Raw genomic sequence first — 71,564 nt, 5'->3', positions numbered from 1 at the left:
CGTCGGCGAGAACGTCGTCGGGGATCAGCGTTATTGCTGTTGGCATTGGCACTGCCGCCAGGTCCTGCTTCTCGTCGTCATGCTGTTCCATCGAGATGGACTCGATCGAGAGATCTCTCTGTCTGTCAACGGCGCCGCTCGTTCTTCTGCGGCCGGGCGTCTTGAATGATTGATTCCACCGACCTTAACTTCCCGTACGTGTCCTATTTATTAGCGGGATATACGTACGGTGCTCGATCATGACGTCTTGGAATCGGAATCAAAGGCTGGATCAGGAGTTCACGAGTCCGTCTCCATCTCCGTCTCCGTCTCCGTCTCCGTCTCCGTGTGGGTTCTGCAGGATCTGAAGTCGTGTCCGAACGCCAAATCGAGTTGGGTTCTGCAGGATCGCGTGCAGCCAGGAGCCAGCACCCCCTACGCATTTTCTTAATTACCGAATTCCCTTGGATTATACTGTCAAATCTCATCGACCTAAAAAAACCCCAAATTCAACATGTTAGGATAAACAAGGTCACATAAAACGCTGACAAATGATTTGGCGGAGACTTTCATCAGAGTTTCAGACGGCCACCACCATGGCGCTTTGATGGCAAACCAGCAGAGGCACTGAGGCAGGCACCGCTGTTCAGTGTCCACTCGCCTCGCCTGCCACTGCGGCGCTGCGTGTGTGTGTTTCTGGCTTTCTGCAATGGTGGCATTGCAGTTGCAGGCATGTAGTAGCAGGCTGTTTATTAAGGAGGATTGCAATACTTGGTTGTAAAATGGAAAAAAAGAACACATGATTCTGCAATCAAGGACGCTCATTAGCCTGGCCGATCCATCCATCCTCTAATTGATCCTGCACTTTGGAGGGTTGTCGCCATGGACGCCCAAGGATCATGAATCATGATAGCTTGCTCCTCTCAGGCACAATGGCAGCAGCATGGCCAATGATGCCTCATGATGCGGAACAAAGCCATGTCGCCATATGCCATGTACATCTTGTCTTGTGCTTATACTACTACTACTACCCAAAGAGCAAAAAGGCTCTGCTTCGGCTAGGGCCTGGGTAAAGTTTTCCAAACGGGCCAAGCCCGCTGGGCCGACACGAGCACGGTACAAATTGGCCCGGTACGAAAACGGCCCGGCCCGGCAGCTACCGTGCCCGTGCCCATATGCCTGGGCCGCGATGCCAGCACGATGGCACGACACGGGCACGGCCCGCTTCAACGGCCGACACGGGGGCGACACGGCCTCGAGCCGTTGGATGGAGCCCCCCCCCCCCCCGCCTACTGACCGTTGGATCTAGGGGTCGGGTGGGACGGCTTTATAAGCCAGCCGCCGCTCCTGGCTCGGAGCCTTTCCAAACCCTAGCTCATTCTGTCCCCATTCCAGCCGCATCAAGCTCTCCCATCGACTGAAACCCTAGCCGCCCTCCTCTCTTCTTCCCGTCGTCCGATGGCTGGTTAAGGCGGCGGTTGCTGGCACGGGTACACGACACTTCTACACCACTCTTCCTTCTCCCTGACCGTTGATGTAGCTTTCTCGTCGAGATCCACCACCGTTCGTCTTTGTCTCTGTCTCGTCGCTCTCATCGACCTCACCGGAGTCCGGCATCATTGGGGCTCCGCTCTGATGCGTTGAGGTACCAGGGTGTCGGGTCTCCGCGACGTCATCGTCGACGTTGTCTCTGGTGCTCCGTCAAGAGAGGTGAGCCGTAACCCTAGATCTGTTCGTTTTTGTTCTTCTTCTTGATTTCTTCATGATCTTCTATTAACCCTAGGTATTCTTGTTGTTCTTGGTTTTGGTAGGCGTTGGCGTTGAGGGACCGGAGGCCGACGACGACGAGATGTCGGACGAGCAGGAGGACATCGGTCTCTCCATGACCATCAACGACGAGCTGCGCCTTTGCGGGATGACCGGAGACGACGAGGACGATGTCGCTGGGGATGCCGAGGAGCTCTTCGGCCGTCGTGCTGCCGAGGAACTCTACGGTCGTACTGCTGCTGACCCACTTCCCGTCGATGACACTGACGCCCCCAACATCGGCGGCGCAGTCCAAGACGACGCTGCTACTGATGACGGCTCCAGGAGCTGGCCTAATCGCCCTTCTACCTCAGTATGCTGGGAAGATTACGAGAAGCTGTAACAGAACCGACCAATTATACGAAATTAAGTAAGAAAATCATCCGCTAGAGCAGACGATTTAGCAAACTTAAGCCCGTATAACCCGGTAGTCCGTGAAATCACGAAGGATTTCAAACCAACTTCTATTCCAGCCAAGATCGTAATAAGTTTAGCGGTCACCATCACATATTACATAAAAGTTCGCAATCTCAGATACATCAGAGTTTCAACATAGTTATTACAAAACAAGTTCAAATAAAAGTAGCGGAAGTCATTTGTTCAAACCACACACACTCACGCGGAGTTCAAATATAGTGCCAGCGAATGATCATCTCCAACAAAAGCATCAGACGAGACGTAAGGAATGACCATGCCCATGGTCCTAAGCATCACCCACCGCAGGATAAAGACAGTTGATACAGTAGCCGTAATACATCTGTCCATCTGCAACAAGTGGGAATAAAACCCTGAGTACGAGAAGGTACTCAGCTAGACTTACTCGACATAACCGAAAATAAGTGACACCAAGGATTATGAAGGGCTTTATAGTAGGGTAGCTGACTCATTTGCAAAAATAAGCATTTTTAGCATTTCAAGACCCTTTTTAAAGCATTATTGTCAAGTTAATTGTTATTAACCTGTCGACTAGATTTGCACCTATACTAGAGCAAACATGTGATTAAGCAGATAATGATAACCAATGATCATTAAACAACTTCCATACTGTCATATTCACTATAACTGTCCAAGTGTTCTATAAACATTTACTACGATGAAGTAACTCAAGTCAAGTGCTCACTATCTAGGAGCGATGGCGATTCGAATCGATTCCTAACCAGCTGGTGATTTATTCCTTACACAAACCTCACTCACCCGCTAAAGTGAGATATGGATCACCGAGTCAACTATCTAGGAATCTCGAGTTTGCCAGGAACCACATGTACCCGGGGGCCGACCGACTACACTTTGGTCTTATCATCTCGCCCCCGTGTCCTACCACACCTGCTCCGGCACAGTGCGTTGCGGGCAATCTACTTGGCCCGAATAATCTTCCAGCTTCGCGGTCGGAAGGTACTTTATCCGGCCAGCTAAATATAAGGCATGCGTTCAACATGACTCGAGGCCCAACAACGGTCGGTCCTTAATTGACACAGACGGAAAGCACTACAGTCCAAAACTTTGCAAGTCTCCGTCCGGTCTCAACTTCATTTAACACTTAGTTATACCATGACTTCATAGTCATCCAAGCAGACCCAGGTAACCACCTATAGCTCGCAGGTGACAGGAAATCACCCGACTTCTACCGGTCTAAGCCAGCTAAGCATTGACTCGACTGCGGATACCAGGGTAACAAGGATATAGTATAACAAAGGTAGACAAGGTATAATGCAGCAACGGTTGCAAACAACTCCTGAACATAATGCATCAATTAAAGTAAAGCATCAAATTAATAATTGCAAACCGGGAGAAAATGCTCCGGGGCTTGCCTCTCTCGAAGGAGCTCGGACGGTGATCAGGGCACTCCGGAAGTTCCTCAACGTCCTCCTCGTCAGCTTCGGGCACTTCCTGCGTCTGCACCTCGAGCTGCTCCTCGGGCTCCTCGGGTATGACGACTGGGTTCTTGGTTTGCGATCCTGTATGATGCAATGTGCGTAAGCGCGTATACAAACGGTGCATCGAATGAGATGAATACAATGGATATGTTTGAATGCAAGGTAGTTAACATCATCCAAGAGCATATACTACAAGCACATGTCATCTACTGCATTCTCTTCTACTACTAATATGTTAAGTCAACACATCTTATTAAATGCTTTAAAGATACACCAAGGCTTTACTAATTTCTTAATCACACACAAAGCAACACTTGATTAAACCCTAATTAATAATAGGTTTGAATAGCAACCTCTATTTTTATTGCTTAGAAAAATCTTAGAAAATTACCATAGCACATTACTACCCTAAGTAGTCTACTATCAGATTTTCATGGTATTTGACTAAGTAGATTAGCCTACACAAAAATAACAAGCTATGGCATAATTATGAACATAAAAATACTTTGTACTGTGAAAAGTGTCAAACAATAGAGTTAGTATTTTTCCTATGTTCTTCATAGCATACAATGACTGTACAAAAATTATCACATGCATGTTTTATACAAAGTTTGCTCCCTAGCTAAAATAACAAAAATCAGCCATTAAAGGTACTTGAACTACACCTCAAAATTTTCCCACAGCACATGCATGAAACATATTTTTCCTATGAAGTACATTACATAAGAAGATTAACAAACTTAGAATCATATTTTTCTGAAGCCTATAGATGTTTCTACACATTTTTCAAGTTATCAGCAATATACATGAGTAAATAAAGTTCTACAGAAAAGTATCTCAAAAATGACATGCAAAAATTTTTCCAAGTAGATCTAATGATAAGGAACCTAGAAAAATTTATTTCAACAATTTTGGAGCAAATTTGAGTACCCAAACATTTTCCAAACCATTTCTATTTTCAAATAATAAAGAAAAATTGAAAACAAATCATCTTATTGCTACTGGGCCAGCCCGCGGGAATCAATCGGCCCACTGCCACATTTGGCCTGCGTGGCCTGAGCGAAGGGAAGGGGGAGGCGGCCCGGCAGGGCGTCGGCCTGGCTCGGCCGAGGCGAAGGCCACGCCGGCGCTGTGACGCCGTGGCGGCGCGGCGAGGAGGAGAGGCAGCGCGGGAGAGAGCAAGCGAGCGCACCGGCTTTAGCAGAAGTAGGCGGGCGCATGGGTGCAGGCGCAGGCCGGCTGTGACGCGCGGCGGCGTCGACGGCGCATGGCCGCCACGCGGCGGGCGAGCTCCGCCGCGGTCGGGACGCGACGCGACGCGTCAGCGGGCGGGCGAGCGCGGAGGCAGGCCAGGCGCGGCGCTGGGCTAGGCTAGGCTGGCGAGGCGCGCGGCGCTGGCGCGGGAGGCTCGCGGCTGCAGGCCAGGCCGGCTTCGGCCGTGGGCCAGAAACGAGGCGGCGGCCCGCGAATGAGAAAAGCTTTTTTTCCATTTATATTTTCAAGAAAATTTTAAATGCCAGCTTTCAAATATCATTTTGAGCAAGAAAATGACATCTTTTAAAAATGTACCAAAAATGAAAGTTGATTATAATTTAATTCTCTACAACTTTGCTTTTATGACCAAAGTCCAATTCTATCTAGATTTTGAATTATAAAATCAAAGTCAATGTTTAACTCAAAACCCTAATTTTTGGGGAATTATTTTTGAAGCAAAATTTTGAATTAATTTGAATACAAACCTTGCTCCAAAAATTGAACTAAATAATCCTAGATGATTTACAATAGTAGCCAAACATGTTTTACTAGCCTAGCAAACAAAATCAGGGCAAAACAACTCTAACAAATGTATGCAACATTCAGGTTTCACAACATGTTTCATATGTTTCGAAGCAGTGTTTCAGTTGTTATTTACATGATTAGGCATGTATGATTTGGATGCTTGATGATGCATGATATGTATGATTTGCAGTGCCTAAATGCTGGCATAACACCGGGGTGTTACAGCCCTCCCCCCTTATAAAAATCTTGTCCCGAGATTTGGGTTATGAACCATTCGTTATAAAAATCTTCATAAGCTTTTTGTAGATACTCTCCTGTTTCCCAAGTTGCATCTCCTTCATCATGATGATCCCACTGTATCTTGTATGTTTTTACCATACTATTCTAAGTAGCACGTTCTTTAGTGTCTAACACCCAGACTGGTTGTTCATGGTATACCAAATCTGATTTGAGTTGGATACCTCGAGGTTCTATTCTTTTCTCCGGAACACGCAAACATTTCTTGAGATGTGATACATGGAAAACTAGGAAAACGGTACTCATTGTCTTAGGTAACTCTAACTTGTAGGCTACCAGACCTCTTCGTTCCAGAATCTTGTATGGTCCTACGAATCTCGCGGCAAGCTTTCTTCGGACTCTAAACCTTTTCTTCTTCATTGGCGTGACTTTCAGATAAACATAGTCACCAACTTCAAACACAAGGGGTCTCCTTCTTCTGTCTGCATAACTTTTCTGTCGTGATTGGGCCACTTTCATATTCTACTGAATAATATGAACTTTCTTCTTGGCTTCTTCTATAAAGTCAATGCCATAATACCTTCTATCACCAGGCTCGACCCAATTTAATGGTGTTCTACATTTTCTGCCATACAAAGCTTTGAATGGGGCCATCTTGATGCTTTCTTGATAACTATTATTATAAGAAAACTTAGCTAACGGTAACCATGACTCCCATGATCCCTTAGAAGACAATACACAAGCTCTTAACATATCCTCCAAAACAGCATTCACTCGTTCAGTCTGACCATCTGTCTGAGGGTGATAAGCGGTACTGCGAATCAAACTAGTTCCTAAGCCTTTGTGTAAATATTCCCAAAAGTGAGCCGTGAACTGTGAGCCTCTATTAGATACTATGGTCTTCGGTATACCATGCAACCTCACAATTTCTACGATATACTTCTCGGCATATTGAGGTGGTCGATATTCTGTTTTGACAGGCAAGAAATGAGCGGTCTTGGTAAGACGGTCCAGAATTACCCAAATCGAATCATGTCCTTTTTGAGTAGTGGGCAAACCCATGATAAAATCCATACTTATATCGTCCCACTTCTAACTAGGGACTGATAAGGGTTGCAACATACCGGTAGGTTTCATATGAATAGCTTTCACTCGACAACATGTGTCACATCTGGCAACATATGTTGTAATTTCTTTCTTCATTTTGGTCCACCAATAACAAGATCTTAGTTCTTGATACATCTTACTGCTTCCGGGATGGATAGATAGCTTAGAAAGGTGAGCTTCATCCATGAGTTTATTCCTAAGCTCTCGATCCTTGGGAACCACAAGACGGTCGTCAAACCACAACACGCCCTGTTCATCCACTTTAAAGTGTTGAGACGACTTTTCTTTTATTTTCTCTTTGATGTGGAATATTCCCTTATTGGTTTTCTGGCCTTCTATTATCTTACTCTCCAAAGAGCAACTAATCTGAATACTATGTAACACAGCAGGATGCATTAGATCGAACCCATCTTCAAGTAATGGCTGCACATTCAAGTAATGTGACTTTCTGCTCAAAGCATCTGCCACTACATTGGCTTTTCCAGGATGATATTGCACATTCAAGTTGTAATCCTTGATCAATTCCAACCATCTGCGCTGTCTCATGTTCAGCTCTGGTTGGGTAAAGATGTACTTAAGACTCTTGTGATCTGTGAAAATGTTGCACACATTACCAAGTAGATAATGTCTCCAAATTTTTAGGGCATGCACAACTGTAGCAAGTTCAAGATCATGTGTCGGATAGTTGACCTCATGCTTCCTCAATTGACGTGAGGCATAGGCAATGACTCTCCTTTCTTGCATAAGAACACAGCCTAATCCAGTTTTCGATGCATCGCAAAACACATCAAATGGTTTCTCAATATCTGGTTGTGCTAGAACAAGAGCAGTGGTCAACAGTTTCTGCAAAGTGTGGAAAGCTACTTCACACTCCTCTGTCCACACAAACTTGTGATCCTTCTGTAGGAGACTTGTCATCGGTTTGGCAATCTTTGAAAAGTCTGGTATAAAGCGATGGTAATAACCCGCTAGTCCTAAGAAACTTATAATCTCAGGAACTGTGGTTGGTGCTTTCTAATTCATAACTTCTTGCACCTTACTTGGATCGACTGAAACTCCATTTTCTGACAGAATGTGACCAAGGAAAGGAACTTTCCTCAACCAGAATTCGCATTTACTAAACTTAGCATATAGTTGATGATCCCTAAGTCTGGTCAAGACAGTTCTCAGATGCTCTTCATGATCTTTCTCGTTCTCGGAGTACACCAGAATGTCATCGATGAACACCACCACAAACTTATCCAATTCTGGCATGAAAACTATATTCATAAAAAACATAAAGTATGTAGGAGCATTTGTTAAGCCAAAGGACATGACAAGATACTCATACAACCCGTATCTGGTGGAAAATGCAGTTTTCGGTATATTATGTGGCCTAATCTTGATATGATGATAACCGGATCTCAAATCTATTTTTGAGAACACCTTGGCCTTGGCTAACTGGTCAAACAGAACATTAATATGAGGCAAGGGATACTTATTCTTTATGGTTACAGCGTTGAGTGGCCTGTAATCCACGCACATTCTCAACGTGCCCTCTTTCTTCTTCTTCACAAACAAGGCGGGACATCCTCATTCAGACTTGCTTGGCCGAATAAACCCCTTTTTTGATAAATCTTCTAATTGCTTCTTCAGCTTAGCTAACTCATCTGGAGGCATCTGATAGGGTCTCCTTGAAATCGGAGCTGTTCCGAGGATTAACTCAATTCCAAACTCAATCTCTCTATCCGGCGGAAGACCAGGTAGCTCATCCGGGAATACATCCAGAAATTCACACACTACTAGAATCTGATGAATAGGAATGACTACCGTAGCACATGTAACACTTATAAGGTCTGTTCTTCGAGGCAATGGTACTTGGAAAGTACCCTCACCCAGGGGATCCTTAAGGGTAAGTACTCGACTTCCAGTATTTATGATTGCTCCCCAATCCTTCATCCAATTCATCCCTATAATGACATCCAAAACTAATCCAGGCATAACTATCAAGTTCACTCGGAACTTCCTGCTACCTAATTCAAGGGTTGCCCCTCGAACCATTCGGTTGGTCAAAACATCAGCCCCTGCTGAACTTATACGGTAACCATAACCCAATTCTGTGCATAGTTGTTTATGTTTCTGTGCAAATGCTTGACTCATAAAAGAATGCAATGATCTAGAATCAAATAGAACAACTGTAGGGTTTTTGTTGACAGGAAACTTACCAGCAGTGATGGGCTCTCCCTTAGGAATTTCATCCACGGTCGTACTATGCACTCTAGCATTATAAGTCTGCTGCTTCTTCTTGGGCGGGTACGAACAAAACCTCGAGAAATAGCCGGGTTGATCATAGTTATAGCAGGGTCCCCTCACTGTCCCAGCAGATCCCACAGCTCCCTTAGAACTGCCTTGTACCGTAGTTGCGACTGTTTTGTTGGGCTGTACTGCCATCTTGTAAGGCTTCTGGGGTCCATGGAAATTCTGACTTCTTTGCTGAGGTGGCTTGAACCTAGCGCCAGGTGCCGATGGGCGATATGGAGGACGACCTCCCATCGGTGCTCTAGCTTGGGACGGACCACCTTCAAGGGCTCTCTTGCGTGTCTTAGCTACGGTGCTGACGTTGTTATTCTTCTCCTACTTCAGACAGTCGCTGATGAAGTCATTGAATCTAATGCGGTTGTTGGTACCAACATGCTTCATCATTTTTGGATTGAGTCCCCTCTTGAAACTGGCTATCCTCTTAGCATCTGTGTCAACCATGTCAGGAGCATAGCGACACAAGTTGTTGAAGGCATGCAGATATTGCGTCACGGTCTTGGTGCCCTGATTTAACGCCAAGAATTCTCCCAACTTCATCTCGATCAGCCTGGGTGGAATATAGACTCCACGGAAGGCCTCCGCAAACTCTCTCCATGAAATATGAGCATTTGGAGGGAAGGTGGTGCGATGGTGCTTCCACCACATTCCCGCCGATCCTTGCAACTGAAGTGCAGCATACTCCGTTTTCAACACCTCAGTCAACCTCAACACACGAAATTTATCTTCCATCGTGTTGATCCATTCCTCAGCATCGAGTGGCTCTGTTGCTTCCTTGAATACTGGCGGCCTGGTGTCCATAAAATCTTTGAAGCTACTATATTGGTTCACTCCCATGCCACCACCCTGATTATTACCGCGTTGAACGTTGTTGGCGATGGTACATAGAAAATCCTCCATGTTCTTCTGGGATTGTTCTGCATTGCGCTGACTCCCGAGCAACTGTGTGAGGAACATCTCAGGGGTAAACGGGGGAGGAGGTGGCAAATGCGGTTCATGGGGAGGCTCATTGTTGTTGCCGTGGTTTCCACCACCACCACCACCGGTCCCCGCACCGTTAGCACCAGTCTCAGCGGCCTCATACATGGTTCGGCGAGTGTTTGTCATCTGCATATTTCAGCAATAAGTAATGATTGAGTGAAGCTGTAATAATTGCGAATGAAGGAAAAATTATGCTGTACTGAATTTACTGGAGAGAATAAATTCATACAATAAAACAGAGGCACAACAATCGCATCCCAATTAAAACAACATCACTTAATCAAATTACTTCGATGGCAAACATCGCATCCATACAACCAAATTGCCAGCATACATACACTGGACTTTTTATGCGTTCAGATATCGCATTCAAAATCAAGTTCCAACCACATGCCAAGTCTCATACGTTTGAAGCAACATACAATAGGTTACATGCCAACAAAAGAAAGGTCATCGCGACAGGACCTAGATACTAGTGCAAGGCAACTAGCCTACTCCTCGGGGCCATCGTCGGGATCGGAGACGTCACCATCACCCCCAGGTGAAACTACAGGCTCGTCCTCGTTGTCGTCGTCGATGTCCATGCCAGCGGCGTCTGGTGGAGCATATGGGCCAACCCCATTGTAGAGCGCGTGAAACTCCTCGTGCAGGTTGCCGTTGTATTCCTCTAGCTCATCGACCCTCTACAGCAGAAGGTCCCTCTCGTCCTAGGCTTCATTCCTTTCCTGAACCAACTGTCCAATCATGCGGTCTGCATTGTTGTTGGCTTGAGTCAACGTATGCACCCGCTGCATAGCTCTATCACCTCTCTCAACCGCATGGTCTCGCTGTAAGTTCATATCAGCCAACTGCTCCTGCAAACTAGCTATAGCACGTGCCTGTCTCTTCTTCTGCTTTCTCCCCTTGAGCTTATCCTGACCACGCAAGCTAGTCAAAGTCTAGTAGGTACTCTTGAGACCCTCATACGCTCTGATGGCGGCGAACATAGCGCTCATTGCCTGGTTGTCGCTAGCCTATCCTTCAGCTGGACCTCTGACCAGGGCACTTCCCTGAGGCTGAACCCAAATGGCATCACGAGGATCATCCCTAGGAAAAGTGCCAGCTAGAGCTACTACAAGCTCACTGGGAAATCTGCTCATAATATCCCTGATGACACGGAAGGCTGCTCCCTCTGCACCCTCAGCAGGAGTGCGACCCTCAAACTCAAAATGCCAACCATCCCAACCTAGAGCATCATCGAGAGCAGGAACCGTGATCTCCACCACTGTAAGTCCATCCTCTGCTAACTGGCTCTCATTCCAAGAGTACACCGGTTCTTGACCCTCTGGGTACCCCACATCATGGAGCACTCTCCAAAGAAAAGTCGGCATGCCAAACTCGCTCAAGAAGGTGTCCGTGGTGCGGTGCTCCCTTAGGGCCAATGGACGTCGAGGTGCTCTACCTCCGGTGGACTTACGGGCGGTCTGCTTCGTGCGGGCCATCTGTAGCAAAAGTTCTTTTATTATCCTGGGGAAACATAGGTGATACAACTTTTATCAAAAGGAGATAATCAATTTATAAGGGGAGGAATGCATGACATGAATGAAATGCATAAGTAATATGATGTATGTACGCGCCGTACGTTCTCACAAACTTATGAAATGAATAATTTCTAACGACGAATTCGGTGGCATACACACGATCTCTCAAATACGTAACTAATGCGTTCTACACGATAGCGTTGTTATGTACCTGCAGAAGATTTATTTCAGCCCAATTCTCAATGAATGCATAAAAGTAGTAAATTTTATCTACACGTTCTACACGAATCCCCAGATACGTGTACAATGGTAGTAACTACCCGAACCATCGTCCTATTGACGGCATTGCCTCAACAGACGGAAGACCCACATATGAGATACCTTTATAAAACATGCGTAGAACATGTAATTACTCCAGCATCATATAAGCATTCACCCTAGATCGGCGGTGTATCCGATCATGCTCTCACAACTCACACTTACCGAGGCGTAGAGGCAATTGATCCATACATTACTACTCAAACAAGTGGCACTCATACAATAGCACGCTGTATGAGCGACAAAAGAGAAATATGATGCAAGAACCCCAAGTCAGTACTTAATTAAGCCACCTAGAGTCCTTAACTGGGCATAAAGGATATGACCACTAGCACACTTTATAGTTTGAAATTCACGTTTTCTAAATGCCTTTTTGTTTTAAATACACTTGTGAACAGTAACACGTTAAACCATGCTCTGATACCAGCTATAACAGAACCGACCAATTATATGAAATTAAGTAAGAAAATCATCCGCCAGAGCAGACGATTTAGCAAACTTAAGCCCGTATAACCTGGTAGTCTATGAAATCATGAAGGATTTCAAACCAACTTCCATTCCAGCCAAGATCATAATAAGTTTAGCGGTCACCATCACATATTACATAAAAGTTTGCAATCTCAGATACATCAGAGTTTCAACATAGTTCTTACAAAACAAGTTCAAATAAAAGTAGCAGAAGTCATTTGTTCAAACCACACACACACTCACGCGGAGTTTTAATATAGTGCCAGCGAATGATCATCTCTAACAAAAGCATCAGACGAGACGTAAGGAATGACCATGCCCATGGTCCTAAGCATCACCCATCGCAGGATAAAGGAAGTTGATACAGTAGCCGTAATACATCTGCCCATCTGCAACAAGTGGGAATAAAACCCTAAGTACGAGAAGGTACTCAGCTAGACTTACCCGACGTAACCAAAAATAAGTGACACCAAGGATTATGAAGGGCTTTATAGTAGGGTAGCTGACTCATTTGCAAAAAGAAGCATTTTTAGCATTTCAAGACCCTTTTTAAAGCATTGTTGTCAAGTTAATTGTTATTAACCTGTCGACTAGATTTGCACCTATACTAGAGCAAATATGTGATTAAGAAGATAATGATAACCAATGATCATTAAACAACTTCCATACTGTCATATTCACTATAACTGTCCAAGTGTTCTATAAACATTTACTACGATGAAGTAACTCAAGTCAAGTGCTCACTATCTAGGAGCGATGGCGATTCGAATCGATTCCTAACCAGCTGGTGATTTATTCCTTACACAAACCTCACTCACCCGCTAAAGTGAGATATTGATCACTGAGTCAACTATCCAGGAATCTCAAGTTTGCCAGGAACCACATGTACCCGGGGGCCGATCGACTGCACTTTGGTCTTATCATCTCGCCCCCGTGTCCTACCACACCTGCTCCGGCACAGTGCGTTGCGGGCAATCTACTCGGCCCGAATAATCTCCCAGCTTTACGGTCGGAAGGTACTTTATCCGTCTAGCTAAATGTAAGGCATACGTTCAACATGACTCGAGGCCCAACAATGGTCGGTCCTTAATCGACACAGACGGAAAAGCACTACAGTCCAAAACTCTGCAAGTCTCCGTCCGGTCTCAACTTCATTTTACACTTAGTTATACCATGACTTCATAGTCATCCAAGTAGATCTAGGTAACCACCTATAGCTCGTAGGTGATAGGAAATCACCCGACTTCTACCGGTCTAAGCCAGCTAAGCATTGACTCGACTGCAGATACCGAGGTAACAAGGATATAGTATAACAAAGGTAGACAAGGTATAATGCAGCAACGGTTGCAAACAACTCCTGAACGTAATGCATCAATTAAAGTAAAGCATCGAATTAATAATTGCAAACCGGGAGAAAATGCTCCGGGGCTTGCCTCTCTCGAAGGAGCTCGGGCGGTGATCGGGGCACTTTGGAAGTTCCTCAACGTCCTCCTCGTCGGCTTCGGGCACTTCCTGCGGCTGCACCTCGAGCTACTCCTCGAGCTCCTCGGGTATGACGACTGGGTTCTTGGTTTGCGATCCTGTATGATGCAATGTGCGTAAGCGCGTATGCAAACGGTGCATCGAATGAGATGAATACAATGGATATGTTTGAATGCAAGGTAGTTAACATCATCCAAGAGCATATACTACAAGCATATGTCATCTACTGCATTCTCTTCTACTACTAATATGTTAAGTCAACACATCTTATTAAATGCTTCAAAGATACACCAAGGCTTTACTAATTTCTTAATCACACACAAAGCAACACTTTATTAAACCCTAATTAACAATAGGTTTGAATAGCAACCTCTATTTTTATTGCTTAGAAAAATCTTAGAAAATTACCATAGCACATTACTACCCTAAGTAGTCTACTATCAGATTTTCATGGTATTTGACTGAGTGGATTAGCCTACACAAAAATAACAAGCTATGGCATAATTATGAACATAAAAATACTTTGTACTATGAAAAGTGTCAAACAACAGAGTTAGTATTTTTCCTATATTCTTCATAGCATACAATGACTGTAAAAAAATTATCACATGCATGTTTTATACAAAGTTTGCTCCCTAGCTAAAATAACAAAAATCAGCCATTAAAGGTACTTGAACTACACCTCAAAATTTTCCCACAGCACATGCATGAAACATATTTTTCCTTGGAAGTACATTACATAAGAAGATTAACAAACTTGGAATCATATTTTTCTGAAGCCTATAGATTTTTCTACACATTTTTCAAATTATCAGCAATATACATGATTAAATAAAGTTCTACAGAAAAGTATCTCAAAAATGACATGCAAAAATTTTCCCAAGTAGATCTGATGATAAGGAACCTAGAAAAATTTATTTCAACAGTTTTGGAGCAAATTTGAGTACCCAAACATTTTCCAAACTATTTCTATTTTCAAATAATAAAGAAAAATTAAAAACAAATCATCCTATTGCTACTGGGCCAGCCCGCGGGAATCAATCGGCCCACTGCCACATTTGGCCTGCACGGCCCGAGCGAAGGGAAGGGGGAGGTGGCCCGATAGGGCGTCGGCCCATGGCCTCTCGGCCTGGCTCGGCCGAGGCAAAGGCCACGCCGGCGCTGTAACACCGTGGCGGCGTGGCGAGGGGGAGAGTGGGAGAGCTCGGCACTTGCGGAGAGGAGAGGCAGCGCGGGAGAGAGCAAGCGAGTGCACCGGCTTCAGCAGAAGTAGGCGGGCGCGTGGGTATGGACGCAGGCCGGCTGCGACGCGCGGCGACGTCGACGGCGCATGGCCGCCACGCGGCGGGCGAGCTCTGCCGCGGTCGGGACGGGACGCGACGCGGCGCGTCAGTGGGCGGGCGAGCGCGGAGGCAGGCCAGGCGCGGTGCTGGCGCGGGAGGCTCGTGGCTGTAGGCCAGGCCGGCTTCGGCCATGGGCCGAAAACGAGGCGGCGGCCCGCGAATGAGAAAAGCTTTTTTTTCCATTTATATTTTCAAGAAAAATTTAAATGCCAGCTTTCAAATATTATTTTGAGCAAGAAAATGACATCTTTTGAAAATGTACCAAAATGAAAGTTGATTAGAATTTAATTCTCTACAACTTTGCTTTTATGACCAAAGTCCAATTCTATCTAGATTTTGAATTATAAAATCAAAGTCAATGTTTAACTCAAAACCCTAATTTTTGGGGAATTATTTTTGAAGCAAAATTTTGAATTAATTTGAATACAAACCTTGCTCCAAAAATTGAACTAAATAATCCTAGATGATTTACAATAGTAGCCAAACATGTTTTACTAGCCTAGCAAACAAAATCAGGGCAAAACAACTCTAACAAATGTATGCAACATTCAGGTTTCATAACATGTTTCATATATTTCGAAGCAGTGTTTCAGTTGTTATTTACATGATTAGGCATGTATGATTTGGATGTTTGATGATGCATGATATGTATGATTTGCAGTGCCTAAATGCTGACATAACACCAGGGTTTTACAGAAGCTCACCAAGAAGGTAAATGGTAAGGTTGTCAGGTATGGCGCTCGGTGTCTTCACTGCCGTAAGGAGTATTCTGCGTACTCGAGATTTGGGACTGGCCACCTTCTCCATCATCAAGACTCTTGCCCTAAGAAGCGTGAGAAATGTCGCATAGCTCAGTCCCACATTACTTTCAATAAGAATGATACTATGCATAATTGGGAGTATTCGGCTGAGGTTGCTCGTGTTCAGCTTGTTCGTTTGCTTGCTAGGTTAGATCTTCCCCTCCGTCTTGGGGAAACTGAGGCCTGAGAAGATTACATAAAAACTGCTCGTAACCCTAGGTACATAACTGTTTCTAAGCAAACTACAACTAGAGATCTTTTTAAGTACTTCAATGAAAAGCGTGATCGTTTGATCGATGATTTGAAGAGTAATGCCATTTCATCTGTTGTTATTACCTCTAATATCTGGTGTGGAAATGCAAAAGAAGATTATTTGAGTGTTGTTGGTCATTACATTAATGTTGATTGGCAACTTGAAAAAGGGTGCTTGGCTTAAGGCTTATTGATGCATCACATAATGCTGATAACATTGTTGAACGTGTTAGTAATGTGCATAATGATTATGGTATATTGAAGAAGGTTTTTTCTGTTACTTTGGACAATGCCTCTTCTAATACTAAAGCTATGGATAAACTGAAACCAGTACTTAGAGAGTATTTGGGTGTTGATCTGTTTTTGCATCAACGCTGTGCTTGTCATATCATAAACCTGATTGTTAAAGAGGCTCTGGTTGCTGTTAGTCCTATGCTTATGCTTTCAGAACGGCTATATCATTCATTAACTATTCTAACCAGAGAGTTGCTGCATATAAGAGCTATTGCATGGCATCTGGTATTAGACCTAGGAAGTTTGGATTGGACATAGAGGTTAGGTGGAACTCTACCTACCTGATGCTTAGGCATTTGCTACCACACAAGGAAACTTTCCATACTTTCATTGAGTCTAATTATCCTAGAAAAAGAGCTGACCCCTTTCTTTTGACTCATGAGCATTGGGCTATGGCAACTAAAATACTAGAATTCCTTGAACTGTTTTATGACTCAACAGTTGTTTTGTCTGGTGTGTACTATCCTACTGCCCCACTTATGGTTCATCATATTGTTAAGATTGCTATACACCTGCATAGGTATCAAAATGATGAGCATATTAGAACTGTTGTCCAACCTATGATTGATAAGTACAATAAATATTGGAGAACCATACCTGAACTTTACTGCATTGCATTTATCTTGGATCCAAGAGCTAAAATTAAAGGTTTTAACAAAGTTCTTAGGAAGTTAAATTTGCTTACTGATGCTGATTATTCTAATAAGATGGTGGAAACTAGAACTCTTCTTTTCAAACTATATAATAAGTATGATGGTTTGTATGGCTCTGTTAGGGCGAAAAGGCCTGGCCCTCCAAGCCTATCTGGTAAGAAAAGAACAGCTTGGACTAAGATATATGATGATGATTATGGTGGTGGTTTGCTTGGAGCTGGCTGTTCTTCTCTTCCTCCTAATCTTGATATGTCCAGGACTATTCCTGCTACTATTTTGTTACATGCAGCAAGTTCATCTAACACTGGTTCTGAACTTTTAGCTTATCTGGACTGTGACACAGTTAGCTAGATGGATGATTACTTCAACATCTTGAATTGGTGGCATCAGCATAAACTAACATATCCAGTTCTTTCTACCCTTGCTAGAGATGTTTTTAGTGTGCCTGTTTCTACCATTTCTTCTTAAACTACTTTTAATACCACTGGCAGAATCATTGAAGACCGGCGGCGGAGGCTGAACCCTAAAACTATGGAGGCACTCACATGCATCAAGGACTAGGAAGCTGTAGAGACAAGGCTACAACGTATGGTGGAGGATAAGGAGCTCGAGGAGGCCTTTGAACAACTTTATCTTGATTAGTCATTTATGTAATGTTTCTGCAATCTTAAGACTTGGATGCTTTAGATCTTTGGTTGTGGATGTAATGAACAATTGAACTTATGGAGCTGATTGCACTCTTTTTTTCTGTCTAGGGTTTCTTACAAGGGTGAGTTTTACCTAGACATGTTTTTAATGAGGCAGCCATTGCACGGTTCCTTTAATTTGGTATTTTGTTATCTCTGTCTTATGTTTTCTTCTTTGTGATTTCAGATTCATCAAATTTCAAGTTTGTTTTTGAACTATTCTTTTGATTTTGATCTGTTAAAGTGGTGATGTGGTTTTAGTGCCAAGGCACGGCACTAGTCCGCTGGACTGTCGTGCCCTGTGGCATGGCACGGCACTATCTGAGGGCTTTAGTGCCGTGCCTGGGTGTAACGCCCCAGCCCGGGAAGACGGCTAAGATCCACTCTACACATTGAATGGACCACACCTGCTAATTAACTCTCTTACGCTTTCGTCCTCGCTTCACGCAAAAGGTTCGAACCGGAATTCATTAGCTTTCCCGAAGCTGGGTTTTTAAGTTGGTTTGCCCCCTGTGAGACCCCACTAATGGGCCTTGGGCCGGTTTGATGATGGGCTGGGCCAGCGAACTACTGTAGCTCTGGGTGTTGGTACTGTAGCTGTGAAAGGGTTATCGGCACTGTAGCCATGGAAACTACTGTAGCAATCGACCTTAGTACCACCTCGGAACGAGAGGGTGGGTCGAGCCAACTTAAAAACCCGAGCCCTGGGAAGCTAATGAACTTCGGTTCGAACCTTTTGCGCGAAGCGAGGACGAAAGCGCAAGTGAGTTAATTAGCAGGCGTGGTCCATTCCTCGGTAGAGTGGATCTTAGCCGTTTTTCTCGGGCTGGGGCGTTACAAATGGTATCAGAGCCAACTCTCGCGGTTTCACGGATATATGGCTCGGGAGTTCGGACAGGCTGCGCATGGCACTTGGGGCGGGGAGCTAGGAATATGTACGTGGGCCAAGAGAATCGATCCTGGACATTTGTCCCGTTTGGGTAGGTTGGTTCGACCATCGACGAGGACGTCGAGTCCTTAAGGGTGGGTGTATGTAAGACCCCACTAATGGGCCTTGGGCCGGTTTGATGATGGGCTGGGCCAGCGAACTACTGTAGCTCTGGGTGGTGGTACTGTAGCTGTGAAAGGGTTATCGGTACTATAGCCACGGGAACTACTGTAGCAACCGACCTTAGTACCACCTCGGAACCAGAGGGTGGGTCGAGCCAACTTAAAAACCCGAGCCCTGGGAAGCTAATGAACTTCGTTTCGAATCTTTTGCGCGAAGCGAGGACGAAAACGCAAGTGAGTTAATTAGCAGGCGTGGTCCATTCCTCGGTAGAGTGGATCTTAGCCGTTTTTCTCGGGCTGAGGCGTTACACTGGGCTAGAGTCTAGGCACGGTGGCGCTACACGGCACGGCATGGTAGTGACACCGTGCCTGATAGTGCCGTGCCGTGAAGTGCTAGTGCCGTGTAGTGCCAGTGCCGCCCGTTTGGAAAACTATAGGCCTAGGCAACTACGTACTATGCTGGCAATCATTCCTGCTTGCTTGCCAACAGGGGAAAATAAAGATTCGAGGTCATGATTAGGAGCTGGGGAAAGAGGGGGAGGGTGAAAAGTTGCTGCATGTTTATAACTAGTACATTGCGCGCGCCTTTGCGCGCGTCGACTGGCTGTGAAACATACATGCTGAATAAATACACTGCAAGAGCATTATAAGAATTAAGATTAGGCTAAATAATAAGGATTATATAAGTTTAGTAATAGATTCTCGTCATGGCACAGGGTGACAGTTCGGAGATAACATACCAAGGACACTAAAATACCGGGTACCATATAGACTAACATGGAGTTCAGAATAAAGCGCCGTTACCTTGGTGGCCTCTTCTCGAGGCACTCTTCATTGAAGACTGCCTGGCTGACAGTGCTTTCTCAAATGGAACAGTCCCAGTCATGGTTCTAAGAATAAGACATGTTTAGTTGTTCCTGCGAAATCCATAGTCCAGATCAATCAATTTACAGAACGAAACATTGACATTATCCTGTCCATTTGGCAATAGCTTTGCCTGTAAATCACAGAAACGATCATATGCCATAGTGCAGGGAAAAAGATATTTATTTTCATCATCATTGGCATTCAAATATGGTCAACATGTGACCATAAAAAAATTGAGTGTAAGGCAGAGCGAACGAACCAGTGCATGATATTACACGACCTACCTTGATCATTTGTCGGAAGGCTCCTGACACAAGGAATACATCAACATTCGTAGCTTTTAGCTTATTAACCAAATCAGCCATTCCAGGAGAAATTCTGCAGAGAAAGAAACAATTCTGTTGATAATTCTCTAAATGGACCAAGGAAATGGACAACGGTTGTTTGTAAGTAGAAACACAGCAGTCAATTCTGTTATAGTGCAGGCGAAACAAGGCTGATAAAACTATATCTTTGTTTTATGCTGTATTTAAAGAAGGCCCCCTTAAAGAAATCTCATGACACCACTACAGAAGGCATAAGGTCAACTGGAGAAAATAATAATGATGGGGTTGTGTATACAAATTACCAATCTAAGTACACTTTTGCTGTCTTACTGTGAAAAGAGAAACTCGGACGATCAATTATCACTACCAAGTATTTGCCGTCCTATAGAGATGTAGAGGCATCAGACTAGCATTTTTCATCCAAGCACTGCCTAATCCAAGCATCGTTGTTTTCGCATGATGTGGGTGCTCGAAGATATAACTATTTAGTAGGAACCTGCACATGGTTTCACCCTAGAACTATCTTCAGGAAAGAATTCAGTAAATGGCAGTCACATCTCTCCTTATTTTCACAACAAGGTGGCAACCTATGTGAATCTAGTATCTTACCTGATTGTCTAACTGAAAGTCTAGTAAACCTAAACTGCCAGTTCACCAAGAACAAAATAAAATAGAGAGTCCCAATAAAACATTCAGCATTAGCCAGTTGTAGGTCACCCATAGACAATTATTTATGCATGAAGTTGAATATGACTAAGGTCTGTGAGCTGACAAGTGACAACAAAACCCACACAGTGGTGCAAAAATATAGGCTCCATGCTGACTGAATTGATAAGCACTATATCGAATAAACTTTCAGACATGCAATTCCATAATATGGTTTAGTTGCATCAGCTGTGACCATTCACACATTAACCTTAGTCAGAACCAAATTACTGTAAATTTCCGTCATCTAAATGTCAACAAAGGAGTAATAGCATACTCACATGATAAATTCTGCATCATAATCATAATAAATCATCCTAAACTCACTTGCAACCGACCTGAAGTATCCCAATCGATAAAGAGAAGTCCTTCAGTTCTTGATGCTTAGAATGTCTGCAAGCAAATGAGAGGCTTTCAGCAATGTTCAAGGAAATTTATGGAGTTGAGGTAGCAGTGGTAAACCAAAAACATATATCACCTTACACATGCCATAAACAAATCTCTAGCTAAAGGCCTTGCATTTATAACACCGAAAAAAATTCCAAGGCACAACATTGTGAAGATGTTTCATGGTGTGGCAGCAGTTTGTAGTGTCTGATCAAATCAACAGTACCAGTGAGCTCCTTTGGCCCTGAAATACAGAGATGATATTATCAAACAACCACATAGCCGACGAATAAGGTTTCAGAAAAGATCGATGCACTGATATATCTACGAAGCGAAATTTAATGTAGCTTACAATACACATTAGATGCAGTATTGCAGCAAATAAAGCTGCTTTGTGCACCATGTCACAAAATACTAACTGTCCAACTAATGCATTGTGAACTATGAATAAGTCAAAGCAGGTGAGTTTTTGCCCATTGTTAAGAGAACTGCAGTAAACAGCTTGCAGGACATACTGGCCTAAGCTGGCAAAAGAATCAGCATATAATTATTACTAATTTCTCTTGATACTTGCTCAGCTAACAGAGTACTGAGAATAGGATATCATTCTGCTCTAGTTTTTTTTCCCTTTTGGAGGATAAGGAATTACCTGAGGCACGTAAAAGTACAGCAGTTAGAATGCATAAAAGTTTTTGAGAGAAACTGGAAGTTGGCAAAGGCTTCCGTGTACACGAAGACATTACTATCCCAATCATTCTAGAGGCATTTCAAAGAAAAATAGGAAGCATTAGACTGCACAATAAGATAATCAATCAACCTCATGTAAAGTTTTATCATTTTATCGTAAACAATTTTTTAGTGTATGACAGCAAAACCTAGCGGTCAACCAGGCATCATGTTTGGCTTTTATGTTTTTTTGTGTAGAGACCTAAACGACAATGTAATTGCATCATTACATCAAAGAACCTGAGGGGTGCACATTGTGACTAACCTTGGTAAGACTCGGCCATGGTCTTTGATGGTAGAAGGTGAGCTGCTCACTTTTTGAAATCTGCCCACAACTGCAATCCTCCAATATCTGAAAGGACTTAAGAAAATAAGAGACAAATAATAAATGATGAAAGGTAGGCGATAAGTAAATATTGCTTGTTGATTGCCTGTACTCCCAGAAAGCACTAATGAGTAGTCTTCTGCTTGGGGCGCTGTAGCTGATGAAGTCCTTACAAACACAGCACCAGCAGAACCTGCATGCCAACCGAAATGTATTGCCATGAAGACATTAAAAATCACAGATGTATTAGGCAATTGCATGCTATAGCAGATGTACGAGCGCTGCAGGCGAGGGAGAGGCCAGTTGCATCCGTATCGGCCGTCGTGCGCGGTCCGCGGCTCGTGACGCTGCTAGGGTTTCGTAGAGCACAAGAACACACACGAATTGGCGGAAGGAGGCAGCGGTGTGGGTGCCCGCGCCGCCGGCCACCAGTGGGGTCGCGGTCGCCCTGGCCGTGCGGCGCGAGGGGGCGTGGAGGAGGAGAAGGACGGCCGCCGCTGCGCCGAGGGCCGGCGACCGCACCGTCGCCCTGCCCGCGCTCGCGTTGGTAGAGATGGGGAGAGAGGGAGGGGAAGAGCAGAGACTATCGGGACTCACCAGCGTAGAGAACGGAGGGGAAGGGGGCCGTCGGTGCGCCGCCTGCGGGGGGCGCCGGCGCCCTGGTCGCCGGCACGTCGGGAGAGAACGAGGGAAAGGATGGGGAGAGATACGGTTGCTTTTTTTAAGGAGAAGCGGAAGCTGATCTTATATTTGCTTCTATGGATTATAAAGAGAAGCGGGCGAAGCAGAGGAGAAGCGGGAGAAGCCAAGGAGAAGCGGGAGAAGCCGCTATGAACAGAATCTGGGCCAAGTGATCTGGACCGCACGATCGAAGATTTAAGGAGAAGCGGAAGCTGATCTTATATTTGCTTCTATGGATTATAAAGAGAAGCGGGCGAAGCAGAGGAGAAGCGGGAGAAGCCAAGGAGAAGCGGGAGAAGCCGCTATGAACAGAATCTGGGCCAAGTGATCTGGACCGCACGATCGAAGATCCAACGGCTAGAAACATTCCGGGTGATGTGGACGGTGGTTCCTTCGAGAAACCCGTTCGGGCTTGTATAGGTTAATTACCACGGTGATGTGCTCGCTGAGACACTGACAGCCGGATTACTTGCAGCTTAAAGCATAATTTTGTACGATCTGAGGTGCGCTCGGACACGACTTAGACGGAGACGGAGACGGAGACGGAGTCGTGAACTCCTGATCCAGCCTTTGATTCCGATTCCAAGACGTCATGATCGAGCACCGTACGTATATCCCGCCCATAAATAGGACACGTACGGGAAGTTAAGGTCGGTGGAATCAATCATTCAAGACGCCCGGCCGCAGAAGAACGAGCGGCGCCGTGGACAGACAGAGAGATCTCTCGATCGAGTCCATCTCGATGGAACAGAATGACGACGAGCAGCAGGACCTGGCGGCAGTGCCAATGCCAACAGCAATAACGCTGATCCCCGACGACGTTCTCGCCGATGTGTTCCGCCGCGCCTCGCCGCGTGGGCTCGCCGCGTGCCGCTGCGTGTGCAGGGCATGGCGCGCGCTCATCGACGACCGCCGGCTGCTCCGCGCCGACCTCCTCCCGCTGTCGCTGGCCGCCCTCCTGCTCTGCCTCAACGTGGAGTGGGACCGCCCGGAGCTGTTCGCGCGCCCCGGCGCTGACGTCACCGGCTACCTGATGCCCCGCCGTACCACCGGGATCGACGACCACTGCAACGGCCTCATCCTGATCAACCACGACGTGCTCAACCCGGCCACGGGCCGGGTCGTGCGTCTGCCCAAGTGCCCCCCGTCTCCGCTCTGGGGGGATCCACACTTTTTCTTCCAATACCGCTATCTCGCCTTCGATCCCGCGGAGTCACCGCACTACCAGGTGTTCTGCATCCCCATGCTGCTTACTCGCAATCGCAAGGAGGAGCCTGCGTACAGGGCCATCTCGCAGTGTGAATGGCCACCGTCGCCGTTCTTCCTCAGCGTCTTCTCGTCGATGACGGGGCGGTGGGAGGCGAGGTCGTTGGTCCGACAAGGTGGAGCCGCAGGAAGTGTCGACGACATGGATGTCCAACTGTCATATGAACATGCGCACTCAGCGTGCTGGAGGGGTGCACTCTACGTGCATTTCCAAAACTATTTTGTACTGAGGATATCATTGTCAGAGCATACGACGACGTACCAGGTGATCAAGCCACCAAGAGAGCTGGAAGACAAAGAATGCAGTGGCCGCGGTCGTCTAGGGAGGTCGGAGAAGGGAGTTTACTTTGCATGCTTTGATCGCGAATCGCACCTTTGCGTTTGGATCCTCCATGACGACTCCTCCTCGTGTGGTCACATGGAATGGATACTGAGACATCGAAGTGCTTATGGACTAGCCCTGCCGAGCTCACCAAGATCGTCCTGGACCTTACACAATGCTTTCCGATCTGAAGATGGCAACGCCGACGCACAAGAATGGGATTCTGATGACGATGATGGTGAAGAAAGTACTCTCCACGCCGAAACGGAAGATAGGATACAAGAGCGGCTTGTTGATTGTGAAATACTTGCGCTCCATCCTTACAGAGAGATTGTTTTCATGTTCACGGAGGCACAGTCCAGAGAAGTGACGTACGCGTACCATTTGAAGAGCTCTAAACTTGACAATTTGGGTAACCTGTTCCCAAAAGACGGCACACCTACGCCTGGCTGTTTTACCTTGGTGGAAAACGCTTTCCCGTACACACCTTGTTGGATCGGAGCGCCCTAGGAAATTTCAATAACTTTTTTTTGTCATATTTGACTTTGTATGTACGGTCTTGGATGCATATTTTTTACCGGGAATCAGTAGGGGCATGTGTGGTACGCACGTTTCTTTGGATGTGGTATGCTACAAATAACAAAAAAAAATTCATATATGCCACCGAAGAAAACCTGTATCCCGAATCAGCCACCTAAAAAACTTAAATCCCGTCAATGCCACTATTCATAAATTCTAATCTCTTTCGTGTCACTATTGATCATATTCCGATAGTTTGGCTTATAGACATCAAAAAGACCAATTTGCATGTCCTCTGAGTTGGACACAAATTTAGTTGCTCCCTTTTATGCACCCTAAGTGAGCACATGATGTAGATTATTATACTAGTATAGTACGTAACCTTGGAACCTTAGAAAAAATTGTTCACTTGAGACCTAGGTACGTACATATGAGTGTCATTAGGCTTGCCCCTCCACAGCCGTTGGCACACTCGCAACCGAGCAGTAGCACGAGCACAACGCCGTGGCCGCAACCAACAACCACACGGCCCACCATCGCCCACACAGTGAGCAATATATACATGAGTCGATAGCCCAACAGCCCACAGGCATGTTGGAAAACCTTCGAGGCGTTCAGCTGTACTACTTCTTACTTATTTCAGTTTGTTTTAGCTTATTTTTTCTCATAGAATATTATTCAACCATCCAAAATAATTCAAAATTTACTATTTCACTTACCAGCTTGTTGGATTGGAGCGCCCAAAATCTCAATAACCTTTTTTTGTTATATTTGACTTTGTACAGTCTTGGATGCATATTTTTCACCAGTAATTTGGACAAGATTGGGAAGACTTTAAGCCATGAAATCTTACTCGAGAGGCGGGCAAGTGAAACTCCCGCTAGAGAGCAAAAAGGAGATGTTATTGCTATTATCCAGGGCATTAAACAACAAGGCTGATTTCTCCAATAGGCCTAGTTAAGGTGGATTCAAGACCCGACCCCTGCGCTCACCTACAAACCGAGGCAATCAGAGGTTAGAGCTTGGAAGGCTAACAAAATCAAGAATTCCAGCAAGGAAATGTAATTATAATCAACTTTTGACCAACTTATAAACAAGTACAGGAAGCAATAGACGGATTCGGTGAATCCGCCAATACGAAAAGAAGTCCGGTCACCTCTGAAGCAAGTTTATGTACACAAAGAGAAGGAGGTTGCTGCTGCTGCTATGGAGGTCATCTAGTAAACATCTCTTATAATTGGCTCCATGAAAGTCCCACTCAGAGCAAGGCTAATAATACAGCCGGCTTGCTGGCTGTAAGGTTTTTTTTGTAGCCTTCTCTCAACCCACTCATATAGTAGTTGGCTCTTTACACTTAATACATGGCCCACTTGTCTCTCTCACAGACTTTCTTAGTTCTTGTGCCCAAACCGACTGTAAACTTACAGCCCATTTCTCCTCTCTCTCCTCCACTCAGCATTTAGTCGGCTTATTGCGGTGAGAATCGGGCTCAATCCTCTATGCAAAAAGTGCACGTAGGAGTTGCTGCTAATATGAAACTCCATATAGCTCCCGGAATCCGCGCGCTCACGGCCATCCTGCCTACTGTTTAGGTACGGCTTTCCAATCCGCGTCTGCCACGTTGCCATGCCGTGCTCCTGGTTGCCGGTCTTTCCGGTCGGTGTTAATGCGTGTTCAGACGCTATTGTAGGCCAGTCCAGTTGCGCCTGCGTGGTGTTCGTGCGTGTCCCGACCTGATTTTGGGACCTTGTGCTTTGGTGGCCCAATGTTCAACGCAAAATGAATTGCGCTGCGGTGCGAAATCATGCTTCTACCCGTCGTTTCTTTCTCGCAGGCTCCGTCGCCTCCTCCGCCCCCGCCTTTGGCACCTCCGCCGCCTAACACTGAATCCCGATCGCCGCCGCCACTGCTCCCCCAAGTTGGAAGAGGACCATACTTGTCATCGGCCTCGCCTCGCGCAATCCGCCTCCTACAGGTGTTGCCTCCCTCCACTTCTTCTGGCCATTGCCGCATCCTTGCCTTCTCCGCTCATAGCAGGGAGCCCTGCCCCCTTCTTCCTCACGGCCGATAGGGGCGCCGCAAGGTCCCTAGGCACCGCAGAACCTCTGACTTCTCGACTGCGCTTTGCCGCTCGGTGGCCAGATCCGGTTTGCCAGATGTACGCTCATCAGTCTACCATCGTCGATGTGGCCGCTTTTGCTTCGCCGGTGTCGCTGTGGGTCAGACGACCATTTTCGGTGCAGTTGCCTCCTGCGCCACGCGCGATGGCTCCATGGGGGCTTCGTCGTCGGATCCAGCACAGACGTCGCCATCACCTCCTCGGTCATGCCCATTGAAATGACCAGCGACAGCCGCACGGTGAGATTTCTCCTTTCTCCCCTCTTCCCTCCCCATATCCTCCATTTCCATTGGCTGGCGGAGCTCGGGGAAGGCCGCCTCTATGCGCATCAGTCTCCGTGGTGGCAAACCAGGACGGCGCGGCTGCACGCTCCGCTGTCGCATGGCCGCCTCACCGAGCTGGCCTACTTTATCTCGCTCTCACCTTTCCCTTGCGTCCTTGCCCTACTCAGTGTCTCCGGAGCAGCGGTTTTCAGCGCCACCGGCCGCTGCTGAAAGAACCACGCTGGTCCATCCCCCGATCCCCGACAGCACCAAGGCCATCTTCGCGTCTAGGACGCCTCCAGCCTGTGCTGGTAAGGGCCCTCCTCACGTCATTCCAGCCTTTCATTTGAGGAGAGGTCCCTGTAGGCCCTGATGCGTTATCTTCTCTTTAATTGTTGCTTTGCTTTTCTTCTTCCCCAAATTATTGCTGCGGTACACAAGGATTTGAGACTGTTGCTTGCTGCCCATGTGACTTGCTGTCTGCGATCATAAATCAATAAATGTCCTCACCCCAGTATCCATTCCTATTAGCATGTTTCAATTTCAGTTTGGTGATTAGATATATTAGGGTTCAGTGTCATTATCACTTTTATGATTTACCTTCATAGTTTCAGGTTGAAGCCCTACCCTTTGATCCAAAGACAAGACCTTCATGAATTAATCTACACCCATGTTTTAAAGGCGGCTAGGCGTCCAGCGAGTGCTTGGTACGCCTGGACGCCTAGGCGGCGCCTAGGCGACGCCTAGGCGACAAGGCGCCACTGTTTCCCAAGGCGAGCTGGGTACGCCTGGACGCCTTTAAAACACTGATCTACACTGCTATACTGTTAATTAGGCCAAGCTCATGGTACTGGATCCACTGCTGCGCTACCCCTCCAGTCATTACTAAATCAACTACTTACAATTGTTAAAGTAGGGCTCACACCTTTATTTCTACTGAGATGTTATAAATCCTAGGTAGCCAAGAGTGTTAATTGTTCCTACTGACACATGATAGCAATTCAAGGTTGCTGAGAGTTGGAAATTTATCTGTCCCTTTTAGTCATGGTCCATGTCTTACGAGTAACTGCCAAATTGCTTTATGTCAAGAATAAATGATTATCATACACTATTTGTTTCCATCTTTTGTTTTATTATACTATTTCTTGCAATTGTGATATGGTCAATGGCTCAATGCTCAAACAACTACACACATTTCTATCACATGCGTATTGAGGTTTCTGAATGCATTTGTATGCTTTCTGGACCAGGTACATCACCTGAGTATCCATGTTTTTTTAGTTAATGCTACTGACATCCTTTTTCACGCATTGGCAGTTAAGGCTCTGTTCGGCTGCCATTATAAGTCGGCTTATAAACCGGCTTATTAGCCATGGTACAGTATTTTTCTCTCTAAACAAATCAGTCGTACAAATCAGCACAAGCAGCTTATTGAGTACGTATCCGTGCTACAGAGCTTTCCACAAATTATCTAATAAGGCTCTGCCAACAATTTCACTTAACCTTCAAGACTTGAGGTAGTCTCCTCGACCTTTCAATTTGTTGATTTAATTTTTCTTTTTGCTTATTTGTGCCCTATCTTTTTTGCTTCCAAATATGTATGACATGACAATTACTATGCTAATATAACTAAGGAGACACTATGATTCTTGTTTAGAATTGCTTCTAAAATATTTTTTTTCTATTTTACCTTCTGTATACTCATGCCAACTGAACAATGTCAATATATTTTTTTACCAAATGAAATAGTATGGATGACTAGGTTTACCAAATTTATTTGCAGTCCTAGAAAGGAAACTGCTGATTTCTTTTTGCCTTTGGCATTTTCAGCTTCCATACCCATGTCAGCACCAGAATTGGATTCAGACAAATGTGCTTTCACCTTTGTCTCTGTTTACTCAACCTTAATTGTCGATCAAATCTCATATGTAGCTGATTTAGAAGACAATGGGAACAAATTTTCCATCTGTTCCATCCATCAGGTTCAGATACATCAAACCTTTTTCTCTTTCTGCACGTAGCATTTGATTGTTAGTTCAAAGAAGCTATCTGTGTTAGCTAATTTGTTCTGCAGTTATTTGGAGACAGTTAGTAATCGCAATAATACACCATTGGCCTGCGTGCTTCATCAGCATCAAACTGGAAGTGACAGCGAAACATCGTACTATGTACGTGTTCTCCTGAAAAAAAACAGCTCGACTTACTAACGTTATCTAATTATGAAACATCGGAAAAAAGCAGCTGCATTACTTACTGTATCATGTTATCTAACTATGAAACTATGTTATATAAATATACAAAAGATCAGATTTAGAAAAGCCTTTTTCTTTCTTTACTGAATTGCCCTTCCATGCAAATGGCATCAGGATCTTTTGAGGATGCGGCCATATCAACATACAGATTGCCAGGGCAAGCACTAGGCATCTGCATCATGTCTACAATTACCAAACCGACACAAGGTATTAAAAAAAGAAAACCATCTAATTTACCTTACCCATTATTTTTTTCCATTGCTCATTTCATAGCATGACATGGCAGTCCAATATTTTTTTTTCATTGCTCATTTCGTAGTATGACATGCCAGTCCAAGAGAAACAACTGTAATTACCTTTATCAAACTAGGATGCTGAAGCCTTCCATCCTAAACGCTATTTGACCAAGGCGCACCCCTGCTTCTTGGTCAGTGTTGTCTGGGTCAAGTACAAGTACAAGGTGATAGTAGTCATTAAATTTTGCTGATCAGATGTTATAACTTTATTCTTTCCCATATTTTTGTGTCCTAGCAAAATGGTAGTAATAAATTAGAACTACAGAGGAATGACAAATCCATGCTTCTAATGCATCTTCCTGTATTTGTTAAGATGCAACTAATAAGGTAATTAATAACCATATGTCTCCATTTGGATTTGGATAAACTCATATGTGGCTGTCTTTAAATTGTGGAATCATTTCCCGGATGTGTGAAAGTTTTCCATTCACTTCGTTTTGTTATGTTACTACGTGTCTATGTTTGTTATTACGCCCCTATTCAACATATCTGACAAAAGGTCTCACATTTCTTGCAGATTTTAGTCAGCCGTTTATTTGCTGGCTAGCGGCATGTCAGGTTTCTGCATCGAGATAGTCTGTAACGGATCCATTTTTACATCAAATGCAAGTACTAATGTATGAGGAAACAACCATTCCCAGTGTATTGCCCCCTTTAGGCCTTCTCTTAATATTTGAGTTTTCAGAAATTCAGAGTTGTAGTACCTGCCATATATGAGAGAAGACAAGGTTTATGTTCATAAAATGCAAATTGAAGTTGCCCACGGTTGCGTTATGCTCATGCTATGAAGCTTAGTGCCTAAGGATAGCTAATTAAACAAATATATATAGGCATATGCTTCACGAACGGGCGCAGCGGAGCGCGCCTATCTTCCTAGTAATAAAGATGGAGCCGAGTGCAGCAAGCAAGACTCCAGATACTTCCATCCAAGGTGTCTTTCGGGGCTTGACCAAAGATACAATGACGCAAGCTACAGCATGCTCGCTGTAAGAAAATCAAGCAGGATGCCTAGAGCTGCTTGAAAGACAATCGATATATATAGACATGTCACCCTTAGAACAGTACGGGCGATTTATATATCGTGCCTTAGACAGAAAAAAAAGGCAATGAACTAGACATCACAGCTATGGTTGTCATGTGTTATTAAACTTGCATATGGTTTACTTAAAAGTAGACGGATATGTTGACAACCAAAATATGACTGGTAAGTTGAAGATAGATTGGAAAACATGTGCATACAAGAAAACAACAAAAATCATCAAATTTGGATGAAATTGGGAAAAATTGCAAACTTTCATAAAAAACCTGGATGGACCAGTTTTGGAAGGGTTCCGTAGCGGTCAGTAAAAATCAGCCTAGGCCGGTTCTAGAAACTAGTGTAAGCTGGTTTTTATCCGATCTCATGGGAAACTTGTAAAGTGTTACGTGTGAAATAAATTTCCTACTGTGATGAGACCACCACCCTCAATTTATATAAAAGGATCATATCCAAGAGATCCATCTATCAATCGTCGAAAACACGCCTGACTTTCTTCTATGCCAATAATCCGCGTGATTTTTCACTGTTCTCGTCAGCAAGGGCAGTAGCACAACAGAATCACATCCATCCAACGAAGTTACATGCGCCTATGCAATGTCATTGTCATGTCATTAAATATCTATCTATCTATCTATCTATCTATCTATCTATATATATATATATATATATATATATATATATATATATTAAAAAAATACCGCTGTTAACATTGTCATCGCCAAAACAAATACTTCATTCATATTGTTGAACAACGACACGTACAATTCACTGTTATTACATCCATTTATGTAATTGGTGGTTCTTTTTATTTGCAGCTTCAAAGAGGTACGCTACCATTGACTTCAACTACATCTGAGATCCACTATATTATTCAGCTAAGCATTTGCATTCCTGCAGTTACATCATTCAGAGAAGTCCCTGGCTAGGTTGCACCACTTATCTATCATCACAAGATGCCTTCAGATCCTCAGGATCGTAACCACTGGGCCGTAGCATAATGGCGATGACATTGATTGCTTGTTGATCATCCACGATATTGATATCCTTCAGATCATTATAACCCCTAAAATCTCCCAGTGGGCGGCCATGGAGGGAGCACAACAATAACATCGAGATTTTGGCCCAGTTGTTGATGTAGTCGTTATATTTCTTTTCATCAAGGTACCCTATAGTTCCTGATTCCAAAATTGTACCAATCTTTTCACGGATCGGTAAGAACCTTAACGATTCCGCTACCGTTACAGCGAACAATCCCAATGACGACGGAACCTTAGGATTGAGATTAGACGGGTCGTTAGTACCCAAGGTGCTGACAGCTTCCAATGTTGGAGCCTTCCCTAGGGCCAAGTTAGCCAGTTTTTGTTTAGTTGTGCTCCCTTCGATTGCTTGTAGGAGATCTCTATATGTATATCCAAATGGCAGTACCGTGGCACCGGGCATCAGATCCTCGGCTCCCTTCATCACAAACCAATGATCATCCCGGTTCGCGAACCCTATGAGGTATAGGTCGCTGAACCTAAAAAGCAATTTTGTACTGATGCTGCCATCCGGACCCAATAGAACCAACTGAATTAATCTGCGGTGTCGTTGAAGAAAGAAGCACTTAAATTTTCCTCCCAGAAAAGATAACTGCTGAATTCCAGCCTTCGTTTCTACTGTGTCAATTACTTCACCAAACCACAAAGTGTCAGGGTCGACGGTCATGGACAGGGTTGGTATGCCAAATACGCTGTCAACACAAATTAGAAAACTAGATTATTATATGTTAAAAAGGAACCAACAATGCAAGGCTTCTCAGTGATCCTTCTCAAGAACCAAAGACCGAGATACTCAGTTCATGAAATTGCCGTGAACAAGGCAACAAGACTCATATTTGCCAATGACATTACAGAATTTTGAGATGTCGAAACTATAAAGCATAGCTTAACCTGAGGTGTTCCACAAGCTCAACTAGCGGATGTAATTAACCAATCTCACCCAACAAGTCCCGGGAGTCAACAAACTACGCAACTTTCTACGAGTCCGAAGCATTGATACACAAGAAGACGGAAGAAAGAGAAAGCCACCGTGATTCTTTACTATATTTTGTAACTTTGTACTCACAAGATTAATAAATTATATGGTTCCTCGTCTATGTGAGTTCTCTGTGCGTTGTTACTGTTTTGTCCTCGTTCAGTTTTTGCCCAAACGTACGGAGTGGCCACGGTATGTGTAATATACAAATGAAATAGTCATTTATTAGCAAATTATATGTTATGAGCCATCCAACCGCCGCTGGTTCTGAGTTGCTAATTTAGGGGGTGTTTGGTTTTCCCTCCTAAACTTTAGTCGCTGTCCCATCGGATGTTTGACATATGTATGAAGTATTAAATATAGACTAGCTAATTACGAAACTAATTGCACAGCTTGCAACTAATTTGCGAGACGAATCTTTTAAGCCTAATTCGGTCATGATTTAACAATGTAGTGCTACAGTAAACATGTGCTAATGATGGATGAATTAAACTTAATAAATTCATCTCGTGGAGTACTGACGGATTCTGTAATTTATTTTTTTATTAGTATTCAAACACCCTATATAACACCCTCATATGACACCTTCTAAATTTTAGTCATCGAATGTGAACACCCCTTAAAAGTAGTCAGCGCTGGGACATTTTCGAAGTGGAGACAAATCAGTGCTATTGCTGCTCCTACTGCTGCCGCTGCATTCCTGACCATGAGGTCAATTCAGCATTGTTGATGCGGCACGGAAATCAAGAGCAAAAGATCAAAGTTGAAGCGCACGATAAACAAGGCGGTGTTGTTTCAAAAAAATAAACAAGGCGGTGACAAACTTGTTCTTGTATTTCGGTGGTGGGAAAATCAGATTTCAAGATTTACTGCTAAGTGCACACGAGTCACCAGAAGAGTTCTTCAGTAATCTTTTGCTAGGTGTACACACACGAGTCTACCAGGCTGCAGATTAATTGTTTCGTGCACACGAAGCGTACCAATTTTTTTGCAGATTATTTTTCTTCCGGTTATTGCTGTTATTTTCTTCATCATGTCGATGAAGTATGATCTTCCACCACTAGATCGCGACACAAGGTTCGCTTTATGGAAAGTCAAGACGCGAGCTATTCTTACACAGTCAGAAGTCGATGATGCTCTTGATAAATTCGGTAACAAAGATTCAAAGTCTTGGACCGAGAAGGAGAAGGGAAAAGATAATAAGGCTTTGACTCAAATCCAGCTTCATCTATCAAATAATTTTTGCAAGATGTTTTGCAGGAGAAAACTGCAGCATCTTTATGGCTCAAGTTAGAGTCAATTTGCATGTCTTAAAGATTTGACAAACAAGATACATATGAAGATGAAGTTATATACACACAAGTTGCGAAAAGGGTGGTTCTATGCTTAACCATCTTTCAGTCATCAAGAAGATCGTTTTATATCTACAGGCTATGGAGTTAGATTATGATGAGGAGGATTTGGGTCTTATTCTTTTGTGCTCTTTGCCTAGTTCTTTTGCAAACTTCAGAGATATCTGATACCTTGTCAGATGATACGGTGGACAACGAATGACAAGGTGGTGGATCATCCGGTGAAGAGGGCCCAATGTCAGCGAGTGAATATTCAATTGTTGATTACAGAATATACCTTGCCGGTTGATATGGTGCGGTATCTAGGACCACCTAGCAAATCATACGACTATGTACATAAAAACTAGCATACTTTCTCCAAGGTCTCTTTAAGGTGGATGGGGCTATATATAATATATATGAGGTTGCCTCACTTGCTTGAGCATGCTGGAGTGCCATAAGGCTATTACAAGTTAGAGCAATTGTTTCTACACTCCATCCACCCTCTCAAGTCACTCAAAAACCACATCCAATGCTAGGGCCTAGGATAGACATTATAGTACATCATTGTGAGGTTTAATTTAGGCATTAGATCTTGAGAGCTTTGAGTGGTTGGAATGTGTTGCCCTTGTATCTTGGCGATTTGGTTTGCAGTCTTTATGACCTTCTAGTAGGTGTGGTGGCCTTCAGGGCAGCGACCCTCTGTTATTGGGTGGAGCAATGGCGTGTCGGTGTGCAAGGGATGAGGAGGCCCCTTCCTCGTGTGGAGAAGCTCTATTGTGGACATGACATCTAGGTGGACAAATCGACTACAGGTGATGAGACTATGTGACTCACACCCGCCCGTGGTTTGTATTTGACGTTGTGATCAAATTGAGTGACACTAGTGGCAACAGTGAGACTTGGTAACTCACAACATTGTCTTTGGTTGGCGGTGGCTTTGCGCAGTAGTCCAACATCATAGTAGTGATTGAGTGGCATAGGGAAACTTTGTGACTCCATTGTCTTTAGTTGACCAAACACCACGACTGGAATAGGTGACCAGGAGCGTACCTCGCTAGACCCCCAATGTGGAGTAGGGCTTGTAATTTAGCAATCAAGATCATGGGATATATTGTTGTGTCTCCAAGAGTTTGCCCTCTGAAACTTGAGCTCTTTATAGCTTTCTCTTGTGGTTTACTCGTGTGACATTTACCTTGCAAAACAAGTTATAGACTAGCTCATAGGATGGGCTCTAGGTCACAAAACACTTTTTGGTTGTGAGCAAGTTAGAGCATGCTAGAAAAACCTTAAGTGCACTTCTAGATAGAGTAGTTTATGACTTTTCTAGTGGTAGTTTAATTTTAGCCCTAGGTTTTAAGCTTGAAACTAGAGATCAAATTTCTAGTAGGGCTTGTAGAAGCATAAGTAAGAAACAAAAACGAGAGGTACACTTGGAGAAAAAACAAAAACTATGGAAAGAAAACTCAGAGTAGACGGAAACTTTGGGAGAAAAGAAGGAAAAAACATGAAAAAATAAATAAATGAAGGGTCTGAAAAAGAAAAAAAGTAGAAGCAAAAACAGACAAAAATAAAAGACAGAACCAAGTGGAAAACGGAATCGGAAAGGAAAAAGCAAAAAAGAGATTCACTACAAAGGGTTGAAGGTGTTAGAGGCTAAATAGAAAACGATTCGTTTGCTATCACATGAGTTTACATTGGCTGCCGGTTAGCAACTGTTATCTCCATAGTGGAGGTCACGGTTCGAATCCTCGCGTGGCTGAAATTTTGGCTCGTTTTCCTGTCGCGGCCGATTTTTCCCGTACGACGTCGCGCCCAGCCCAGGCCCAGCTAACGATTAGCGCTACAAAAAATTGACCTGATGGAGTGGATTGGGCTGAAAAAATTGACCGGATGGGTGGAGTGGACTGGGGCGAGCGAGTGGGCCGGTAGTTGGGCGACGATGAATGGGCCAGACGAAAAACGGCCCAAACCAAGAACGAGGCTGAAATTTTGCTTTTTTATTATTAGGTGTAGATTAACGTGAACTCTCTTGTATACTACTCCTTCCATTCTCTTTTTTTTATATATATAAAACGTACACATGTATCAAGATTCAAACTTTATAATATTTTACCAATAATTTGACTAACACTTTATAGTTATTATAATATAAATTTGGATCGATTAATTTGTCGTTAAATATATTATCTAACTACCCCAACTTTGTAAATATAAATAATGTAAATAAATGATCAAAGTATAATTTCAGAGACCGTGACATACTAAACTATGCCTTGTAAAAAAGAACGCAGAGTAATTGACAAATATTGTTCTTAAATTGAAGGTCCTAGTGTGTGTACTTCAAGTAAAATACAAATCATGAGTTCAAACAGTATATCCCATCAATAAACAACCAAATAAATGACAGCTTTAGGAGTGAAGTCATTTTTTTTATCCCATTTGACAGGGCTTGTTAAGAAGGCGAAGCCAAAAAAAAAGGGGGGAGCCAGAGAGCATGATGCATACAGTACTTACCTTATCTCTCCCGGTTCTGACACCTGGATGCCAGAGAGCTGAGGTGCCACTACCAGCAGCAGCAAGAGGCTGACGTATGCTGAACTGGCCATGGAGGAAAGATCGATGAACAACTGCAGAAAAAGACGCTCATAAACATAGTGAACATAAACTAGAGCTCCTCAACCTCAAATGCATGGAAGGATATGCAGAGGCCACGAATGCTCACCTGATATAATAATATAATAACGCGGGCTGAGGAAGCCCAAGAGGTCCGTCCAGTCCAGCGTCGGTAAGATGCACAGCACGGCGGCAGGGAGCTCGCACGTTGATGGCAATACTCGATCTCCTAGTAAGTATATATATATGCTGCAACCCCTGCAGAAAGATGTGTCGTTAGGTAGCACGTTCTTCGTTTAATGTTTGGAACATGAACAGCGCTGCTCACCGGCTGTAGCGAAAATCTATGGCGAGCGGCGTTGCCCCTCGATCTGCCAGCCGGAGCAGTCCGGGAGAGACGACGGCGCGAACACTCGCCCCCGCCCCCGCCCAGTCGTGTGATTTAACTTCACGCCCCCTGGTTAGTTTGGTCATGCAAAGGACACGCGTGGCGTACGGTACTACAGTGCGCACGCCCGGCTAAATGAAAAGCTGTCTGAAGAAGCACACGCATATGCTACTAGTACATACGTACATACCATATATAAATAAACAAAATGATTTAAAAAAAACAAATGTAAATGTTGCTTCGCATGATGCTGTGGTGTAGAGACGGTAGGACCTGAAAATGTCAGAAAATGCTGAAATTTAATATTTACTAGCTGTACATGATGCACGTACATGTAGAGAAGGTCTATGTACAAAAAAAAAAAAAAAAACGCACTGGGTGAGTGTGCATGCATATGAACATGTGTCGCCCTATGGGTACAGTCCTCACTGAGTTTTTTTTAATACTATTACACACGTTCTCATAGTTTTCTTTCTCTTTTCTTTTCCTCATACATAGGAAACATGAGCATCTGGGAAATTTCTTCATACGCCGCTCCGACCAGCTGTTCTTTTTCTCCGGAATCAACCCCATGTCGCACAGGGTGATTGTGTTCGGCTCTTCGCGGATGTAAAACCACTTCTTTGACCATTCATCCAGCGAGGTGTTCCAGGGGCAGTGCAAGTACTGGGCCTTCATGCCATCACGAAGATTGAGGTAGACGCCTCCGGCTATCTTCGAGCCGCCGCTCCCTTTCTTCCACAGACAGAACAGGTGGCAAAAGAGGTCGAAATGGGGCTGGAAGCCACCATAGGCCTCGCATAGATGGATGAAGGTGGAGACAAGAAGAATCGAGTTGGGATGCAGATTGCAAATCCCAATCTCGTAATACAAGCAGAGACCCTGAAGGAAAGGGTGCACTGGAACCCCAAAACCCCATTTGAAGAAATCCTCGAAAACCACAATCTCACCTGGTTGTGGATCGGGGAAGCTTTCTCCTTCCGGCGCACGCCATCCTGCGAGTGCCTTGTTGTGGAGCACTCCCATGGCGATGAGGTCTTCGATGGTTTGCTCATTACTTCTTGACTTCCACCACTCCTTCGCCATGACTCCGCCTTTCTTCTGGGCGTCTCTCTTCACCATTAATCTGTCCTTACTAAGGGGGTGGATGCGGTGGCGGGGGGATTGGTGATGATTTTCGAAGGAATAGGGTTTGGCGAGAGGAGGAAGAAGGTTGCGGCGGCGAATGACAATGGGGATCGGTACAAGTAACTTACCAGGTCTATATTATAAATAATAAAGATCTCCGCCGTTTTGTCCGCCCGAGATTCTTGGGAGACGTGTGCACGCGCCGCAGACAGTTGTTCACACAACCTCGAGATCTATGCCAATAAACGCGCCCCTTCGTTACCAGTGTATGCGCCTCTTCGTTGATAGTGTAAGAGGGCCCACACTGACGCACCTCCATACAGGTGCCAAGTGACTGTTTGCCAGAAAAGAGCAAGAAGACAGAGTGACGTACTATACCCGTCTGCTTTTTTAACCAGACGTGTCAGACTGGACTTGACAGAGAAAGGAGATAAATAAATACACCAAATACTAATACAAGCGGCATTCGTATTTTCGCTGCATGTCTTGTGCTTAAGGATGGATCAGACTACTACAATGCTCGGGGACTGCCCAGACCACTGCTGTGCTCGGGGACTGACCAGACCACTGCTGTGTTTGGGGACTGCCCAGACCACTACCGTGCTCGGGGATTGCTCCGACCACTGTCGTGCTCGGGGATTGCTCCGACTACTAATGTGCTCAGGGACTATCCCGACCACTGCTCGGAGAATGGTTCTCCTTGGCTACATGTGATTTGTACTCACATACAGTTGAGAGACATTTATTTAGACCTTGCTACAAGGCTCATACTTCACCTTCCAGCAAGCTCGGGGACTACATCGGTACGATGCACCTGCCGGTGCATCTTGTTTTGCTTGCACGACGATTGGATTCTTGGCTTCAGTAGAAATTCTTTTTTAGACCCTGGCACCACGTGCCTGTGTCACCTACTACCAGGCTCGGGGACTAAGTGGGCACACTTCACCTTGCGGTGAATGTGTTTATTTAATTGACCCTTGTGCTTTGAATGATTGTAAGGATTACTAATGTGCTCGGGGACTGTCCCGACCACTGCTCGGAGAATGGTACTTCTCGGCTACATGCGATTTGTACTCATATACAGTTGAGAGACATTTATTTAGACCTTGCTACAAGGCTCATACTTCACCTTCTAGCAAGCTCGGGGACTACATCGGTACGATGCACCTGCCGGTGCATCTTGTTTTGCTTGCACGACGATTGGATTCTTGGCTTCAGTAGAAATTCTTTTTTAGACCCTGGCACCACGTGCCTGTGTCACCTACTACCAGGCTCGGGGACTAAGTGGGCACACTTCACCTTGCGGTGAATATGTTTGTTTTTCGACCCCTACGCCTCTGATGATTCAAGGACGCTACGCTTCAAGACCACTTACATTTCTTTTCTGAAATACAAGTGGGCACACTTCCTAGGACAGAAATCTTTTTCTTTTTTCTTAAGAGCACCATACATTCTTCGGACAACCTATTTCTCCAGCGACGACGGTGGTCAGAGATGTCAAGGACTCGAGCCTTACTTGTCGGAGAAGGTTAAAATGGCGTGTCACAGCATAATACATGGTGCTCGGGGACTAGCTGTGGGGGTATTAACCCCTATACCCTTATGGCTAGGCTTGGGCCAGCCTGGATCAGTGGGTTCGGTCCACCAAAAGATGATACATGGCCCGGCCAACCTGTTCGGAGTCCCGTGTGGGGAGTCAAAGCAGATTTGGTGACCAAGCAAGATCCTGGTCGGTTAGAATAGGAATCCTTATCCGGCTATGTATGGCAATTATAACTGGCTAGGATTAGTTTCTAGATCTGTAACCCTGCCTTCTGGACTATATAAGGTGGGTAGGGGACCCCTCTAAAAAACATCTCTCATTGACATACAGCAATACAAATCAGATGCAGGACGTAGGTATTACGCCTTCTTGGCGGCCGAACCTGGATAAAACCTCGTGTCTGTCTTGCGTCACCATCTTGTTTGTGGATTGCGCATCTGTCTGTCAACAATCTACTACCTTGGGCATACCCCTAGGTAGACTCCCGACCATATTTCATCGACACATGGGTGTCATGTCCTCATCAGTAGGGTCTTTGCATACCCCTGGTCGAAGACATGGGGTCAGAGTCGGAAGTAGTGCTTTAGCCAGGCCTTTTGGTCGGAGAGGACATCCAGAGGTAGGCTGGAGACCGAAGCGAGCACTCTGGTCGGTGAGGTGGGTTGGAGTCAGAAGGTGGGGGCCGTTCCTCCTCGGCCAGGCCTTCCGATCGGTGATTAGATTGCCCTTCTGGCCTGTCGCTTCGATACTTGGGCTGGCCCATGAGTTGTGCATTGTCTGCTTGGGCCGAGCCTTTGTTGGGAAGCCGGTCCACGAGGGACCTCAGGTTTATGAACCCGACAGGAGCCCTCGGGCGATTCAGGCAGAGTCGTCAGGGGGATTTTTGCCTTGACAGCGGGTGCATGCGAGCGCACCCGTGGGTGTAGCCCCCGAGTCCCTAGGTGGTTCGGGCAGAACCATTTGGGGGGTTTTCCATGTTGCCAGCGGGGGAGGTTTTTGTTTCATCAGCGGGTGCACGTGAGCGCACCTGCGGGTGTAGCCCCTGAGCCCCTAGGCGGTTCAGGTAGAACTGTTTGGGGGTGTTTGTTAGCGGGTGTGTGTGCGTGTTTTTTAGTCGAGATGGGATTGCCAACCAAGTCATAGTTGCATAGCCGAGGCGGTTAGTTTTGGGATCGGGCGAGGTAGAGCTCGTGGATCCCGGCGTCAATGCGCACCATAGGATCGAGATAGTATAGGGATCGGTCAAGACAGACCTTGTTGATCCTAGCATCGGTGCGCGCCATGGGATTGAGCGAGGCAATTAGTCTTTTAGGGATCAGATGAGACAGAGCGTGTGGATCCTGGCGTCGGTGCATGCCATGGGATCGGGCGAGTCGGAGTCATGGATCCTGGCCTCGGTGTGGCCCGCATGACTGAGGCATATAGTTTAGTTAGTTTGGGATCGGGCGAGCTAGAGCTCATAGATCCTGATGGGATGAGTTTGGGGTCATAGATCCGGGTGTTTCGAAGCGCGGTCAAAGCGTAGCCGGATGGGGCGAGTTCAGGGTCGCAGACCCAGGTAGTTTTTGGAGTGCAATCGAAGCATAGCCGGATGGGGCAAGTTTGGGGTCATAGACCTAGGTAGTTTTGGAGTGCAGTCGAAGCATCGCCGGATGGGGCAAGTTCGGGGTCGCAGACCCAGGTAGTTTTAGAGTGCAGTCAAAGCGTAGCCGAATGGGGCGAGTTCGGGGTCGCAGACCTAGGCATTTGGTGTCTTGAGCCCCCAAGCCCTGTTGGGCTTTAGTAGGGGTCGGTTTGAGTTGTGTGCGTTACCCCGTCCTCGGTTCCTCACAACTAAAGGGGTTGAGTTTTGTCGCTTGTCCCGATCGCTCAGGCTCGAGTGACGTGCTCGGTGAGTTCGCTAATGGGTATGATCGAGTGGAATCTGGGTCCGTCATTCGTGATGGGGTCAGCATAGCCCTCTTATGACATTCCACTACTCCTTTACCTGCAACCTAGTAGATGTCTGGGTCATTCCGGAGACCGACCTGGGTGGCCTAATGGCCTCCCCTCGATGGAGATTATGTGGGCTTAGTAGAGGCTTAGGATCAAACAAGAAGGTTGAGATGACCCTATCTGCCAGACTAGGCGAGGGCCACATGGGGCTCATCTATGTTTTTCTCCCCTGGCTCTGTTGTTGCTCATGTCGAATGAGGCAACTGCCGCTTCATGATGCAACACGGAGCGTTGTGATGCATTTCGCTACACGTGCGATGCTTAGTTCCCGAGCCCCCGGGCGGTTCAGGGCCTGAATCATCTAGGGGGCACGGGCATATGGAATGAATGCTCATATGGATGTATGAAATGATTTATAAAGAAATAGAGGGGGTTTGGTAGTGTTACCTTGATGACTCGAGTGACGGGGTTTGGAGAGCTCTAGTCGGAAATGTCCGACCGGGACCCATGCTCGTCGTTCGTGACGGAGTCACCATGGCCTACATGGGGCGTCCCTTCGCTCCCTACCTGTCTCTCAATGTGTTTTTCTTAGCCATTCGATCGACTTAGGAAGCCCGATGGTCTCTCCTGGTGGAGATCCCATTTTGGGTCTTTCTAAGTCCCGCCGGGGGATGCGGAGAGCTGCCTATGTGCAGTGGTGCTTTGGTTCTTATGCCCAGCATGCGGTAATGGCTAGCGTACAGTAGTGGTGGGCCATACGCAGGCCATGTCCCATCTGATTAGGAGCCATTCCGTCGGGCAGGGCATGTCTCATCGGTCAGGGTGCATCTCATCTTCATTAAATGGGAAAGAGAGAGGGTTTTTTTGCTCCGCTGTTTTGTCTTTCCCGATTGGTGCACCCTCCCCTAACTGTTGTACCCTTTTCCTTAAGTAGGAGAAGGGAGAAGGTTTTTGCCTTGTTCTTTTGCCTTTTCCTCATCTACCGCCTCCTTTCCTTTCCCTTCTTGCCATGAGCGTTCTTGAGAGCCGTGGTGGCTTCTAGGAAAGAAAAGGGAGAAAGTGAGGGAGAAGAGAAAAACTCACCAATCCTTTTGCGATCCTAGAGTGAAATGTCAGACTGGAGGTAATCCACCATGAGGGAGTGGGTGTTGAAGGCCTTCATCGCGAAGGGGTTCCAGCCGCCGAAGGAGTTGGCGCACTACAGGGCTCCTAGGAGGGAGGAGTTCCCGCAACCTTGGCCCGACGAGGTGGTGCCCTTTCTCACCTTCCACGAGCATGGGTTAGGATACCCCATGCATTGGTTCCTGCATGGGCTCCTCAATGAGTGGGGTCTAGAACTGCAGCACCTTAATCCGATGGGGGTGCCATATATCGCCGGCTTCGTCACCGTCTATGAGGCTTTCCTCAGGATGGAGCCGCACGTGGACTTCTTCCAGCGGCTGTTCTCTAGGAGAGCCTTGACAGCGAGGAATCTGGCCAAGATCTCGCCGGTGGGAGGTTTCACCCTATAGAGGAAATCGAGCGTGGGAGGCTCGTATCCCATGTACATCCCCTGCAACTCCAACCAGTGGTGGCATGGGGAGTGGTTTTACATTAGGAATCCAGCAAAGGCGCCATTCTCAGCATTCACCAGTGGGAGACCGGAGAAGTAGGACAGTTGGTCATGGGGTTGTGCCTATAAGGAGAAGAAGAAGGTAGATATCATTGAGGAGGAGCTTTGGAAGATCATGCGGCACAGCCTTGATGGGGTGTGGGTGTTCCACACCCTTTACCACCATCGGGTTGGGCCATTGGCGGAGAGGACGTGGCCGATGTGGATGTATAGTGGCCTGTCGGACCCAGGCCGTGCGTCGCTGGAGGAGCTACCAGACGATGAGGTCTAGAGTCACCTTGGCTAGGTGCTGCAGCTAAAGCCCAAAGAGAGGGTCGAAGGGAAGCCCGCACCTTTCAACTCTACAATCGTGTCCAGACTGGTATGCTCCTTTCCATTTAGTCCGTGCTTCTTCCTCTGCTTTCCTATTTTTTGATTTCGAGCCACCCGTTCTATAGGGGCTTGGAGTTTACAAGTCCCGGCTGCACCTTCCCAAGGGACCGGAGGGCATGGCCTAATAGGCTATCCAGAAGGAGGCGGTAGACGCCAGGAAGAAGAAGAGAACTAGGGAGGTTTAGTAGAAGCAAGAGAAGGAGTAGGAGATCACCCGGTGCGTGAAGGCCAGGGAACGTAGGAGCGACATCGAGTCGGAGCTCGCATTAGAGGATCCCATAGATGTGGACGACATGGTTTTCTACAAGGAGGATGAAAGTCGAGAGGTCATGGTGACCTCGGTAGAATGTCGTGACCCTACGGCGATGTACGCTTGTTGTGTTTAGGAGGTGGAGTGGCGCATGGTGGTTCCCCTACTGAGGAAGCGTGCGGCGAGCATGTACACTATCGGTGAATGTGAGGCAAAGTGGACGTGGTCACCATGCCCCTTGGTGGTGTCACTGGTCCCGTCGTCGCCTACCACGAATGTCGCCGAGCAAGCCAGGCAGTCTGAGGAGCAGACTGGCACTTGTGCGTTGTTAGGACCGGTGCTAATGCGCGACTCACAGCCGGAGGAAGCCCCACCTGCCGCGGACATGGTTGAGCAAGCCGAGCGGTCTGAGGAGCGGACTGGCACCTGTGTGTCATGCGAGTCATAGCCGGAGGAAGCCCCGCCCGCTGCTCTGGTCGAGAAGTCCCGAGCCGAGGGTTGTGGCGACCCACAAGCCGGGTAGGAGCTGGTTGGGACCACTCTGCCCTCGGCTAAAGTGAGGGGGCGCGGGTCACAGCCTGGGTGCGGTCCTTTCCCTATAGGCCCGTTGATGTTGGGTCTTGCCTTCAGAGTTGTACCGCTCACCTCTTGATACATTTTTCTTTGTTTCTTTTTGATCTTTTGCCATTGAGTCTTTTTGGAGTGTCACTTACCTACACTTTTTGTTAGTGGCCGGGCGATGATGGGATTGAGCATTGCCCCAACTCCCATGCAGGAGGCTTGGAGGCCCACCCTACAGCGTGTCGTGTCTAGCGGCGGGGGGAACGGGGTGATGACATCGAAGCCTTCCCTTCTAGGGGTGGTTCCCCTGGGTCAATTGCTAGCACGGTGGTAGTGGAGGCATCAGCATTAGCGATGATCCTAGTGCTGATGGCGGAGGTTACATCAGACGTAACTCTCACGGCCCCTCCTCTACCAGCTGCGGTGGAAGAGGAGAGGGAGATCGAGCTCCCTGCCTCGTCGGGTGGAGGGCTATACGTCTCACCCTCATGGTCGGAGCCGAAGGCACCGGGGGAAGATGTGGCCAGGATAGAGTCAGAATGCCCGGTGGTGGCCTACGCTCTCGAGGTGGTGGATATCCCGTCCGATGACAAGGCAGATGTTGTGGTGGAGCTATCGGCGTCGGTGCGGGAGCTGGTAGTGGTTCGGTCGGAGGCAAGGCCCTCTGGCGGGCTACTGGAGGGTTACCTGGAGTGGCCCTGCCCTGAGGACCCAGCAAAGGTGCGGTTCGTCCTTTGGGATTCCTAGGAGCGTCAGCTCTAGGACATCCTGTGGCAAAAGATGATTAGGCATGTATGATTTGGATGCTTGATGATGCATGATATGTATGATTTGCAGTGCCTAAATGCTGGCATAACACCAGGGTGTTACAGAAGCTCACCAAGAAGGTAAATGGTAAGGTTGTCAGGTATGGCGCTCGGTGTCTTCACTGCCGTAAGGAGTATTCTGTGTACTCGAGATTTGGGACTGGCCACCTTCTCCATCATCAAGACTCTTGCCCTAAGAAGCATGAGAAATGTCGCATAGCTCAGTCCCACATTACTTTCAATAAGAATGATACTATGCATAATTGGGAGTATTCGGCTAAGGTTGCTCGTGTTCAGCTTGTTCGTTTGCTTGCTAGGTTAGATCTTCCCCTCCGTCTTAGGGAAACTAAGGCCTGAGAAGATTACATAAAAACTGCAAATAACCCTAGGTACACAACTGTTTCTAAGCAAACTACAACTAGAGATCTTTTTAAGTACTTCAATGAAAAGCGTGATCATTTGATCGATGATTTGAAGAGTAATGCCATTTCATCTGTTGTTATTACCTCTGATATCTGGTGTGGAAATGCAAAAGAAGATTATTTGAGTGTTGTTGGTCATTACATTAATGTTGATTGGCAACTTGAAAAAGGGTGCTTGGCTTAAGGCTTATTGATGCATCACATAATGCTGATAACATTGTTGAATGTGTTAGTAATGTGCTTAATGATTATGGTATATTGAAGAAGGTTTTTTCTGTTACTTTGGACAATGCCTCTTCTAATACTAAAGCTATGGATAAACTGAAACCAGTACTTAGAGAGTATTTGGGTGTTGATCTGTTTTTGCATCAACGCTATGCTTGTCATATCATAAACCTGATTGTTAAAGAGGCTCTGGTTGCTGTTAGTCCTATGCTTATGCTTTCAGAACGGCTATATCATTCATTAACTATTCTAACCAGAGAGTTGCTGCATATAAGAGCTATTGCATGGCATCTGGTATTAGACCTAGGAAGTTTGGATTGGACATAGAGGTTAGGTGGAACTCTACCTACCTGATGCTTAGGCATTTGCTACCACACAAGGAAACTTTCCATACTTTCATTGAGTCTAATTATCCTAGAAAAAGAGCTGACCCCTTTCTTTTGACTCATGAGCATTGGGCTATGGCAACTAAAATACTAGAATTCCTTGAACTGTTTTATGACTCAATAGTTGTTTTGTCTGGTGTGTACTATCCTACTGCCCCACTTATGGTTCATCATATTGTTAAGATTGCTATACACCTGCATAGGTATCAAAATGATGAGCATGTTAGAACTGTTGTCCAACCTATGATTGATAAGTACAATAAATATTGGAGAACCATACCTGAACTTTACTGCATTGCATTTATCTTGGATCCAAGAGCTAAAATTAAAGGTTTTAACAAAGTTCTTAGGAAGTTAAATTTGCTTACTGATGCTGATTATTCTAATAAGATGGTGGAAACTAGAACTCTTCTTTTCAAACTATATAATAAGTATGATGGTTTGTATGGCTCTGTTAGGGCAAAAAGGCCTGGCCCTCCAAGCCTATCTGGTAAGAAAAGAACAGCTTGGACTGAGATATATGATGATGATTATGGTGGTGGTTTGCTTGGAGCTGGCTGTTCTTCTCTTCCTCCTAATCTTGATATGTCCAGGACTATTCCTGCTACTATTTTGTTACATGCAGCAAGTTCATCTAACACTGGTTCTGAACTTTTAGCTTATCTGGACTATGACACAGTTAGCCAGATGGATGATTACTTCAACATCTTGAATTGGTGGCATCAGCATAAACTAACATATCCAGTTCTTTCTACCCTTGCTAGAGATGTTTTCAGTGTGCCTGTTTCTACCATTTCTTCTTAAACTACTTTTAATACCACTGGCAGAATCATTGAAGACCGGCGGCGGAGGCTGAACCCTAAAACTATGGAGGCACTCACATGCATCAAGGACTAGGAAGCTGCAGAGACAAGGCTACAACGTATGGTGGAGGATAAGGAGCTCGAGGAGGCCTTTGAACAACTTTATCTTGATTAGTCATTTATGTAATGTTTCTGCAATCTTAAGACTTGGATGCTTTGGACCTTTGGTTGTGGATGTAATGAACAATTGAACTTATGGAGCTGGTTGCACTCTTTTTTCTGTCTAGGGTTTCTTACAAGGGTGAGTTTTACCTAGACATGTTTTTAATGAGGCAGCCATTGCACGGCTCCTTTAATTTGGTATTTTGTTATCTCTGTCTTGTGTTTTCTTCTTTGTGATTTCAGATTCATCAAATTTCAAGTTTGTTTTTGAACTATTCTTTTGATTCTGATCTGTTAAAGTGGTGATGTGGTTTTAGTGCCAAGGCACGGCACTAGTCCGCTGGACTGTCGTGCCCTGTGGCATGGCACGACACTATCTGAGGGCTTTAGTGCCGTGCCTGGGTGTAACGCCCCAGCCCGGGAAGACGGCTAAGATCCACTCTACACGTTGAATGGACTACACCTGCTAATTAACTCTCTTACGCTTTTGTCCTCGCTTCGCGCAAAAGGTTCGAACCGGAATTCATTAGCTTTCTCGAAGCTGGGTTTTTAAGTTGGTTTGCCCCCTGTGAGACCCCACTAATGGGCCTTGGGCCGGTTTGATGATGGGCTGGGCCAGTGAACTACTGTACCTCTGGGTGTTGGTACTGTAGCTGTGAAAGGGTTATCGGCACTGTAGCCACGGAAACTACTGTAGCAATCGACCTTAGTACCACCTCGGAACCAGAGGGTGGGTCGAGCCAACTTAAAAACCCGAGCCCTGGGAAGCTAATGAACTTCGGTTCGAACCTTTTGCGCGAAGCGAGGACGAAAGCGCAAGTGAGTTAATTAGCAGGCGTGGTCCATTCCTCGGTAGAGTGGATCTTAGCCGTTTTTCTCGGGCTGGGGCGTTACAAATGGTATCAGAGCCAACTCTCGCGGTTTCACGGATATATGGCTCGGGAGCTCGGACAGGCTGCGCATGGCACTTGGGGCGGGGAGCTAGGAATATGTACGTGGGCCAAGAGAATCGATCCTGGACATTTGTCCCGTTTGGGTAGGTTGGTTCGACCATCGACGAGGACGTCGAGTCCTTAAGGGTGGGTGTATGTAAGACCCCACTAATGGGCCTTGGGCCGGTTTGATGATGGGCTGGGCCAGCGAACTACTGTAGCTCTGGGTTGTGGTACTGTAGTTGTGAAAGGGTTATCGGTACTGTAGCCACGGGAACTACTGTAGCAACCGACCTTAGTACCACCTCGGAACCAGAGGGTGGGTCGAGCCAACTTAAAAACCCGAGCCCTGGGAAGCTAATGAACTTCGGTTCGAACCTTTTGCGCGAAGCGAGGACGAAAGCGCAAGTGAGTTAATTAGCAGGCGTGGTCCATTCCTCGATAGAGTGGATCTTAGCCGTTTTTCTTGGGCTGGGGCGTTACACTAGGCTAGAGTCTAGGCACGGTGGCGCTACACGGCACGGCATGGTAGTGACACCGTGCCTGATAGTGCCGTGCCGTGCCGTGAAGTGCTAGTGCCGTGTAGTGCCAGTGCCGCCCGTTTGGAAAACTATAGGCCTAGGCAACTACGTACTATGCTGGCAATCATTCCTGCTTGCTTGCCAACAGGGGAAAATAAAGATTCGAGGTCATGATTAGGAGCTGGGGAAAGAGGGGGAGGGTGAAAAGTTGCTGCATGTTTATAACTAGTACATTGCGCGCGCCTTTGCGCGCGTCGACTGGCTGTGAAACATACATGCTGAATAAATACACTGCAAGAGCATTATAAGAATTAAGATTAGGCTAAATAATAAGGATTATATAAGTTTAGTAATAGATTCTCGTCATGGCACAGGGTGACAGTTCGGAGATAACATACCAAGGACACTAAAATACCGGGTACCATATAGACTAACATGGAGTTCAGAATAAAGCGCCGTTACCTTGGTGGCCTCTTCTCGAGGCACTCTTCATTGAAGACTGCCTGGCTGACAGTGCTTTCTCAAATGGAACAGTCCCAGTCATGGTTCTAAGAATAAGACATGTTTAGTTGTTCCTGCGAAATCCATAGTCCAGATCAATCAATTTACAGAACGAAACATTGACATTATCCTGTCCATTTGGCAATAGCTTTGCCTGTAAATCACAGAAACGATCATATGCCATAGTGCAGGGAAAAAGATATTTATTTTCATCATCATTGGCATTCAAATATGGTCAACATGTGACCATAAAAAAATTGAGTGTAAGGCAGAGCGAACGAACCAGTGCATGATATTACACGACCTACCTTGATCATTTGTCGGAAGGCTCCTGACACAAGGAATACATCAACATTCGTAGCTTTTAGCTTATTAACCAAATCAGCCATTCCAGGAGAAATTCTGCAGAGAAAGAAACAATTCTGTTGATAATTCTCTAAATGGACCAAGGAAATGGACAACGGTTGTTTGTAAGTAGAAACACAGCAGTCAATTCTGTTATAGTGCAGGCGAAACAAGGCTGATAAAACTATATCTTTGTTTTATGCTGTATTTAAAGAAGGCCCCCTTAAAGAAATCTCATGACACCACTACAGAAGGCATAAGGTCAACTGGAGAAAATAATAATGATGGGGTTGTGTATACAAATTACCAATCTAAGTACACTTTTGCTGTCTTACTGTGAAAAGAGAAACTCGGACGATCAATTATCACTACCAAGTATTTGCCGTCCTATAGAGATGTAGAGGCATCAGACTAGCATTTTTCATCCAAGCACTGCCTAATCCAAGCATCGTTGTTTTCGCATGATGTGGGTGCTCGAAGATATAACTATTTAGTAGGAACCTGCACATGGTTTCACCCTAGAACTATCTTCAGGAAAGAATTCAGTAAATGGCAGTCACATCTCTCCTTATTTTCACAACAAGGTGGCAACCTATGTGAATCTAGTATCTTACCTGATTGTCTAACTGAAAGTCTAGTAAACCTAAACTGCCAGTTCACCAAGAACAAAATAAAATAGAGAGTCCCAATAAAACATTCAGCATTAGCCAGTTGTAGGTCACCCATAGACAATTATTTATGCATGAAGTTGAATATGACTAAGGTCTGTGAGCTGACAAGTGACAACAAAACCCACACAGTGGTGCAAAAATATAGGCTCCATGCTGACTGAATTGATAAGCACTATATCGAATAAACTTTCAGACATGCAATTCCATAATATGGTTTAGTTGCATCAGCTGTGACCATTCACACATTAACCTTAGTCAGAACCAAATTACTGTAAATTTCCGTCATCTAAATGTCAACAAAGGAGTAATAGCATACTCACATGATAAATTCTGCATCATAATCATAATAAATCATCCTAAACTCACTTGCAACCGACCTGAAGTATCCCAATCGATAAAGAGAAGTCCTTCAGTTCTTGATGCTTAGAATGTCTGCAAGCAAATGAGAGGCTTTCAGCAATGTTCAAGGAAATTTATGGAGTTGAGGTAGCAGTGGTAAACCAAAAACATATATCACCTTACACATGCCATAAACAAATCTCTAGCTAAAGGCCTTGCATTTATAACACCGAAAAAAATTCCAAGGCACAACATTGTGAAGATGTTTCATGGTGTGGCAGCAGTTTGTAGTGTCTGATCAAATCAACAGTACCAGTGAGCTCCTTTGGCCCTGAAATACAGAGATGATATTATCAAACAACCACATAGCCGACGAATAAGGTTTCAGAAAAGATCGATGCACTGATATATCTACGAAGCGAAATTTAATGTAGCTTACAATACACATTAGATGCAGTATTGCAGCAAATAAAGCTGCTTTGTGCACCATGTCACAAAATACTAACTGTCCAACTAATGCATTGTGAACTATGAATAAGTCAAAGCAGGTGAGTTTTTGCCCATTGTTAAGAGAACTGCAGTAAACAGCTTGCAGGACATACTGGCCTAAGCTGGCAAAAGAATCAGCATATAATTATTACTAATTTCTCTTGATACTTGCTCAGCTAACAGAGTACTGAGAATAGGATATCATTCTGCTCTAGTTTTTTTTCCCTTTTGGAGGATAAGGAATTACCTGAGGCACGTAAAAGTACAGCAGTTAGAATGCATAAAAGTTTTTGAGAGAAACTGGAAGTTGGCAAAGGCTTCCATGTACACGAAGACATTACTATCCCAATCATTCTAGAGGCATTTCAAAGAAAAATAGGAAGCATTAGACTGCACAATAAGATAATCAATCAACCTCATGTAAAGTTTTATCATTTTATCGTAAACAATTTTTTAGTGTATGACAGCAAAACCTAGCGGTCAACCAGGCATCATGTTTGGCTTTTATGTTTTTTTGTGTAGAGACCTAAACGACAATGTAATTGCATCATTACATCAAAGAACCTGAGGGGTGCACATTGTGACTAACCTTGGTAAGACTCGGCCATGGTCTTTGATGGTAGAAGGTGAGCTGCTCACTTTTTGAAATCTGCCCACAACTGCAATCCTCCAATATCTGAAAGGACTTAAGAAAATAAGAGACAAATAATAAATGATGAAAGGTAGGCGATAAGTAAATATTGCTTGTTGATTGCCTGTACTCCCAGAAAGCACTAATGAGTAGTCTTCTGCTTGGGGCGCTGTAGCTGATGAAGTCCTTACAAACACAGCACCAGCAGAACCTGCATGCCAACCGAAATGTATTGCCATGAAGACATTAAAAATCACAGATGTATTAGGCAATTGCATGCTATAGCAGATGTACGAGCGCTGCAGGCGAGGGAGAGGCCAGTTGCATCCGTATCGGCCGTCGTGCGCGGTCCGCGGCTCGTGACGCTGCTAGGGTTTCGTAGAGCACAAGAACACACACGAATTGGCGGAAGGAGGCAGCGGTGTGGGTGCCCGCGCCGCCGGCCACCAGTGGGGTCGCGGTCGCCCTGGCCGTGCGGCGCGAGGGGGCGTGGAGGAGGAGAAGGACGGCCGTCGCTGCGCCGAGGGCCGGCGACCGCACCGTCGCCCTGCCCGCGCTCGCGTTGGTAGAGATGGGGAGAGAGGGAGGGGAAGAGCAGAGACTATCGGGACTCACCAGCGTAGAGAACGGAGGGGAAGGGGGCCGTCGGTGCGCCGCCTGCGGGGGGCGCCGGCGCCCTGGTCGCCGGCACGTCGGGAGAGAACGAGGGAAAGGATGGGGAGAGATACGGTTGCTTTTTTTAAGGAGAAGCGGAAGCTGATCTTATATTTGCTTCTATGGATTATAAAGAGAAGCGGGCGAAGCAGAGGAGAAGCGGGAGAAGCCAAGGAGAAGCGGGAGAAGCCGCTATGAACAGAATCTGGGCCAAGTGATCTGGACCGCACGATCGAAGATTTAAGGAGAAGCGGAAGCTGATCTTATATTTGCTTCTATGGATTATAAAGAGAAGCGGGCGAAGCAGAGGAGAAGCGGGAGAAGCCAAGGAGAAGCGGGAGAAGCCGCTATGAACAGAATCTGGGCCAAGTGATCTGGACCGCACGATCGAAGATCCAACGGCTAGAAACATTCCGGGTGATGTGGACGGTGGTTCCTTCGAGAAACCCGTTCGGGCTTGTATAGGTTAATTACCACGGTGATGTGCTCGCTGAGACACTGACAGCCGGATTACTTGCAGCTTAAAGCATAATTTTGTACGATCTGAGGTGCGCTCGGACACGACTTAGACGGAGACGGAGACGGAGACGGAGTCGTGAACTCCTGATCCAGCCTTTGATTCCGATTCCAAGACGTCATGATCGAGCACCGTACGTATATCCCGCCCATAAATAGGACACGTACGGGAAGTTAAGGTCGGTGGAATCAATCATTCAAGACGCCCGGCCGCAGAAGAACGAGCGGCGCCGTGGACAGACAGAGAGATCTCTCGATCGAGTCCATCTCGATGGAACAGAATGACGACGAGCAGCAGGACCTGGCGGCAGTGCCAATGCCAACAGCAATAACGCTGATCCCCGACGACGTTCTCGCCGATGTGTTCCGCCGCGCCTCGCCGCGTGGGCTCGCCGCGTGCCGCTGCGTGTGCAGGGCATGGCGCGCGCTCATCGACGACCGCCGGCTGCTCCGCGCCGACCTCCTCCCGCTGTCGCTGGCCGCCCTCCTGCTCTGCCTCAACGTGGAGTGGGACCGCCCGGAGCTGTTCGCGCGCCCCGGCGCTGACGTCACCGGCTACCTGATGCCCCGCCGTACCACCGGGATCGACGACCACTGCAACGGCCTCATCCTGATCAACCACGACGTGCTCAACCCGGCCACGGGCCGGGTCGTGCGTCTGCCCAAGTGCCCCCCGTCTCCGCTCTGGGGGGATCCACACTTTTTCTTCCAATACCGCTATCTCGCCTTCGATCCCGCGGAGTCACCGCACTACCAGGTGTTCTGCATCCCCATGCTGCTTACTCGCAATCGCAAGGAGGAGCCTGCGTACAGGGCCATCTCGCAGTGTGAATGGCCACCGTCGCCGTTCTTCCTCAGCGTCTTCTCGTCGATGACGGGGCGGTGGGAGGCGAGGTCGTTGGTCCGACAAGGTGGAGCCGCAGGAAGTGTCGACGACATGGATGTCCAACTGTCATATGAACATGCGCACTCAGCGTGCTGGAGGGGTGCACTCTACGTGCATTTCCAAAACTATTTTGTACTGAGGATATCATTGTCAGAGCATACGACGACGTACCAGGTGATCAAGCCACCAAGAGAGCTGGAAGACAAAGAATGCAGTGGCCGCGGTCGTCTAGGGAGGTCGGAGAAGGGAGTTTACTTTGCATGCTTTGATCGCGAATCGCACCTTTGCGTTTGGATCCTCCATGACGACTCCTCCTCGTGTGGTCACATGGAATGGATACTGAGACATCGAAGTGCTTATGGACTAGCCCTGCCGAGCTCACCAAGATCGTCCTGGACCTTACACAATGCTTTCCGATCTGAAGATGGCAACGCCGACGCACAAGAATGGGATTCTGATGACGATGATGGTGAAGAAAGTACTCTCCACGCCGAAACGGAAGATAGGATACAAGAGCGGCTTGTTGATTGTGAAATACTTGCGCTCCATCCTTACAGAGAGATTGTTTTCATGTTCACGGAGGCACAGTCCAGAGAAGTGACGTACGCGTACCATTTGAAGAGCTCTAAACTTGACAATTTGGGTAACCTGTTCCCAAAAGACGGCACACCTACGCCTGGCTGTTTTACCTTGGTGGAAAACGCTTTCCCGTACACACCTTGTTGGATCGGAGCGCCCTAGGAAATTTCAATAACTTTTTTTTTGTCATATTTGACTTTGTATGTACGGTCTTGGATGCATATTTTTTACCGGGAATCAGTAGGGGCATGTGTGGTACGCACGTTTCTTTGGATGTGGTATGCTACAAATAACAAAAAAAAATTCATATATGCCACCGAAGAAAACCTGTATCCCGAATCAGCCACCTAAAAAACTTAAATCCCGTCAATGCCACTATTCATAAATTCTAATATCTTTCGTGTCACTATTGATCATATTCCGATAGTTTGGCTTATAGACATCAAAAAGACCAATTTGCATGTCCTCTCAGTTGGACACAAATTTAGTTGCTCCCTTTTATGCACCCTAAGTGAGCACATGATGTAGATTATTATACTAGTATAGTACGTAACCTTGGAACCTTAGAAAAAATTGTTCACTTGAGACCTAGGTACGTACATATGAGTGTCATTAGGCTTGCCCCTCCACAGCCGTTGGCACACTCGCAACCGAGCAGTAGCACGAGCACAACGCCGTGGCCGCAACCAACAACCACACGGCCCACCATCGCCCACACAGTGAGCAATATATACATGAGTCGATAGCCCAACAGCCCACAGGCATGTTGGAAAACCTTCGAGACGTTCGGCTGTACTACTTCTCACTTATTTCAGTTTGTTTTAACTTATTTTTTCTCACAGAATATTATTCAACCATCTGAAATAATTCAAAATTCACTATTCTTGGATTGGAGCGCCCGAAATCTCAATAACCTTTTTTTGTTATATTTGACTTTGTACGGTCTTGGATGCATATTTTTCACCAGTAATTTGGATAAGATTGGGAAGACTTTAAGCCATGAAATCTTACTCGAGAGGCGGGCAAGTGAAACTCCCGCTAGAGAGCAAAAAGGAGATGTTATTGCTATTATCCAGGGCATTAAACAACAAGGCTGATTTCTCCAATAAGCCTAGTTAAGGTGGATTCAAGACCCGACCCCTGCGCTCACCTACAAACCGAGGCAATCAGAGGTTAGAGCTTGGAAGGCTAACAAAATCAAGAATTCCAGCAAGGAAATGTAATTATAATCAACTTTTGACCAACTTATAAACAAGTACAGGAAGCAATAGACGGATTCGGTGAATCCGCCAATACGAAAAGAAGTCCGGTCACCTCTGAAGGAAGTTTATGTACACAAAGAGAAGGAGGTTGCTGCTGCTGCTATGGAGGTCATCTAGTAAACATCTCTTATAATTGGCTCCATGAAAGTCCCACTCAGAGCAAGGCTAATAATACAGCTGGCTTGCTGGCTGTAAGGTTTTTTTAGTCTTCTCTCAACCCACTCATATAGTAGTTGGCTCTTTACACTTAATACATGGCCCACTTGTCTCTCTCACAGACTTTCTTAGTTCTTGTGCCCAAGCCGACTGTAAACTTACAGTCCGCTTCTCCTCTCTCTCCTCTCCTCTCTCCTCCACCTCAGCATTTAGTCGGCTTACAGCCTGCTATTATACTTGCTCTCAATGAAGTTGAAGAGCCGATTGCGGTGAGAATCGGGCTCAATCCTCTATGCAAAAAGCGCACGTAGGAGTTGCTGCTAATATGAAACTCCATATAGCTCTAGAATCCGCGCGCTCACGGCCATCCTGCCTACTGTTTAGGTACGGCTTTCCAATCCGCGTCTGCCACGTTGCCATGCCGTGCTCCTGGTTGCCGGTCTTTCCGGTCGGTGTTAATGCGTGTTCAGACGCTATTGTAGGCCCGTTCGGCTGGCTTTAAGCCAGCTGGCTGGCTGGTTCTCCTCTCACGAAATCACTATTTACATCTTGTTAGAACAATATTTTTCTCTCACAATAATTAACTGGAACAGTATTTTTCAGTCCCGCCGAATAGGGTTGCGCCTGCGTGGTGTTCGTGCGTGTCCCGACCTGATTTTGGGACCTTGTGCTTTGGTGGCCCAATGTTCAACGCAAAATGAATTGCGCTGCGGTGCGAAATCATGCTTCTACCCGTCGTTTCTTTCTCGCAGGCTCCGTCGCCTCCTCCGCCCCCGCCTTTGGCACCTCCGCCGCCTAACACTGAATCCCGATCGCCGCCGCCACTGCTCCCCCAAGTTGGAAGAGGACCATACTTGTCATCGGCCTCGCCTCGCGCAATCCGCCTCCTACAGGTGTTGCCTCCCTCCACTTCTTCTGGCCATTGCCGCATCCTTGCCTTCTCCGCTCATAGCAGGGAGCCCTGCCCCCTTCTTCCTCACGGCCGATAGGGGCGCCGCAAGGTCCCTAGGCACCGCAGAACCTCTGACTTCTCGACTGCGCTTTGCCGCTCGGTGGCCAGATCCGGTTTGCCAGATGTACGCTCATCAGTCTACCATCGTCGATGTGGCCGCTTTTGCTTCGCCGGTGTCGCTGTGGGTCAGACGACCATTTTCGGTGCAGTTGCCTCCTGCGCCACGCGCGATGGCTCCATGGGGGCTTCGTCGTCGGATCCAGCACAGACGTCGCCATCACCTCCTCGGTCATGCCCATTGAAATGACCAGCGACAGCCGCACGGTGAGATTTCTCCTTTCTCCCCTCTTCCCTCCCCATATCCTCCATTTCCATTGGCTGGCGGAGCTCGGGGAAGGCCGCCTCTATGCGCATCAGTCTCCGTGGTGGCAAACCAGGACGGCGCGGCTGCACGCTCCGCTGTCGCATGGCCGCCTCACCGAGCTGGCCTACTTTATCTCGCTCTCACCTTTCCCTTGCGTCCTTGCCCTACTCAGTGTCTCCGGAGCAGCGGTTTTCAGCGCCACCGGCCGCTGCTGAAAGAACCACGCTGGTCCATCCCCCGATCCCCGACAGCACCAAGGCCATCTTCGCGTCTAGGACGCCTCCAGCCTGTGCTGGTAAGGGCCCTCCTCACGTCATTCCAGCCTTTCATTTGAGGAGAGGTCCCTGTAGGCCCTGATGCGTTATCTTCTCTTTAATTGTTGCTTTGCTTTTCTTCTTCCCCAAATTATTGCTGCGGTACACAAGGATTTGAGACTGTTGCTTGCTGCCCATGTGACTTGCTGTCTGCGATCATAAATCAATAAATGTCCTCACCCCAGTATCCATTCCTATTAGCATGTTTCAATTTCAGTTTGGTGATTAGATATATTAGGGTTCAGTGTCATTATCACTTTTATGATTTACCTTCATAGTTTCAGGTTGAAGCCCTACCCTTTGATCCAAAGACAAGACCTTCATGAATTAATCTACACCCATGTTTTAAAGGCGGCTAGGCGTCCAGCGAGTGCTTGGTACGCCTGGACGCCTAGGCGGCGCCTAGGCGACGCCTAGGCGACAAGGCGCCACTGTTTCCCAAGGCGAGCTGGGTACGCCTGGACGCCTAGGCGTCGCCTAGGCGACGCCTTTAAAACACTGATCTACACTGCTATACTGTTAATTAGGCCAAGCTCATGGTACTGGATCCACTGCTGCGCTACCCCTCCAGTCATTACTAAATCAACTACTTACAATTGTTAAAGTAGGGCTCACACCTTTATTTCTACTGAGATGTTATAAATCCTAGGTAGCCAAGAGTGTTAATTGTTCCTACTGACACATGATAGCAATTCAAGGTTGCTGAGAGTTGGAAATTTATCTGTCCCTTTTAGTCATGGTCCATGTCTTACGAGTAACTGCCAAATTGCTTTATGTCAAGAATAAATGATTATCATACACTATTTGTTTCCATCTTTTGTTTTATTATACTATTTCTTGCAATTGTGATATGGTCAATGGCTCAATGCTCAAACAACTACACACATTTCTATCACATGCGTATTGAGGTTTCTGAATGCATTTGTATGCTTTCTGGACCAGGTACATCACCTGAGTATCCATGTTTTTTTAGTTAATGCTACTGACATCCTTTTTCACGCATTGGCAGTTAAGGCTCTGTTCGGCTGCCATTATAAGTCGGCTTATAAACCGGCTTATTAGCCATGGTACAGTATTTTTCTCTCTAAACAAATCAGTCGTACAAATCAGCACAAGCAGCTTATTGAGTACGTATCCGTGCTACAGAGCTTTCCACAAATTATCTAATAAGGCTCTGCCAACAATTTCACTTAACCTTCAAGACTTGAGGTAGTCTCCTCGACCTTTCAATTTGTTGATTTAATTTTTCTTTTTGCTTATTTGTGCCCTATCTTTTTTGCTTCCAAATATGTATGACATGACAATTACTATGCTAATATAACTAAGGAGACACACTATGATTCTTGTTTAGAATTGCTTCTAAAATATTTTTTTTCTATTTTACCTTCTGTATACTCATGCCAACTGAACAATGTCAATATATTTTTTTACCAAATGAAATAGTATGGATGACTAGGTTTACCAAATTTATTTGCAGTCCTAGAAAGGAAACTGCTGATTTCTTTTTGCCTTTGGCATTTTCAGCTTCCATACCCATGTCAGCACCAGAATTGGATTCAGACAAATGTGCTTTCACCTTTGTCTCTGTTTACTCAACCTTAATTGTCGATCAAATCTCATATGTAGCTGATTTAGAAGACAATGGGAACAAATTTTCCATCTGTTCCATCCATCAGGTTCAGATACATCAAACCTTTTTCTCTTTCTGCATGTAGCATTTGATTGTTAGTTCAAAGAAGCTATCTGTGTTAGCTAATTTGTTCTGCAGTTATTTGGAGACAGTTAGTAATCGCAATAATACACCATTGGCCTGCGTGCTTCATCAGCATCAAACTGGAAGTGACAGCGAAACATCGTACTATGTACGTGTTCTCCTGAAAAAAAACAGCTCGACTTACTAACGTTATCTAATTATGAAACATCGGAAAAAAGCAGCTGCATTACTTACTGTATCATGTTATCTAACTATGAAACTATGTTATATAAATATACAAAAGATCAGATTTAGAAAAGCCTTTTTCTTTCTTTACTGAATTGCCCTTCCATGCAAATGGCATCAGGATCTTTTGAGGATGCGGCCATATCAACATACAGATTGCCAGGGCAAGCACTAGGCATCTGCATCATGTCTACAATTACCAAACCGACACAAGGTATTAAAAAAAGAAAACCATCTAATTTACCTTACCCATTATTTTTTTCCATTGCTCATTTCATAGCATGACATGGCAGTCCAATATTTTTTTTTCATTGCTCATTTCGTAGTATGACATGCCAGTCCAAGAGAAACAACTGTAATTACCTTTATCAAACTAGGATGCTGAAGCCTTCCATCCTAAACGCTATTTGACCAAGGCGCACCCCTGCTTCTTGGTCAGTGTTGTCTGGGTCAAGTACAAGTACAAGGTGATAGTAGTCATTAAATTTTGCTGATCAGATGTTATAACTTTATTCTTTCCCATATTTTTGTGTCCTAGCAAAATGGTAGTAATAAATTAGAACTACAGAGGAATGACAAATCCATGCTTCTAATGCATCTTCCTGTATTTGTTAAGATGCAACTAATAAGGTAATTAATAACCATATGTCTCCATTTGGATTTGGATAAACTCATATGTGGCTGTCTTTAAATTGTGGAATCATTTCCCGGATGTGTGAAAGTTTTCCATTCACTTCGTTTTGTTATGTTACTACGTGTCTATGTTTGTTATTACGCCCCTATTCAACATATCTGACAAAAGGTCACACATTTCTTGCAGATTTTAGTCAGCCGTTTATTTGCTGGCTAGCGGCATGTCAGGTTTCTGCATCGAGATAGTCTGTAACGGATCCATTTTTACATCAAATGCAAGTACTAATGTATGAGGAAACAACCATTCCCAGTGTATTGCCCCCTTTAGGCCTTCTCTTAATATTTGAGTTTTCAGAAATTCAGAGTTGTAGTACCTGCCATATATGAGAGAAGACAAGGTTTATGTTCATAAAATGCAAATTGAAGTTGCCCACGGTTGCGTTATGCTCATGCTATGAAGCTTAGTGCCTAAGGATAGCTAATTAAACAAATATATATAGGCATATGCTTCACGAACGGGCGCAGCGGAGCGCGCCTATCTTCCTAGTAATAAAGATGGAGCCGAGTGCAGCAAGCAAGACTCCAGATACTTCCATCCAAGGTGTCTTTCGGGGCTTGACCAAAGATACAATGACGCAAGCTACAGCATGCTCGCTGTAAGAAAATCAAGCAGGATGCCTAGAGCTGCTTGAAAGACAATCGATATATATAGACATGTCACCCTTAGAACAGTACGGGCGATTTATATATCGTGCCTTAGACAGAAAAAAAAGGCAATGAACTAGACATCACAGCTATGGTTGTCATGTGTTATTAAACTTGCATATGGTTTACTTAAAAGTAGACGGATATGTTGACAACCAAAATATGACTGGTAAGTTGAAGATAGATTGGAAAACATGTGCATACAAGAAAACAACAAAAATCATCAAATTTGGATGAAATTGGGAAAAATTGCAAACTTTCATAAAAAACCTGGATGGACCAGTTTTGGAAGGGTTCCGTAGCGGTCAGTAAAAATCAGCCTAGGCCGGTTCTAGAAACTAGTGTAAGCTGGTTTTTATCCGATCTCATGGGAAACTTGTAAAGTGTTACGTGTGAAATAAATTTCCTACTGTGATGAGACCACCACCCTCAATTTATATAAAAGGATCATATCCAAGAGATCCATCTATCAATCGTCGAAAACACGCCTGACTTTCTTCTATGCCAATAATCCGCGTGATTTTTCACTGTTCTCGTCAGCAAGGGCAGTAGCACAACAGAATCACATCCATCCAACGAAGTTACATGCGCCTATGCAATGTCATTGTCATGTCATTAAATATCTATCTATCTATATATATATATATATATATATATATATATATATATATATATATATATATATATATATATATATATATATATATATATATATATATATATTAAAAAAATACCGCTGTTAACATTGTCATCGCCAAAACAAATACTTCATTCATATTGTTGAACAACGACACGTACAATTCACTGTTATTACATCCATTTATGTAATTGGTGGTTCTTTTTATTTGCAGCTTCAAAGAGGTACGCTACCATTGACTTCAATTACATCTGAGATCCACTATATTATTCAGCTAAGCATTTGCATTCCTGCAGTTACATCATTCAGAGAAGTCCCTGGCTAGGTTGCACCACTTATCTATCATCACAAGATGCCTCCGGATCCTCAGGATTGTAACCACTGGGCCGTAGCAGAATGGCGATGACATTGATTGCTTGTTGATCATCCACGATATCGATATCCTTCAGATCATTATAACCCCTAAAATCTCCCAGTGGGCGGCCATGGAGGGAGCACAACAATAACATCGAGATTTTGGCCCAGTTGTTGATGTAGTCGTTATATTTCTTTTCATCAAGGTACCCTATAGTTCCTGATTCCAAAATTGTACCAATCTTTTCACGGATCGGTAAGAACCTTAACGATTCCGCTACCGTTACAGCGAACAATCCCAATGACGACGGAACCTTAGGATTGAGATTAGACGGGTCGTTAGTACCCAAGGTGCTGACAGCTTCCAATGTCGGAGCCATCCCTAGGGCCAAGTTAGCCAGTTTTTGTTTAGTTGAGTGCCCTTCGATTGCTTGTAGGAGATCTTTATATGTATATCCAAATGGCAGTACCGTGGCACCGGGCATCAGATCCTCGGCTCCCTTCATCACAAACCAATGATCATCCCGATTCGCGAACCCTATGAGGTATAGGTCGCTGAACCTAAAAAGCAATTTTGTACTGATGCTGCCATCCGGACCCAATAGAACCAACTGAATTAATCTGCGGTGTCGTTGAAGAAAGAAGCGCTTAAATTTTCCTCCCAGAAAAGATAACTGCTGAATTCCAGCCTTCGTTTCTACTGCGTCAATCACTTCACCCAACCACAAAGTGTCAGGGTCGACGGTCATGGACAGGGTTGGTATGCCAAATACGCTGTCAACACAAATTAGAAAACTAGATTAGTATATGTTAAAAAGGAACCAACAATGCAAGGCTTCTCAGTGATCCTTCTCAAGAACCAAATACCGAGATACTCAGTTCATGAAATTGCCACGAACAAGGCAACAAGACTCATATTTGCCAAAAACATTACAGAATTTTGAGATGTCGAAACTATAAAGCATAGCTTAACCTGAGGTGTTCCACAAGCTCAACTAGCGGATGTAATTAACCAATCTCACCCAACAAGTCCCGGGAGTCAACAAACTACGCAACTTTCTACGAGTCCGAAGCATTGATACACAAGAAGACGGAAGAAAGAGAAAGCCACCGTGATTCTTTACTATGGCCTTGTTTAGATGCCATCCAAATTCCAAGTTTTTTCACTCTCTCTTCATCACATCAATTTTTAGCCGCTTGTATGGAGTATTAAATATAGGTAAAAAAATAACTAATTACACAGTTTAGTTGAAAATCACGAGATGAATCTTTTGAGCCTAGTTGGTCCACGATTGGACAATATTTGCCAAATAAGACGAAAGTGGTACTATTTATCGGGTTGAAATTTTTTCGCAATCTAAACGAGGCCTATATTTTGTAACTTTGTACTCACAAGATTAATAAATATATTATATGGTTCCTCGTCTATGTGAGTTCTCTGTGCGTTGTTACTGTTTTGTCCTCGTTCAGTTTTTGCCCAAACGTACGGAGTGGCCACGGTATGTGTAATATTCAAATGAAATAGTCATTTATTAGCAAATTATATGTTATGAGCCATCCAACCGCCGCTGGTTCTGAGTTGCTAATTTAGGGGGTGTTTGGTTTTCCCTCCTAAATTTTAGTCGCTGTCCCATCGGATGTTTGACATATGTATGAAGTATTAAATATAGACTAGCTAATTATGAAACTAATTGCACAGCTTGCAATTAATTTGCGAGACGAATCTTTTAAGCCTAATTCGGTCATGATTTGACAATGTAGTGCTACAGTAAACATGTGCTAATGATGGATGAATTAAACTTAATAAATTCATCTCGTGGAGTACTGACGGATTCTGTAATTTATTTTTTTATTAGTATCCAAACACCCTATATAACACCCTCATGTGACACCTTCTAAATTTTAGTCATCCAATCTGAACACCCCTTAAAAGTAGTCAGCGCTGGGACATTTTCGAAGTGGAGACAAATCAGTGCTATTGCTGCTCCTACTGCTGCCGCTGCATTCCTGACCATGAGGTCAATTCAGCATTGTTGATGCGGCACGGAAATCAAGAGCAAAAGATCAAAGTTGAAGCGCACGATAAACAAGGCGGTGTTGTTTCAAAAAAATAAACAAGGCGGTGACAAACTTGTTCTTGTATTTCGGTGGTGGGAAAATCAGATTTCAAGATTTACTGCTAAGTGCACACGAGTCACCAGAAGAGTTCTTCAGTAATCTTTTGCTAGGTGTACACACACGAGTCTACCAGGCTGCAGATTAATTGTTTCGTGCACACGAAGCGTACCAATTTTTTTGCAGATTATTTTTCTTCCGGTTATTGCTGTTATTTTCTTCATCATGTCGATGAAGTATGATCTTCCACCACTAGATCGCGACACAAGGTTCGCTTTATGGAAAGTCAAGACGCGAGCTATTCTTACACAGTCAGAAGTCGATGATGCTCTTGATAAATTCGGTAACAAAGATTCAAAGTCTTGGACCGAGAAGGAGAAGGGAAAAGATAATAAGGCTTTGACTCAAATCCAGCTTCATCTATCAAATAATTTTTGCAAGATGTTTTGCAGGAGAAAACTGCAGCATCTTTATGGCTCAAGTTAGAGTCAATTTGCATGTCTTAAAGATTTGACAAACAAGATACATATGAAGATGAAGTTATATACACACAAGTTGCGAAAAGGGTGGTTCTATGCTTAACCATCTTTCAGTCATCAAGAAGATCGTTTTATATCTACAGGCTATGGAGTTAGATTATGATGAGGAGGATTTGGGTCTTATTCTTTTGTGCTCTTTGCCTAGTTCTTTTGCAAACTTCAGAGATATCTGATACCTTGTCAGATGATACGGTGGACAACGAATGACAAGGTGGTGGATCATCCGGTGAAGAGGGCCCAATGTCAGCGAGTGAATATTCAATTGTTGATTACAGAATATACCTTGCCGGTTGATATGGTGCGGTATCTAGGACCACCTAGCAAATCATACGACTATGTACATAAAAACTAGCATACTTTCTCCAAGGTCTCTTTAAGGTGGATGGGGCTATATATAATATATATGAGGCTGCCTCACTTGCTTGAGCATGCTGGAGTGCCATAAGGCTATTACAAGTTAGAGCAATTGTTTCTACACTCCATCCACCCTCTCAAGTCATTCAAAAACCACATCCAATGCTAGGGCCTAAGATAGACATTATAGTACATCATTGTGAGGTTTAATTTAGGCATTAGATCTTGAGAGCTTTGAGTGGTTGGAATGTGTTGCCCTTGTATCTTGGTGATTTGGTTTGCAGTCTTTATGACCTTCTAGTAGGTGTGGTGGCCTTCAGGGCAGCGACCCTCTGTTATTGGGTGGAGCAATGGCGTGTCGGTGTGCAAGGGATGAGGAGGCCCCTTCCTCGTGTGGAGAAGCTCTATTGTGGACATGACATCTAGGTGGACAAATCGACTACAGGTGATGAGACTATGTGACTCACACCCGCCCGTGGTTTGTATTTGACGTTGTGATCAAATTGAGTGACACTAGTGGCAACAGTGAGACTTGGTAACTCACAACATTGTCTTTGGTTGGCGGTGGCTTTGCGCAGTAGTCCAACATCATAGTAGTGATTGAGTGGCATAAGGAAACTTTGTGACTCCATTGTCTTTAGTTGACCAAACACCACGACTGGAATAGGTGACCAGGAGCGTACCTCGCTAGACCCCCAATGTGGAGTAGGGCTTGTAATTTAGCAATCAATATCATGGGATATATCGTTGTGTCTCCAAGAGTTTGCCCTCTGAAACTTGAGCTCTTTATAGCTTTCTCTTGTGGTTTACTCGTGTGACATTTACCTTGCAAAACAAGTTATAGACTAGCTCATAGGATGGGCTCTAGGTCACAAAACACTTTTTGGTTGTGAGCAAGTTAGAGCATGCTAGAAAAACCTTAAGTGCACTTCTAGATAGAGTAGTTTATGACTTTTCTAGTGGTAGTTTAATTTTAGCCCTAGGTTTTAAGCTTGAAACTAGAGATCAAATTTCTAGTAGGGCTTGTAGAAGCATAAGTAAGAAACAAAAACGAGAGGTACACTTGGAGAAAAAACAAAAACTATGGAAAGAAAACTCAGAGTAGACGGAAACTTTGGGAGAAAAGAAGGAAAAAACATGAAAAAATAAATAAATGAAGGGTTTGAAAAAGAAAAAAAGTAGAAGCAAAAACAGACAAAAATAAAAGACAGAACCAAGTGAAAAACGGAATCGGAAAGGAAAAAGCAAAAAAGAGATTCACTATAAAGGGTTGAAGGTGTTAGAGGCTAAATAGAAAACGATTCGTTTGCTATCACATGAGTTTACATTGGCTGGCGGTTAGCAACTGTTATCTCCATGGTGGAGGTCACGGTTCGAATCCTCGCGTGGCTGAAATTTTGGCTCGTTTTCCTGTCGCGGCCGATTTTTCCCGTACGACGTCGCGCCCAGCCCAGGCCCAGCTAACGATTAGCGCTACAAAAAATTGACCTGATGGAGTGGATTGGGCTGAAAAAATTGACCGGATGGGTGGAGTGGACTGGGGCGAGCGAGTGGGCCGGTAGTTGGGCGACGATGAATGGGCCAGACGAAAAACGGCCCAAACCAAGAACGAGGCTGAAATTTTGCTTTTTTATTATTAGGTGTAGATTAACGTGAACTCTCTTGTATACTACTCATTCCATTCTCTTTTTTTTATATATATAAAACGTACACATGTATCAAGATTCAAACTTTATAATCTTTTACCAATAATTTGACTAACACTTTATAGTTATTATAATATAAATTTGGATCGATTAATTTGTCGTTAAATATATTATCTAACTACCACAACTTTGTAAATATAAATAATGTAATATAATGTAAATAAATGATCAAAGTATAATTTCAGAGACCGTGACATACTAAACTATGCCTTGTAAAAAAGAACGCAGAGTAATTGACAAATATTGTTCTTAAATTGAAGGTCCTAGTGTGTGTACTTCAAGTAAAATACAAATCATGAGTTCAAACAGTATATCCCATCAATAAACAACCAAATAAATGACAGCTTTAGGAGTGAAGTCATTTTTTTTATCCCATTTGACAGGGCTTGTTAAGAAGGCGAAGCCAAAAAAAAAGGGGGGAGCCAGAGAGCATGATGCATACAGTACTTACCTTATCTCTCCCGGTTCTGACACCTGGATGCCAGAGAGCTGAGGTGCCACTACCAGCAGCAGCAAGAGGCTGACGTATGCTGAACTGGCCATGGAGGAAAGATCGATGAACAACTGCAGAAAAAGACGCTCATAAACATAGTGAACATAAACTAGAGCTCCTCAACCTCAAATGCATGGAAGGATATGCAGAGGCCACGAATGCTCACCTGATATAATAATATAATAACGCGGGCTGAGGAAGCCCAAGAGGTCCGTCCAGTCCAGCGTCGGTAAGATGCACAGCACGGCGGCAGGGAGCTCGCACGTTGATGGCAATACTCGATCTCCTAGTAAGTATATATATATGCTGCAACCCCTGCAGAAAGATGTGTCGTTAGGTAGCACGTTCTTCGTTTAATGTTTGGAACATGAACAGCGCTGCTCACCGGCTGTAGCGAAAATCTATGGCGAGCGGCGTTGCCCCTCGATCTGCCAGCCGGAGCAGTCCGGGAGAGACGACGGCGCGAACACTCGCCCCCGCCCCCGCCCAGTCGTGTGATTTAACTTCACGCCCCCTGGTTAGTTTGGTCATGCAAAGGACACGCGTGGCGTACGGTACTACAGTGCGCACGCCCGGCTAAATGAAAAGCTGTCTGAAGAAGCACACGCATATGCTACTAGTACATACGTACATACCATATATAAATAAACAAAATGATTTAAAAAAAACAAATGTAAATGTTGCTTCGCATGATGCTGTGGTGTAGAGACGGTAGGACCTGAAAATGTCAGAAAATGCTGAAATTTAATATTTACTAGCTGTACATGATGCACGTACATGTAGAGAAGGTCTATGTACAAAAAAAAAAAAACGCACTGGGTGAGTGTGCATGCATATGAACATGTGTCGCCCTATGGGTACAGTCCTCACTGAGTTTTTTTTAATACTATTACACACGTTCTCATAGTTTTCTTTCTCTTTTCTTTTCCTCATACATAGGAAACATGAGCATCTGGGAAATTTCTTCATACGCCGCTCCGACCAGCTGTTCTTTTTCTCCGGAATCAACCCCATGTCGCACAGGGTGATTGTGTTCGGCTCTTCGCGGATGTAAAACCACTTCTTTGACCATTCATCCAGCGAGGTGTTCCAGGGGCAGTGCAAGTACTGGGCCTTCATGCCATCACGAAGATTGAGGTAGACGCCTCCGGCTATCTTCGAGCCGCCGCTCCCTTTCTTCCACAGACAGAACAGGTGGCAAAAGAGGTCGAAATGGGGCTAGAAGCCACCATAGGCCTCGCATAGATGGATGAAGGTGGAGACAAGAAGAATCGAGTTGGGATGCAGATTGCAAATCCCAATCTCGTAATACAAGCAGAGACCCTGAAGGAAAGGATGCACTGGAACCCCAAAACCCCATTTGAAGAAATCCTCGAAAACCACAATCTCACCTGGTTGTGGATCGGGGAAGCTTTCTCCTTCCGGCGCACGCCATCCTGCGAGTGCCTTGTTGTGGAGCACTCCCATGGCGATGAGGTCTTCGATGGTTTGCTCATTACTCCTTGACTTCCACCACTCCTTCGCCATGACTCCGCCTTTCTTCTAGGCGTCTCTCTTCACCATTAATCTGTCCTTACTAAGGGGGTGGATGCGGTGGCGGGGGGATTGGTGATGATTTTCGAAGGAATAGGGTTTGGCGAGAGGAGGAAGAAGGTTGCGGCGGCGAATGACAATGGGGATCGGTACAAGTAACTTACCAGGTCTATATTATAAATAACAAAGATCTCCGCCGTTTTGTCCGCCCGAGATTCTTGGGAGACGTGTGCACGCGCCGCAGACAGTTGTTCACACAACCTCGAGATCTATGCCAATAAACGCGCCCCTTCGTTACCAGTGTATGCGCCTCTTCGTTGATAGTGTAAGAGGGCCCACACTGACGCACCTCCATACAGGTGCCAAGCGACTGTTTGCCAGAAAAGAGCAAGAAGACAGAGTGACGTACTATACCCGTCTGCTTTTTTAACCAGACGTGTCAGACTGGACTTGACAGAGAAAGGAGATAAATAAATACACCAAATACTAATACAAGCGGCATTCGTATTTTCGCTGCATGTCTTGTGCTTAAGGATGGATCAGACTACTACAATGCTCGGGGACTGCCCAGACCACTGCTGTGCTCAGGGACTGACCAGACCACTGCTGTGTTTGGGGACTGCCCAGACCACTACCGTGCTTGGGGATTGCTCCGACCACTGTCGTGCTCGGGGATTGCTCTGACTACTAATGTGCTCAGGGACTATCCCGACCACTGCTCGGAGAATGGTTCTCCTTGGCTACATGTGATTTGTACTCACATACAGTTGAGAGACATTTATTTAGACCTTGCTACAAGGCTCATACTTCACCTTCCAGCAAGCTCGGGGACTACATCGGTACGATGCACCTGCCGGTGCATCTTGTTTTGCTTGCACGACGATTGGATTCTTGGCTTCAGTAGAAATTCTTTTTTAGACCCTGGCACCACGTGCCTGTGTCACCTACTACCAGGCTCGGGGACTAAGTGGGCACACTTCACCTTGCGGTGAATGTGTTTATTTAATTGACCCTTGTGCTTTGAATGATTGTAAGGATTACTAATGTGCTCGGGGACTGTCCCGACCACTGCTCGGAGAATGGTACTTCTCGGCTACATGCGATTTGTACTCACATACAGTTGAGAGACATTTATTTAGACCTTGCTACAAGGCTCATACTTCACCTTCTAGCAAGCTCGGGGACTACATCGGTACGATGCACCTGCCGGTGCATCTCGGATTGTCTGTACAACAATTGGGTTTTCAACTTAACTGGGAATTCTATTTAGACCCTGGCACCATGTGACTATGTCACCTACTACCAGGCTCGGGGACTAAGTGGGCACACTTCACCTTGCGGTGAATATGTTTGTTTTTCGACCCCTACGCCTCTGATGATTCAAGGACGCTACGCTTCAAGACCACTTACATTTCTTTTCTGAAATACAAGTGGGCACACTTCCTAGGACAGAAATCTTTTTCTTTTTTCTTAAGAGCACCATACATTCTTCGGACAACCTATTTCTCCAGCGACGACGGTGGTCAGAGATGTCAAGGACTCGAGCCTTACTTGTCGGAGAAGGTTAAAATGGCGTGTCACAGCATAATACATGGTGCTCGGGGACTAGCTGTGGGGGTATTAACCCCTATACCCTTATGGCTAGGCTTGGGCCGGCCTGGATCAGTGGGTTCGGTCCACCAAAAGATGATGCATGGCCCGGCCAACCTGTTCGGAGTCCCGTGTGGGGAGTCAAAGTAGATTTGGTGACCAAGCAAGATCCTGGTCGGTTAGAATAGGAATCCTTATCCGGCCATGTATGGCAATTGTAACTAGCTAGGATTAGTTTCTAGATCTGTAACCCTGCCTTCTAGACTATATAAGGTGGGTAGGGGACCCCTCTAAAAAACATCTCTCATTGACATACAACAATACAAATCAGACGCAGGACGTAGGTATTACGCCTTCTTGGCGGCCGAACCTGGATAAAACCTCGTGTCTGTCTTGCGTCACCATCTTGTTTGTGGATTGCGCATCTGTCTGCCAACAATCTACTACCTTGGGCATACCCCTAGGTAGACTGCCGACCATATTTCATCGACACATGGGTGTCATGTCCTCATCAGTAGGGTCTTTGCATACCCCTGGTCGAAGACATGGGGTCAGAGTCGGAAGTAGTGCTTTAGCCAGGCCTTTTGGTCGGAGAGGACATCCAGAGGTAGGCTGGAGACCGAAGCGAGCACTCTGGTCGGTGAGGTGGGTTGGAGTCAGAAGGCGGGGGCCGTTCCTCCTCGGCCAGGCCTTCCGATCGGTGATTAGATTGCCCTTCTGGCCTGTCGCTTCGATACTTGGGCTGGCCCATGAGTTGTGCATTGTCTGCTTGGGCCGAGCCTTTGTTGGGAAGCCAGTCCGTGAGGGACCTCAGGTTTATGAACCCGACAGGAGCCCTCGGGCGATTCAGGCAGAGTCGTCAGGGGGATTTTTGCCTTGACAGCGGGTGCGTGCGAGCGCACCCGTGGGTGTAGCCCCCGAGTCCCTAGGTGGTTCGGGCAGAACCATTTGGGGGGTTTTCCGTGTTGCCAGCGGGGGAGGTTTTTGTTTCATCAGCGGGTGCACGTGAGCGCACCCGCGGGTGTAGCCCCTGAGCCCCTAGGCGGTTCAGGTAGAACTGTTTGGGGGTGTTTGTTAGCGAGTGTGTGTGCGTGTTTTTTAGTCGAGATGGGATTGCCAACCAAGTCATAGTTGCATAGCCGAGGCGGTTAGTTTTGGGATCAGGCGAGGTAGAGCTCGTGGATCCCGGCGTCAGTGTGCACCATAGGATCGAGATAGTATAGGGATCGGTCAAGACAGACCTTGTTGATCCTAGCATCGGTGCACGCCATGGGATCGAGCGAG

The 71,564-nt window shown here is 45.5% G+C and overlaps 3 protein-coding genes and 1 long non-coding RNA gene across 21 annotated transcripts in view; 1 reads left to right on the top strand and 3 right to left on the bottom strand.

Moving 5' to 3' along the window:
• LOC136456444 (uncharacterized) overlaps positions 1-91 on the bottom strand; it is a 618-nt gene extending 527 nt beyond the window's left edge. The window contains exon 1 of the mRNA XM_066456327.1: positions 1-91. This exon is cut by the window's left edge and continues 527 nt beyond it. Within this exon, the coding sequence (XP_066312424.1) occupies positions 1-91 (91 nt within the window).
• Positions 92-19,537: 19,446 nt separating this feature from the next.
• On the bottom strand, positions 19,538-22,220 carry LOC136483283 (uncharacterized). 3 transcript variants are annotated; one of them, XM_066480295.1, is made up of 5 exons: positions 22,201-22,220; positions 21,301-21,453; positions 21,150-21,215; positions 20,076-20,169; positions 19,538-19,921 (listed from the first exon to the last, which is right to left on the bottom strand). In XM_066480295.1, exons 2-5 carry the CDS (start codon positions 21,375-21,377, stop codon positions 19,832-19,834), a joined length of 327 nt encoding a protein of 108 aa, XP_066336392.1. In that variant the 5' UTR covers positions 21,378-21,453; positions 22,201-22,220; the 3' UTR covers positions 19,538-19,831. The 3 variants fall into 3 exon arrangements, 1 of the variants encoding a protein (XP_066336392.1); XR_010765398.1 differs by lacking the exon at positions 22,201-22,220 and having other exon boundaries at positions 19,538-19,841; positions 21,104-21,215; positions 21,301-21,437; XR_010765400.1 differs by lacking the exon at positions 22,201-22,220 and having other exon boundaries at positions 19,538-19,841; positions 21,301-21,437.
• Positions 22,221-26,775: 4,555 nt separating this feature from the next.
• On the top strand, positions 26,776-60,687 carry LOC136515611 (uncharacterized). 14 transcript variants are annotated; one of them, XR_010773954.1, is made up of 10 exons: positions 26,776-27,406; positions 27,619-27,741; positions 28,748-28,947; positions 29,261-29,412; positions 29,505-29,598; positions 59,207-59,358; positions 59,451-59,544; positions 59,743-59,835; positions 59,948-60,088; positions 60,442-60,687. It is a non-coding gene; the product is annotated as an uncharacterized lncRNA (long non-coding RNA). The 14 variants fall into 14 exon arrangements; XR_010773966.1 differs by lacking the exons at positions 26,776-27,406; positions 27,619-27,741; positions 28,748-28,947; positions 29,261-29,412; positions 29,505-29,598 and adding exons at positions 56,698-56,945; positions 57,042-57,328; positions 57,541-57,663; positions 57,794-58,891; XR_010773957.1 differs by lacking the exons at positions 26,776-27,406; positions 27,619-27,741; positions 28,748-28,947; positions 29,261-29,412; positions 29,505-29,598 and adding exons at positions 56,698-57,328; positions 57,541-57,663; positions 57,794-58,221; positions 58,692-58,891.
• Positions 49,295-51,977, bottom strand: LOC136483267 (uncharacterized). Of its 3 annotated transcripts, XM_066480280.1 has the most exons (5): positions 51,958-51,977; positions 51,058-51,210; positions 50,907-50,972; positions 49,833-49,926; positions 49,295-49,678 (listed from the first exon to the last, which is right to left on the bottom strand). In XM_066480280.1, exons 2-5 carry the CDS (start codon positions 51,132-51,134, stop codon positions 49,589-49,591), a joined length of 327 nt encoding a protein of 108 aa, XP_066336377.1. In that variant the 5' UTR covers positions 51,135-51,210; positions 51,958-51,977; the 3' UTR covers positions 49,295-49,588. The 3 variants fall into 3 exon arrangements, 1 of the variants encoding a protein (XP_066336377.1); XR_010765395.1 differs by lacking the exon at positions 51,958-51,977 and having other exon boundaries at positions 49,295-49,598; positions 50,861-50,972; positions 51,058-51,184; XR_010765396.1 differs by lacking the exon at positions 51,958-51,977 and having other exon boundaries at positions 49,295-49,598; positions 51,058-51,184.
• Positions 60,688-71,564: the final 10,877 nt, after the last annotated feature.

The sequence above is a fragment of the Miscanthus floridulus genome, chromosome 1, assembly GCF_019320115.1.
Source record: "Miscanthus floridulus cultivar M001 chromosome 1, ASM1932011v1, whole genome shotgun sequence".
Classification (NCBI taxonomy): domain Eukaryota; kingdom Viridiplantae; phylum Streptophyta; class Magnoliopsida; order Poales; family Poaceae; genus Miscanthus; species Miscanthus floridulus.
This window is presented reverse-complemented; position numbering and strand designations above follow the sequence as displayed.

Coding starts and splice junctions, on each gene's coding strand:
- LOC136483283 (XM_066480295.1), bottom strand. CDS start 21,377: ATGTTGTGCCTTGGAATTTTTTTCGGTGTTATAAATGCAAGGCCTTTA. Junction 20,170..21,149: donor ATACTTCAGGTCGGTTGCAA/GTGAGTTTAGGA, acceptor CTTTCTCTGCAG/AATTTCTCCTGGAATGGCTG. Junction 19,922..20,075: donor CCTTCCGACAAATGATCAAG/GTAGGTCGTGTA, acceptor TGTGATTTACAG/GCAAAGCTATTGCCAAATGG.
- LOC136483267 (XM_066480280.1), bottom strand. CDS start 51,134: ATGTTGTGCCTTGGAATTTTTTTCGGTGTTATAAATGCAAGGCCTTTA. Junction 50,973..51,057: donor TTGTTTATGGCATGTGTAAG/GTGATATATGTT, acceptor ATTTGCTTGCAG/ACATTCTAAGCATCAAGAAC. Junction 49,679..49,832: donor CCTTCCGACAAATGATCAAG/GTAGGTCGTGTA, acceptor TGTGATTTACAG/GCAAAGCTATTGCCAAATGG.